Below are 53610 nucleotides of genomic sequence, written 5' to 3' on the forward strand. Positions count from 1 at the left end.
AATTTGGTGCTTTTTCTGTTAATTGTTTGCATTTTATTTGTGCATTTTTTTTAATTCATATGAAAAATAAAAAAAAATATACTAGACATTTGCATTTAGGATTTAATTTCATATTTTTAGGATTAATCAGTGGTTAAGTTGTTTTTAGAATGTAATATGGGGAAAATAACAAAAATAGTCCACTTTTGCATTTTTAATTGTTAATTGTTGAATTTGTCGCGAAATAGGTTTTAAACAATTTTAGGAATAATTAGCTTAACTTTGAAAATATATTAGGTCTTTATTTTTATTTTTTGCATTTTTATAAAGTCATAAAAAATACAAAATGAAATACAAAAATAGATAAAAGAAATAAAAGGAAAACAATTAAAAAATGGTCTTAATTGGAGACCAAAATTGAGCCAAATACGTAGCCCAATCGGACCAAACACGCCCCAAACCAGGCCCATACCCCGTCTCAACCCGACCTGCCCCTCCCTTAGCGAAACGACGTCGTTTGGCGTCGATTAATCTGGGTCGTCGAGGTTAATCAATCCAACGGACGAGAAGCTTGGATCGTTTAGTATATTAATGTCCAAACGTTACCCCCCAATCTCGTCTCTTAGACCTCACTCCTACCCAAACCCTAGAGACGTCGCCTCTATACGCTCCGTCAAGCTCGCCGGCGGCGACGATGGTAACCATTCCAATCCAGACCAAAATAGCACCCTAAAATCTCCTTTTCTCCCTCATCTCGAATCTGGCCATAGCATTCCTCGAATCATAGCCGAACGGTTCGAATCTTGAATCGAAGTTTTCCGGCCAAAACCCAAATACGTCTAAACCTCCCCAAAATCACACCACATACTCCTTTCACCACCCTTTTCCTAAACCTTTGACTAATTGACCTCAAATCTCACTGGAGCCGCTCGAATATTAGTTTTTAAAATTCTGGCCAAGACCCTAGTCTTCCCAAACTTCGCCAAATTGACACAAAGTGACCCCCTCGCCTCCCTCGTAGTGCATTCATCGTCAGTAGAGCTCAAGTCTCCCCAGAGATGGCCGAATTTGAAATTTGAAAGTTAGTCGGATTTTTGAAGTTGAATTATTGAGTTTTTGAGTTTTTCCCTTTCTTTGTTTAAATTCTTGCTTTTGATTCTGTTCTCATATTTGTTGATATTTAGTTTAATTTGCGTTTTAATTTTTGTCAATATTGTTCTAATCTTGTGTCCTGATTTGTTTTGATTAATTCTAGTTGTTTGTTTGATTTTAATCTGTTCCAATTCCGGATTTTAGTTTGATTTTTAGTTAAGCCTTTGATAATTTGTTAATTAGTTTTATTAAGTTTTGTTTGAATTAATTTCTGGTATTCCTTTAGTTTAGGTTAATTACTAGTTGGTTCAGTTTCAGTTTAATTAGTCGTCATAATTAGTTGAATTTGGTTATAGTTGATAGTTTAATTTGGTTATTGGTTCTGTGGTTATCAATTCTGATTAGATTAGCTTGTGTTAATTTTTCCTTTGATAGTTAGTTTGGTCATTAATTCTGAGTTCAATTGATAGATTCAATAAGAGTTTAAATTGGGATAGATTCAGAGTTTAGGAAATTGTTTGGTTATAGATGTAATTTTAGTTTAAGTTCAGGGGTAGTTTAGACATTTAGGATTGGGTAACACATGGTAGTTGGAACTAGAATCTTCTAGGGCCTTCCAAAGTAGGACTTTAGTGTAATTTCAGTAATTGTAGAGTATTAACTTGTGACACAAGTTAGAAAACAAGGGACTAATAGGCAACTGAAAATTTGAAGCCCCCCCTTAGTTTTGCCTATAAAAGGCAGTCCTTATTGCCTTGTTTGACAAGTTTGGAATCTTTGAAAATTCCCCCCAAAATTCCCACAAGTTTTAGCAGATCTGAAATTTGAATTTAAAAAAAAAACCGAATCTGAAATTCTAAAGTTCCTTTTAGTCTCAATTATAAAAAAAATAAAAAATAAAAGAGCAATAGAAAACTGGAAAAAGTATTGTTACATTGAAAAACTTAGGTTAATTTCGGGTTTAGTGGCTGATTTGCATCTTCTAGCTCGAGGCTTGATTGTGGAAGGTTTTTCTGAAGTTTTCGGGTTCAATTTCAAGTTCATTTGGGTTATTCAAGTTGTTTTTGGTCGATTTACTGGTCCAGTTTGAAGTAGAATATTTCTAGACTGTTGAATCAATTTTTGGGCTGTTGTTGCTAGTTCTCTGCTGCGTAACATTGTTGATTGTTGATTACTGCTGGCTGATTCTACTCTCTTCTTCATTTTGTTCTATTTCCCAGGTACATATCCTGTAACTTCGAGTTTGTGGACATGAAGTAAAATGCTGAATGAATCTCTGTTGATATGTCTTTCGTAATCCATGTAGTATAAAATTCCAGTAGAATTTTTGTTTGTAACTATGGTTGATTTCTCGGGCACGTTATATTTCATGTATGCCTTAGACTTTCACTAGAATTTTATTTGTAACTAAAACTGGACTGTTTGGATTATTGGACTATGATTATTCATTAGCCTTAGTATAGTTCAGTTTGCTTTTGTGTAGTTTAACTTTTTAAAATTAAAAATAGCTAGAACAGGAAACTGCTCTTAAGATCTATGATTTTCATTTGTATTCACAACTGGAAATTCAAACTATTATGAGTAATTAGCAGAAAATATCGGCTGTAGTGTTAAGTAGATTCAGATCTGATAAGTAAGTTACTGATTGGAACTTGATTTTAAAATGGATTACATGCTCCTACTAGTGTAAGATCAGGCATTCTTTGTTTTTTTTTAAATGCATTAGATAGTTCATTTGTGGATATAAGTCACGTACAAAGAAATCCTTAGGATGTATCGATCTGAAACTGATATGGTTTTTAGGAGTACGAGTTCAGCATGTTTGGTCAACCCTACACAACTCAGGTGACTATGTGTAGGATAATTGAACTCGAAAGTTGGCATGTTAATTTGAATTTAGAATTGATGATTTATTTGCCAATAATTAGGCCGTTGTGAATAAAATCAGTAGGCCAAGATTCAAATAAAATCAGTGGGAGATCAGGGCTCAATTGAGGGCCTAAACGTGACTGCTTCTGCTCAAACCAGACTTGGGCCTGACTCTACTTAAGGCCCAACGTCAGTCAGCCCTCCCCTTTCTTAAAGTTGACAATTTTTCCTTCCTTTGGGCTGCCTTTGAAGCCCAATCTGCTGAAGATTTTGGTTTGCTCACTAAAGCTTTTTATTCGATATTGTGATGTAATACCTTCATTGATGGTTTATTAATAAGGCTAATCAATTAGGGCCTTTTCTTTTATTTTAGAGACAATACATAATAGAAAATCACAGTTGCTTTAAGATTTTTTTTAAAAACAAGTGAGGCGCGCCCCGTCAAACAAAAATACAAAATCGTGGGGCCCTCAATAAATGATTATAATGAAATACTTAGAATTCGGGAGTAGACGTTAAGCGAATTTCACGGCCTTCCCTAAAGATAATAACGCGTTAGACACTTTAGGCGCGATTTTAATAAAATTACATTCCTAAACTCGGGTGTGCATTTCATGTGACCCAAATCAAATCCCAAAACGTTGAATAAAGTGTGTTTAGGATTGCGGGTGCATTTCATGTGACGCGATCCGAAGGCACGCTTTAAACGACATTCAACTTTCTTTTAAAAAATCAATATTAAATAAGAGCAGTTTAAAAGTAAAATTGGCACGTAGGTTCTTCATGTAATAAAATCAGATAAATGAGCTAAACACGACAGTTGAGCGACCGTGCTAGAACCACGGAACTCGGAAATGCCTAACACCTTCTCCCGAGTTAACAAAATCCCTTACTCGGATTTCTAGTTCGCAGACTGTTAACAGAGTCATAATTTCCTCGGTTCGGGATTCAACCGGTGACTCGGGACACCATTAATCTCCCAAGTGGCGACTCTGAAATCTTAATGATACATCCCGTTCCCATTGTCCTTTAATTGAAAAAACTCCTTTATGCCCTTGCGGGTGTAGTGAAAAAGAGTTGTGACAACAGGCAGAACAAATAAATGCACGTCTCAGACAATTGTTATGGGTATTTAACAATGCTTAGAACATGATATCTAGGTGAGCAGGAAGTATACAACATGAATTGGGACCAAGTGTCAAAGACCTATTAGCTTGCCTACTGATTTTAGACCTGTTAAATCTGCACGGTCTCAAATAACAAAGCACAGTTTTATAGTTGCAGAATTTAAATCGCCCTAGAGGCTTGCCTAAACGCATAACGGTGACATCCTAAAAGCATGGTATCTATATTAATTCGGAATGCAGTAAAACAGTGAACAGTTTTTAAAATGAACAACTTGAGATCCTATGGACATGCTTTCTAGCGGCATTAATTTAAGGCAGTGTTTGAAAACTCATTTAAAGAAACGGACAGTTAATTAAACCAATTCAAACATGAATTAAACTGATTTTAAGTTCTATAGGCGTGATTTCTATTGGAGCTGATTTTAATCTATATAGGCATGGTATCTAGTTATTAAAGCTGACTCTTGAACTTATAGGCATAATGTCTAAGAAGACAAATGTGAATACATGTTGTAACAAAACTGAACTTCAATTACTTTACACTCTATAGGCATGATATCTAATCATAAGGCTGATTTTAACCTTATAAGCATGATTTATACTATTAAAGCCATTTATATCCTATAGGCATGGTTTCTACTGTGGAAGTAAAGAAAACGTAGCAAATACATTTGAATTAACACAACCCTATAGGTATGGTATCTACCCGATTTACCCAACATATATAAATACCCACCCCTTTTCACTAATCACCCCAATGTTGTTTACAATAATTATTACAGACCAATGAATAAAAATACACAAATAAATAGTGGTTATCTATATGGAGCCTACAGTAGACCCAAATGACTTCCCAAGCCTCTAATAGCCTCAAATGCCAAAGTTCCATAGACAATTTCGTGTCTAGGTGTGTCAGAGTTCTCTAAGGATCTCAAGGATCCCGGGCAGTGCTCACACCTAGACCTTTTTTTAAACAATAATTGGCCTAGGTGCAGTGTAGAAAGGCCAGCTCTGATATGCCAGAGTTCAGAGAGATCTCAAGGCAGTACACATGTTAGAGGGGCAGAACCTAGTGTTCTAAGAGTAAAGTGAGAGTGCATAACAGTTGAAGGAATTTAATAGAAAGGTATGAAGACTGAAAAAAACTTTTTGAAAATCATTAGTACTGACACAGTTTGAGGAGAGTACCAAAATAGTAGACAATCAATTGGTTATAAGATAAATCCAGATTCAGAAGAGAACACTTAACAAATAGATTTCACATGGGGATAAAAGGATTGGGGGCACATAAGAGTCACATTGGGGTACATGGATAGGGTATAGACGAAACATATAGTCAACAAACTGCATACAACACTTAGGATCTTAGAGACTCAGTAGTTACGGCATAGATTATAGTTGGTATGTCTTGAACAGGATTGAACATACAGTTTGGACATGCTAGGTGAAGAAGTAAGCATGAAAGAGTGCAGAATATAAAGCATGTATTGATCAAGACATAATTTAGACATGCTGAGCAAAGAAGTAAATAGGAATACAAGTTGAATTCATAACTGATGAACTAATGCATGAATTAAACACATAGGGTTTGGATTTCAAAACTTTACTAGAGACATACCAGTTGAAGAAAAGGGTGCAAAATATAAAGCAAATAAAGTTCCAATATCTAGCCTTGGCTTTCAGCCGGCTAGATCAGTGAGTATCATAAGTAGCAGAAGAGAAAGAGAATTTTAGAGTGTAAAGAGTAGTGTTTTTTGAACTATATTGTTGTTTTTTTCTGAACTTAAAATAAGAGGGGGTTTATATAGTAATCAAAAGCTTAACAAATAAGGTAAGAGATCAATTAAGTAGCAAATCAGGAAAGTCACATGTAAATCAGCAAGTCCTTCCCTTAATCAAGGGACAATTAAATCAACGGTAAAGCATGCTAAGTATTTAAGGAAAAAAATCAAGTAAGGTTTGGGTATAGAGTAGGTTACTAGGGGTAAATGAACAGAAGTTTTAATTAAGGAAACAATCAGTAAGAATCAGTTAAATACAAACAAGACAAGGAAAAATTAATTAAGGCAGGCAATTCAATCAAATCGAGTAGAGAGATAAGAATTGAAAGTTTAATGGAAAGTATTCAAATTAACCAAGAATAAGGGATTCAGAATAATCAAGGGTTCAATCAAAGAAAAAGTCATGAAAGAGTCAGCATGTTTAGCATATAAAATAGGGTAAAACATGAAAAGTCAGGATTCCACATAACTTTAACAAAACAAATAGTTAGAACGACACTGATTCAAGGAGAATGTTACAGGTCTTAACATGAATAGTCAGGACGAACACAAGCATATAAAGTCAGTGAAAGGTCGAACCAAGAAATTTAGTAGAAGCATATTAGGACAAGAAAATCACGAGAAATCACAAGAATCTAAAGCAAGAATACAATCAGATGTACTAATACTCAGAAACTAAACGAAGAACCCAAAATATAAGGGTTTTCGGTACAAGCGAGTTAAGGTTGTAGCAGACTTACAAAATCAGTCAAAATACATGAGAAGCAGAAGATTAAACACAAAAAGTCATCGAACAATTTGTAAAAAGAAATTCCGAAAACCCTAGTTTAGGAAAGGTGAAAATCATACGATTCTTGTAAAGAATCTTAAGGTTATTGTAAAACTCACATAAAACAAGCCCAAATCACCTCAGATCTGTACAGATCTAAGAGGTTTAGAAAAAGAAATTAGGGTTTCGAAGAGAACAACATAGAGGTGAAGAAACATGCTCAGAAAACCATAGATCATAGTCAATATAGGACGATCTTACTCGGAATCACACTGGAATGGCCTGAAACAGGTGAGAAAGGAACCATAGATGCAAGCCAACTAGCCCTGGTCCCTTGAGGGCCCTGGAGATGGCAAGATTACGTGAGGGAGGCCATTGGAGGCCTGGGAGGTGGTGAGAAGTCATCGGAGATAGCCATGGACGAGGGTCAGTGAGGTTTGATTAGGGTTAGGTTGAGAGCTTTTGAGAGATGAGAGGAACAGAGGACGGCAGTGAGAAGAGGGAAATGATTAGGGTTTGGGGGGGGGAGGTATAGGTTAGTTTATTTTAGGAAGGGTCCTTTATGGTCGTTGATCTCTATGATCAACGGCCGAGATTAAAGGGTTTTGGGGGCCGGAGCGGGTTGCTGGGATTTGGGCTGGTAATTGGGTTAAATTGGGGCTGAAATTGAAAATAAAAATAGGCTAGATTTTAAATAACCACTTTCAACAACTATATAATTTATAAAAATAATAAATGATTTCTAAAAAATATTTTCGTGTGCTAAAATGATTTAAAATAATTGTTTAATATTTTAAAAATATAAAAGATAATTTCATGCATCAATAATATAATTATGCATTAGTAGGGCTATTATTGCAAAGATATGCAATTTAGCCTAAAAATGTAAATGCAATTATAAAAAAATGCACTAAAATATTTAAACAATATTTTGGCATAGATAAAGACTTGAGATGACTAAATCACCACAAAAATAATTTGAAGGATAATTATTGGAAATTTTATAAATAAAAAGGGGAAGAAATAAATCAATTTGGATCTTTTAAAAATTATAAAAAATGCTTATGCATGATTATTAATGTATATGTGCTATTTTGAAAGTATATATATATGTTAAAATATATGAGAAAAAATTTGGTATCAACAGTCGAGCATTACTGATGAAGCTGTAACGACTAGTATTCGAAATAAGATACTAAAGGGAATATTCTCTTTGGTTTGTACTATTAGGTTTTGTTGGAAATGTGTCTCATATATATAGACATAGGGGCCAGAAATAGGGGGCATGTTAGATTCATTTGTAAAATCTGACTTTTGACAATAATATTCTCTTTCTCCCTGTCTAAGAAACAAGCTTTACCTTTTTATCAAGATCCTTGTCCAAATTATTTCATATTTTTCCACCCAATCCAAGGGAGATTCTAACATTCAGGAACTCGTTTGTCACTTATCATTGTCAGAAGAAGTAACCGTCTAATTCATCTTTTATCGGGTAAATCACTCCCCCTATTTATTTGAATGTCATTTATTGTTATTACTTGTCATTAAATGCTACATTATTGCTCATACATTTCGAAACAGTTATTGCATGCTGGTGTCATTCTTCCACCAGATCTATCTAATGTTAATTATTTTTTTGGAATTTACATCTAGAAATATTATTGTTAACTAGGTTTAAACTCTTATCAAATAAATTTAATTATTTGAACTAAGTATTACATCTTTTTGGTCAAACATTCAAACCCAAGTTTATTCTCACTTTCGGATTCTAAAAATTTCAGGCTATGTTGGCTTAATACGGTCCTACACTTACAAATTAACTAAGTTGCTTTTTGGGGTGTACATATGTGGGGTTGATTCAAATTTTCTAATTACCAAACCAAACCAATTGTATCGGGTTACTAAAATTATATACCAAACCAAATCAATAAAAGTCGGTTTTTAAATTTCGGTTTTTCTCGGATTTTTTGAGTTTTCGGTTTTCCCCCCATGAAGTCTTCATAGCACAAAACGTAAAATTTGTGCTTCAAATATTTTTTTAATCCTAGTAATATCGGGTTGGTTTGGTTTCTATTTGACTTTTTTAGTTAAAACCAAGCCAAATCAAATATGGTCGGGTTTTTTTTTCCAACACCAAACCAAATCAAGCCAAACTATAGTCGGTTTTTTTTCTCGGTTTGACTCGTATTATCGGGTTGATGCGATTTGTCGGTTTCATTTGTACACCCCTAATTACTTTTGAAGATATTGCAAAAAATGTAAATAAAAGACCTCCTTCTATTCTCTGTCTTTAAGAGTATATATGTTAGATGTTTTCTCATATTTAACGTGTCAACGTTACCAATTTGTTAATCAACATACGTTTTTTCGAATTAATAATCAATGTACCATTTATCTTTAATTGGTACTCCATCAAATACTATCACCTTTAATTTATCTAGAAAAACTGAAATTCTCTTTAAGCGAAGTACTACGAATTAATGAGAGATAATAGTAAAGGCTACGATTTTCTCGGTGGTTATTTTCTGTCACCACAAGTATCATAAGGATAAAGAAAAATATAATTACTTCGAAATCACATCTTTGACAAGTAATAACATTTATTTTATTTTATTAAAATGTTAAAGTTGGAAGAACCAAAATATATATGATATACTGAATTGATATATTATGGATTGTAAACTAATCTTTTAAACTAACAATAGGGAAAGAGGAGGGTAGGGTTATATCCCCTCCTCATGTATTCAAATTTTTTGAATTTTAATATACGGGTAAGGATCAAGACTAATCCCACCAAAATGGTCACGTTATCTTTGTAAATGAAGCAACAAAATTCAACACATTAAGAATGTGGAATTCCCACTTCCCATAATTTTGGCAGGTTGGATATATTGTATAAGTCAGTAGGATATATACAACAGAGAAAGAGGAACCTGAAGTAATTAAACATTTTCTCCTGATCTCATAACTTCTTATTTGATTGAATTTTATTTATGAGAAAACACTTTTAAAATAATAACAAGACTTTTTTTTCTCGTTATTTTTAATGGCTAGACATATTGGCTATGTTTACAATATTCTAATTAATTTACACCACAATTTTGAATTACACAATCGATCATCATCTTTGCTATGTGGCATATGGTGAAAGTAAATATCAACGAGTGACAAGAAGGAGTTGTTCATATGGTTAACACCCCCACCTGTAACCCTAGGGTCGTGGGTTCGAGTCACCAAAAGGAGCAATAGCTCCAACAAAGGGAAATCAAAAAAAATTCCAAATACACGAGTAATTTTTCCTCCTTTTCCACTATTATGCAATTTGAAATATGGTAAAAGTAAATATCCGTCAAATTTTAATTCCTTATATGGGAAATTACACCTTGTAGAAATCTATAATTATAAGTATTTCAAGATTAATTTTCAGAAGGAGAATAATTTTCTGCTCGATTTATTTTAATCAGCTAACCATCATTAGTTTAAAAACATATACTATGACTGTATGCCATACTTTCACTCTCCAAAGATTTGTTCGACACTATTTTCTTTTCTTGTTTGTCCAGAAAAATAGTTGACATCTTTTTACGAATTGATACTAGTTAATTTTCATATTCTCAGTGCCTTCGCTCGAACCATTGATTTTCTTTCGGATATAAGAGGTCAATTGGTGAATCATAGTAGCTCAATTGATTGGGTACTATTTTTACCTTATTAATAAAATAAGGGGCCGTTTGGTATGAGGTATAAGAAGATATATGGGTGGTATAAAAATTTAAGACCACCTTAATACTCTGTTTAGTTAGCAAACTAAGTATAAGTTATCCCTGTGTTAATTTTAACACCGGAATAACTTATACCTTATAGAAGGTGGGGTAATTAGCACCGGTATAACTTATACCTTCTTCTTAGAAATTATACAATTGTCATTCTTAATATAACATACCAAATAATGAATAAACAACAATCCCAGCATAACTTATCCCAACATAACTTATACCGGCATAAGCCCTATTCCAACCAAACGACCCCTAAGAGTTCAATTTTCCGTCCAATAACCCCTCCGCATTTTCTCTCACCTTTACCCTACTTTTAAAAACAAAACTAATGAGCCAAGTAGGGGTGTCAATGGATATTTAAAAACCGACTAAATCGACCGAACCATATGCACCAAACCGATTTTTAGATTTCTTTTAATAAAATTGTAGGGTTTTATATAAATCTATAACCGTACTGATAATTAGGATAGATTTTTTATTTATAAAAGTAAATCGAAAAAATACCAAACCGTACCGAATAAATTTACATGTGAAATATATATTTATATAATAATTTTAAAAATAACAAAGTATTAATTTTTTTCTTGGGCCTTGGAATTATGAAAATGGATACAAGCTAACAAGTAATTAAACTCAAATCCTAATTCTCAAATTATGCTATTCCTACTGAAACTAAATTATTTTCAGCATATTTATTAGCAAGACACAAAGTATTCTAGTGATTATGAGTAACAAACTATAATGTATTGAATATGTTTCCTTTTGTATGATGTGAGTTTATCTTTTTGAATATTTAATCTTCTATAGACTTTATTCTCGTGTCCCAACTTGCTTAATATCTTTTCACTCGTGTGATTTATATTTTTTTTTGTCTTTGCTTAGTTTCTTTTACTCTACTGTAGAACAGTTGATAGCAGTGTTTTAAAAAGTACTTTTGGGGAGAGCCCTGGGGTGAGGCGCACCAAAAACGCCCTGAGGCAATGGTGTGGGGCGAAAGTCTCAAGAGTCGTACGCCTAGCTTCGGGACATACGCCCGGGCATTTGAGGTGCATTTTTTTTAGTGTTGTGTAAGCCCCAAAGACTTTTTCAAATTAAAACAAAATTTGTTGAATAAGTCCTTCATATAATACCCAACTTCTCAAAAGTCAGCTTGGTAATTACTCAAAAGTTTTAAAAAGGAACTGAAATATATTAAAGGTAAAAGTCAAGATCTTTTTTATTGATTGAAGCCCTAATTCATGATCTTTCCCAATTCTTTATCTTGTCTGCTAGTGTGCTAATATCTCCCAAAAGCAACGAATATTCAATTTTTTTTACAAATACAAAGAGAACTTCATTCTCCTTCGTAGCAGCAAGTTCAAAGTTCAAATTACAGGTTAGTCATCTTTTTTGTCTTTCATGTAGAAAACTTTATCTTTTCGACTCAAGTTAGTTGTGCTTTAAAGTAGCGTATAATAGATTATTTTAACTAATTTTTTGTGGGGATGAGGCGCGCGCGCACACACATACACACACACACACACACACACATATATATATATATATATAGTTTTGTTCAATTTTTATGCAATTTTATCCGATTATAAATATTTACTGTAATTATATTTTTTCATAAAATATTCAAAATTAAATACCTATGAGGCTTGCGCCCCGTGCCTCGAGGCTTACACCTCGCTGAGCCATATGTCAAACGCCTCGCCTTACGCCCATACCTTTTAAAACACTGGTTGATGGGTCTATATTCTGGTCATCTTTCATCTTTTCTTAATCTATCACCCTTTAAACAGTAAAAATATCTAGAGAGTTTGCGAGTCATATAAAAGTACGGATGTTATTGCATTCTACTTTTACTAGTGACTTTTACATAACATTCAAAAAAATATCGAAAAATAAATCGAACGGTACCGATACTGAAAAGAAACCGATATGATTGGGACGATTTCGAAAAGTCTAATGTTAATTAAACACAATAGAATAACCGAAAAATTAATATGATATAAATTTTATAAAATAACCGACCTAACCGAACCATTCACAACCCTCGGGCCAAGTAAGTAAAATAGAATAATATTGTATTTGAATCTATAGTATATTAAAAGAAGAGTAGTGAAGCATGGGATTAAGCCAAGTGGCTTAATGAGAAAAAGCCACTTGGCACTTTTAAAACAAAATTTAAATATATTTTATGACAAAATCTAATATAGATTAACAGGATTATGACAAAAATATAATCTAAATTATTCAAGAAATATTTCTATAATGAAAGTTCTATTTAAAGAATATTCTCCCTTTAATTTTGGTCCAAGTAATAAACGAAAGGAGTGAATTTAACTGATTTTCCTTCATGATATATTTCCAACTCAAGGTTTAGTTTATGTGATATTATCCCTTTAATTTAGGTGCTTAACAAAATATTTGGTTTGACTTATATGATATATGCAACGTCATTATTTATCTATATTTATATTATAAAGCTTTATTTTTATAAGGGATGGTAATTTACAATGTAGTTATGTCGGGTATCATATTAAGAGTAAGACACATAGCAAAATTAGGACAAAGCTAATAAAAATTGCAATAATTTTTTTTTTAATTAATAAATTATATTTATATATTTATATCCATAGCAATATTCATATCTATATCAATAATTTTTAATACATAAAGTAAGAGGATAGTTTGTAATCTATATTTATTAAAAGGAGAATAGTGAAGCATCTATATTATATTAAAAGGAGAGTAGTGAAGCATGGGGTTAAGCCAAGTGACTTAATGAGAAAAAGCCACTTGGCACTTTTAAAACAAAATTTAAATATATTTTATGACAAAATCTAATATATATTAACAGGATTATGACAAAATCCAATCTAAATTATTCAAGAAATGTTTCTATAATAAAAGTTCTATTTAAGGAATATTCTCCCTTTAATTTTGGTCCAAGTGATAAACGAAATGAGTAAATTTAACTGATTTTCCTTCGTGATATATTTCCAACTCAAGGTTTAGTTTATGTGATATTATCCCTTTAATTTAGGTGCTTAACAAAATATTTGGTTTGACTTATATGATATATGCAACGTCATTATTTATCTATATTTATATTATAAAACTTTATTTTTATAAGGGAAGGTAATTTACAATGTAGTTAAGCCGGGTAACATATTAAGAGTAAGACACATAGCAAAATTAGGACAAAACTAATAAAAATTGCAATAATTTTTTTTGAATTAATAAATTATATTTATATATCTATATCCATAGCAATATTCATATCTATATCAATAATTTTTAATACATAAAGTAAGAGGATGATTTGTAATGTGGTGAAACCAAGTAGCAAGCTAATAAGAAGTCATTTGGCAATTTTAGGATAAATTTTATAATTAATACTTAGAAAAAAATATTATTAATGGAAGTAATTAATATCAACTCTATCCTAAATTAAACGTAAATCTTCTATATCCCTCTTCTTCTTTTTTTGGTTTGTTTTGTTTTTCATTTTCAGCTTTTATGTCTTATGATAGGCTATTACATACCAGACTTAAGAAAGTTAAAATAAGTAATCGTAATAATGAACTTTACATTGGTAGATTGCTAAGAACTGTCAAATTGTAGATAAGGCGACATAACTGAAGTCTAATAGATAAAATAAAAAAAATTGAAGAATAAAAAAAATTAGAAACAATGTGAGGATACTTATACTAATAATTAGTTTTGAAATTAAAATAAAATAAATATGCAATACTTAAAAAAATATTGACTAATTGAAACAATTTAATAATTTAGAGCAATAGTTTAAAAATAAATTAATATTTATGCAAGAATAAAAATTTACATATCTATTTATATTATATTTGGATAATTATATTAAATGAAATGAAAAGTTACTGAAAAAACACATGAAAATGTGATAATGAAATGGTTTAAATAAATAAATTAAATAGCTAGATAATATAATATTATTGATACATTTAAATGATAAAAGTCGCAAGTAAGAGGATAAAGCGTAAAATACATTAAATTTCAAGATTAAAAAATTATAATTCTCAATGATTATTAAAAGGAAAATAATCAACACATTAAGTCAGTTGGTAAACTAATAAAAAATTATGTGACAGTATGACAATATTAAGTAATGAGCAATATAATAACTATAAGCAAAGAACAAAAAGAAAAAAATATGTGGAAGGATAAGACATTTGAACTTGAGATGTAAAATAAAGTTTTAGTAAGAATTTTGTTAAAATAATATGATTTAATATGCTCAAAAAAGATAGATCACAACCTGGCATATTTAGTAGTCTTTAATATTGATCGCGGAACGAAATGCAAGTAATAAAATCAAGAGTTTATGTTGTTACAGATTTTTAAAAAAATAGCTTATCCACTACGAGATTTGAAAAATGATTTCATGTCCTCTTTTTTTTTAATATCTAATAATTATCTATAATTTTTATATGAAAGTTTAAATACTAAGGTTATTTGGACATAACCTAAATTATACAAATCATAATTTGATATAATTTGTGTTTGCGCATCGCGCGGATACTAATCTAAAATTGAATAGTAAAGTCATGCTCAAAAGTGGTCCCAAAGTCACACAACCAATAAAACCTTTGTAAATGATCAGGTTAAAAAAACATGCTAAAGTTAGTGGATGCTGGCCGTATCTTAAGGGGGACCCCGCTTGGTGGATGCTGGCGACAGGTGTCGGCACGCCAACTTTATTTTAAATAAGCTCGTTTAATACCAACTAATTAATAGATTAGTGTACTATTATCCTTTATTCATTAACCGAAAAGACTTTTTAGGTTTTTAAATAAAAATAAATCATCTCGAGAAGCCACCAAGCTCGGTAGCCTGTGCATTGGCGTGTGTGTATATGTCTGTTTTCTAAATAAAATTAAATTTATTTCTCTCTCCGGGACCAATTGATTAGGTTAATTGCCTAAAATTAGGTGAGTGTTTAGTTAGGATAATTACTTTTAAGAGAGGGTTGCATATATTCCTTGATGCGTGCCTTTTTTGGAAACTTATCACATTCAACAGTTTTGATGCAGAAATTGACCTTTACATTAATTACCCCCCTTATTTTATTCATCTAATTGATTAGTGACAACTATTGAAAGACTATTTTACCCTCTGTTTTTTTTTAAAAATAAACTCTATACTTACTTCTTTTGTCAAATGAAATTGAAATTCTGGAGAAATGAAGACTACTTTATGCTAAGGTCCTTTTACCTCTTGCTCCTTTCCTTCTTTTAGTGATTGAAAAAGAAATGTTAATTTTTGAGGTGGAAGTATAGATTTTGAAATGTTGATATAACTAAATATCCCTTATTATGGTGAGAGAACTGTAAAAGGGAAGGATAACACTTTTCGTTGCTCCTTACTCTCTCTCCCTTCTTGATTTTCTTTTTTTAATTTTGTAGAAAAAGTAAATTTTTATTATTACAGATTTATTCTTCTTTTCTGATATTATTGTCTCGTTTGTTAAGCCGAGAATATCCCGGAAACAACTTTCCTATCCCCGGGATAGGGATAAGGTCTGCGTACACTTTACTCTCCCCAGACCTTACTAGTGAGATTTTATTGGATTGTTGTTGTTTTAGAAAGGTAAATTAAATCTGAAAACTTCGACCCACAGAAGGGCAAGTACTGCAAGTGCTTTTCTCTTTTATAATATTTTTCATACTATAAAGTTAGTTTCAACAATCATGTAAGAATTGCAACAGATTACGAGGGAACTAAACATGTTTTTTCATACTGTTTTAGAGAAAGTTATCAAATTGCTGATGCATTGGCTAAATGCAGTGCCTTCCTTCAGACATAGACAATCGAATATATTTTGCTCAATTTGGATTCAATTTGTTTAAAAATAAAATGTACATATTTAGAAGTATGGGTACCTCCCGTCTGCCTATTTCCCTCTATTGTGTTAGTAAAATTGATGTCCTTTTAGTTCTTATTAGTTTAGTCACCGTATTAGGGCGCCTGCAGTGACATCTTGTCTTATTCTAGTTTGTTTTGTGGTGTCTGTTAGTGATTACCCCTAGTCCGCCGGAGTTATAGTGGCTGCAGTCTGGGATGCTCAAGTGTGTTCATGTCCTCGGGGCGTGCGGGGGGTGGGCCGGGAGGTAGGGCGGGGGCTAGGAGGCGTGTTGGGATGCAAGGGAGGTAAAGGGAACAAGGGTGTCCATCGGTTGAGAATTGGGTCATGGAATGTAGGTTCATTGACAGGTAAATCTATAGAGCTGGCGAAGATCCTTAAGAAGAGGAGGGTCAATATAGCGTGTGTCTAGGAGACAAGCTGGGCAGGTTCGAGTGCGAGGGACGCATATGGGTATAAACTTTGGAACTCTGGAACCCAGAAGGGTAAGAATGGAGTGAGTATATTGGTGGATATGGAACTTAGAGAGTCTGTTGTTGAGGTTAGACGAGTGAATGATAGATTGATGATTATTAAGTTGGTGGTTGGTCAGTGCATTGTAAACGTCGTTAGTGCCTATGCGCCACATATGGGCCTAGATGAGGAGGTTAAACGGCGCTTTTGGGATGGGTTGGATGAGATTATATGTCAGATATCACCTACTGAGAAGTTATTCATATGAGGGGATTTCAATGGCCATATTGGGTCGACCGCAGGTGTGTACGACGAAGTGCATGGAGGCTTCGGTTTTGGGGAGAGAAATGGAGGAGGAACCTCGTTACTGGACTTCGCTAAGGCTTTTAGGTTGGCGGTTGCTAACTCTTGCTTTCCGAAGAGGGAGGAGCATTTGGTTACTTTTCAAAATGCGGTAGCGAAGACTCAGATTGACTATCTCCTCCTCAGGAGGCGCGACAGAGGGTTGTGCAAGGATTGCAAGGTGATTCCAGGTGAGATACTCGTGACGTGACATAGGCTCTTGGTGATGGACGTTGGTATTATGGTGAAGAGGAGGAAAATGACTGCTCGAGGAAGACCGAGAATCAGGTGGGGAGCCTTAACTAAGGACAAAGCTCAAGAGTTGGAAGAGCGGTTGTCGGTTATGGGAGCTTGGAGGAGAAGTGGTGACGCGAACTCTATGTGGTCAACTACAACAAACTGTATAAGGGAGTCTGCGAGAGAGGTGTTAGGGTCTCGACGGGCGTCTCCGACAGGCACAAAGGAGACTGGTGGTGGAATGAAGTGGTACAAGGTAAAGTGGAAGCGAAAAAGGAGGCGTACCGGGCGTTAGTGGGGAGCATAGGAGAGGGGGAGAGGTGAGCGTTCATGGAGAGGTATAAGGTAGCTAGGAAGGAAGCGAAGTTGGCGGTCACGGAGGCTAAGACTGCGGCTTATAGTCGTATGTACGAGGAACTAGGGGAAAAAAGAGGGGAGAATAAGTTATTTAGGTTGGCCAAGCTAAGAGAGAGGAAAGCTCGGGATTTAAATCGAGTGAGATGCATCAAGGACGACGATGGTAGAGTATTGATGGAAGATTCCCAAATTAAGAAGAGATGGCAGACTTACTTTCAAAAACTTCTTAATGAAGTAGGGGATCAGGATATTGTGCTCGGTGAATTGGAGCATTCCGAGAGTCACAGTGACTCTGGGTACTGCAGGTGCATCGAGGTTGAGGATGTCGTGGGATCTATGAGTAAGATGAGTAGGGGCAAAGCGATCGGGCCCGACGAGATTCCGGTAGAATTTTGGAGTGTGTGGGGAAAACAAGTTTGGAGTGGTTGACTAGGTTGTTGAATGTTATTTTTAAGGCGAAGAGGATGCCAGATGAGTGGAGATAGAGTACGATGGTCCCACTGTATAAGAACAAAGGTGATATCCAGAGTTGTAACAATTATAGGGGTATCAAATTACTGAGTCACACTATGAAAGTATGGGAGAGAGTGGTTGAAGCAAGGTTGAGGATGAAGGTGTCCATCTCCGACAACCAATTTGGTTTCATTCCGGGTCGTTCTACTACATAAGCTATACACCTTATTAGGAGGTTGGTTGAACAGTACAGAGATAGGAAGAAAGATCTGCACATGGTGTTTATTGACCTGGAAAAAACGTATGACAAGGTTCCTAGAGAAGTTCTCTGGAGAAGCTTGAAGGCAAAAGGTGTGTCAGTTCCCTACATTATGGCGATTAAGGACATGTATGATGGGGCAAAGACTCGGTTTAGGACAGTAGGAGGCGACTCTGAGGATTTTCCGGTTGTTATGGGGTTACACCAAGGTTCTGCGCTCAGTCCGTTCCTATTCGCCCTGGTGATGGACGCGTTAACACATCACATTCAAGGGGATGTGCCATGGTGCATGCTATTCGCCGATGACATAGTTCTGATTGACGAGTCGCGAACCGGTATTAACAAGAGGCTGGAGGTTTGGAGACAAACTCTTGAATCTAAGGGTTTCAAGCTTAGCAGGACAAAGACAGAATACCTGGAGTGTAAGTTCAGCGTTGAGCAGAGGAAAGTAGGCGTGGATGTGAGGCTTGAATCACAGGTCATCCCGAGTAGAGACAGCTTCAAGTACCTTGGGTCGGTTATCCAGGAGGGAGGGGAGATCGACGAGGATGTTACACACCGTATCAGGGTATGATGGATGAAGTGGAGGTTAGCATCTGGAGTATTGTGTGACAAAAGAGTGCCACTGATACTCAAAGGTAAGTTCTATAAAGCGGTGGTTAGACCGGCCATGATGTATGGGGCTGAGTGTTGGCCGGTTAATCAATCACATATCCAGAAGATGAAGGTAGCAGAAATGAGGATGTTGAGGTAGATATGCGGGTATAGTAGGATGGATAAGATTAAGAATGATGATATTCGAGAGAAGGTGTGCGTGGCTCCCATTGATGACAAGATGCGGGAAGCAAGGCTCAGGTGGTTCGGGCACATTCAGAGGAGAAACCCAGATGCTCCGGTAAGGAGGTGCGAACGGCTGGTGGTGGAGGGCTCGAGAAGAGGTAGAGGGTGGCCTAAGAAGTATTGGGGGGAGGTGATTAGGCAGGATATGGCGATGCTTCAGATTTTCGAGGACATGACACTTGATAGGAACGTGTGGAGGTCGAGTATTAGGGTGGTAGGCTAGGAGGTAGTTGAGTCTTGCCTTATGCCATAACTATGGGATACCAGTTTGGTAGGGATACTATTTTGCTTTTGCTTTGTATCATTCTTCTTGATTTCATGTTGTTCTTATTATTCATATATATATATATATATTTCACATTATTTCTGTGGTGTTACTAATATTATCTTCTTTTGTCCTTTTGTCTTCTTGAGCCGAGGGTCTTTCAGAAACAACCTCTCTACTCCTTTGGGGTAGGGGTAAGGTCTGCGTACACACTACCCTCCCCAAACCCCACTAGTGGGATTTCACTAGGTTGTTGTTGTTGTTGTATATTTAGAAGTATGGTAAGTAACAATAGTTAATAATTTAAAATATTTAAAAATAATTTTTAAAAATATTTTTTTGATCCTCAAGTAGTAATAGCTTCAAATAAATTAAAACGAAAAGTATATATCGTCACAAATTATTGCACAAGAATTTAACCCAAATATTTTGACTAGGTGAAATAATTTTTAGATTTTTAGTAGTATAATTTAATCTATTATACATGAATTATTAATTTAAATTATTATAACTAATTATATGCAGTTACCTTTAAGTATGTCATACAAGTTGTCAAAGATATTAAGCTCTTGTTAAAATAAAATAAAAAGATATTAAGTTCTCAATTTTCTATTCACATGTTGCAGGTGTTAATATTCGATCAATCAATGCTTCAACTTTCGTCAGCAAAAATTGACAATTTTTAACCGATAAGGTTAACGTCACATATTTGACCCTACAAGATGATTGAATTGTATTCGTAAATTAAAAGGCTATTTATATTACAAAATAAAATCGTCTTTGTATTGTTAAAAGAATTGTCTTTCATTTCTTAGTCTTGCAACCTAGAATAATTTTTGAACAGTGCTAAAGTACACTTTCAAAAAAAATAAAAAATAAAAGAAGCTTAAGTAGGGCTTTTGTTTTTTTGTTGCAAAAAATTAGGGTTTATCATTACCAGCGACTAAATGTGCAATTTTTACATTCTTATAATGCGGTGTTACACGCTGATGTAAGTTAAGAATTTAAAAGATTAAACAAGAAAGCTCTTATCATTAATATCTTCTCCAAACGAGCAAAATATCTTGAGTTTATTGACCGCCAAATTAAATGCAACCTTACTTGAAAATTCTAGATACAATGGATAAATTGCAGTAATTTTAAAATGTTGAAGGCAACTGCAGTTTGGAGAAAAGAGTAAATAAAATCATATTATAAGTGATACCTAATAGCTTGTTTGATACACTTTCTTTTTTAGTTTGTTTCCCGAAAAATAATTTCTTTTATGTACAAATAATTGAACTTTTAACTTTTTATTTCACCCAAAGAAATAAATCATTCTTAACCTTATTAATTACTTGCTCGAATGCAAAATTATTGCGCGAGAGATTTTATTTACTGCAATTAGCTCGAAGACTCTTTGAAAAAAATTGTTAATTTTTTTTTTTGCATTACATAGTCATGAGATCGCAAAAAGAAAAGAGAAAAAAATGATAGTAGTGATAATTGAACCCACACTAATTATTGCGCGAAAATTGTTCACTGATATTACTGGCAAACCTTTGGAACACCAGCATAAAGCTTTATCTACAAAAGCGGGATATAGTCCAAAGATTATTCAACCTACTAGTAAATTTGCCCGCTCTTCGCACGATCATAAAAGAATTAATGCAAGCAAATATATAAAAAGATTAGTATGCTTATATGGATTTAGATATTATCTCTTTATAATGAGAAGAATACCCTTATATAAATAAAATTATATTTGAGTTGATTCGTAATTTTAATTTAGTTAGAACATATGCTTCTCTATAATTTGTAGTTAATCATATATTACTAATGAAATTTATTAAGTTATATCGAGTTAAGACAGATTCAAGGAGTATTAACAATAAAAAAAAAGGTTAACACTGAAATTAGATAAAATTCATCTTAAAACTACTAATAACGTACATAAAAATATTTAAATTATTATTAGTTGTATAATGATTACGAAGATGATAAATTATATAGATGAAATATACTTCCTGATTAGCAACAAAAAAATCATTAGGGAGAGCACATCCTCTTGCCACTGCTTGCATCACAAATTTTAAAACTTGTGTATTGAAGTGTTGTTTTTGAAGGGTACATACCTTGTATATGAAATAAACAAAACAAATACCATTTTGTATTTCTTTTTTATGTCAGTCAATGAGTTTTGACACAAAAAAAAAAAAAGGGTATAGTAATATCACACTCAATAGAAGAACAATAAAACATGTATGAAATATTAAAACAACAAATATCATTTAAATTAATGCATCTATATTACATTCACAAAAATAAAATATGTTTATATTGTCTCATCCTCATGTATTCCTACAAACATTGTAGATACTTCTCTAGCGTAAACAAATCACATGTATAAATGAGTTTCGAAGTAGGTGTGGTAGGAAAAGTAGGATAAATTTTGAATGAAACAACTAGAAAAGACATTAACTTTCAGGCAGAGAAAAGAATAAATGGCCTTTTCTTTAACCTTCTTACCCAGTTGTTTCAACCCCCAATAGTTGCATCACATTACCCCGTCTTCGTATATAATTGTTCACCCTGCCATAACATCCGTCCTTCTAGTCTAATGTAGTCACCCAATTAATTTGCTCTCCATGAATATTATGGTAGCCCATGCATTCCATGGGCATGCAAGTTACTTTCAAACTTGTACCTCTCTGAGAGGAGTGCTTGGATCTGCCTAATATCGTTTTTGCCGAAGATATCACGAATCTCTCCCCACATGAGATGTTGATGGTAAGGTTTTGAATGTATTGAGCATCGGCAACTAACGTCTATTGTCCTTTTTGAAGACTTACATGAAATTTTTTTTACTCTGTATTTATTTGTAAGAGCAGAATTTAACCCTCTTGTTCAGAAACCATAATAGAATTACTAATACATTTGCATAATTTTTAGAAGTAATAACTATAAGAATTCGTAATTGAAAATAACATCCTTTTGGAACGTCATGAGTATTAAGGAAATATAAAGAACAGATAAAATATACATATAATTGAAGGTGTAATTGCTTGTAGGTTTGGATCATTTATCCAAAAGACGTCATTTGTGAATGCCATTTATCTTCAATGACTTGGTGCCAGACAACTTTTTTTATTAGTGCCAAACAAATTTGTTTTCCAAGCAACTTCAATGACTTGGTTCCACGCTATCAAGCAATTCACAACTGTGAAGCACAAAAAAAATTTGACAACTTTGAAAGTTTGAATGCACCAAAAAGTAAGTCACAACTCTGAAGGAAAATTTTTAAAGGTCACTACGAAAGCAAAACACTCTATTCCTTATGGGCTTTGAAAGGACCTTTGTGACTTTTATTGTTTCACTTAGGATACATCATCCTCTAAAAGAAGTTTGTTGCAGGTGTTGAGAAACAGCAAATAGCCCTCTCCAAAACATCTTCTGGATTCGGTCAATGGTTAGTCCATCAACTGCCGATGCTGTTATTTTATAGCGGACTCAAAACCTTAAAAAAAGATGATTTATTTTGGCCAGTCAAAAAAGATCATAGTTGGAAATTTTGATACAAATATAGAGAAAATAAAAAAGATGGATATAAGAATACCTATCGAATGAACGATGAAAAGGAAAATAATACCAAACCTGCATCAGTCTCCTAATTCGCCAAATTATCATGAATTTATCAAAAGAATTTTTTCAGAGTCATAGAATGCGACTCAAAGGAATCCCTTTTAGATCTCCTGACAAAGGAAAAAGGAATGACAAATAAAGTTATTAAAATACTCGAAAGCAAGTGGCTAAATTAAACTACATAATCACATGAAAGGATATTTTACTTGTAGGAAGGGATGAGAGTGAAAGCGATAGAGAAAGTAAGGGAAGAGAGAGAGGCATTTTTTTCCAGTCAACAGAGGCAACTATGATTAGGGAGATAGAAGAGAAAGGGTCTGTCATTATTAACCGACTGTTGGGAGAAAGAAATAAATAAGCAACCGTTAGGTTTCTTATACAAAATAAGAGAAACGTAAAAAAAAATAGGGGGAAAAATGTAAAATTGTCAAAAATGGAGAAAAAAGATAAATACAATTGTTGGGCATTGGAAGGTGCCACATCACCTTTTTCATTTCCAACTTTATATATATATATATATATATATTATTAATTTCGCAAGAAATGCCTTATTTTTAATCTATGACATTGACCCCTACATAATATAATTAACTCTAAAATTAGTACAACAAGAATGGGACATAAAACACCTTACCTTTGGGGTTCCTAATTAACCTATGTCAACTAGGAGCAGTAAGTTGGAGCATAACCTTATTATGCAGTCTAATAAACAATTCAGTGAACGTTTGGCCAAGCTATAAAATTTAGCTTATTTTTGTGACGACCCAAAGGGCCATCACCTGTCTTCTTATCCATTCTGTGCTTCCGAGGCCTTGAAAACCTCATTTAGAGTTGCCTCGATTTGCGTGTGCAGTCCGAGCGCGTGGCCGGAAAGCTTAAATATGAAATTTTGTGAAAAATGTTAAGTTTTGATGCTAAAATGAATAAGTTTGACTTTGGTCAATATTTTGGGAAAATGGACCCGGACCCGTGATTTGACGGTCCCGAGGGCCCGTAGAAAAATGTGGGACTTGGGCGTATGCCCGAAATCAAATTCCGAGGTCTCAATCCCGAGAAATAAATTTTTAAGTAAAATTGTTTTTTGAAAATGTTTAAGGAAATTGGAAAAGAAATCTGATCAGAAAGCGATGCTATCGGGCCCGTATTTTTGTTTTGGTGCCCGGTACATGTCTTATATATGTTTTAAGTTCTTCCTGTAAAATTTGGTTGAAATCGGACGTCGTTTGACGTGTTTCGGACTTAAATTTCTAAATTAGAAACTTGATGAAGTTTGAGTATTTTTTTTTGATTTTGAGGTTTGATTCATTGATTTTGAGGTTATTTAGGTGATTTGAACGCACGGATAAGTTCGTATAATGTTGTTGAGTTAGTGCATGTGTTTGGTTAGTAGCCCCGAGGGCTCGGGTGTGTTTCGGAAAGTTTCAGACTTAAGAAAAATTGCAGAAAAAGCAGTTCAGGTGTTGTGGTATTTCCTTCTTCGCGTTCGCGGGATAGCCCTCGCGAACGCGATGTGTAAAATGTTGCTGAAAGAACTTCCTTCTATGAGAACGCGTAGCCCAGGTTGCGAACGCGAGGCAACGGGGGGCTATACCTTCACGAACGCATTCCTGGCCGCGCGAACGCGAAGGCCAAATGGGCCTGGGCAGGGGGAATGGGTAGAACACCTTACGCGAACGCGACCCCAAGGACGCGAACACGAGGGCTCGAGGAGATACAGATTCGCGAACGCGAAGGCCAAAAATCCTGACCCATCGCAAATGCGAGAGGTCTATCGCGAACGCGTAGAGTCATTTTGCCCAGTTATTTTAAAACCCTAAAAACAGAACACTTACGGGATTTCTCAAAATTTCACAAAACCTCTTCTTCTCCAAAACTCTTAGGTGATCTTTGAAGCAATTCTTCACCATAATCTCTTGGGTTAGTAATATTTAACTTATTTTCTTCCATTTTCATCAACATCTATTGAATTTCTAGGCCTAAAACATGTAATTAAGGGTAGAAATTAGGGAATTGGGTAGAGTTAGGGCTTTTGATTTTTCTTGATTTAGACCTCGTTTTGGAGTCGAATTTGAAAATAAATTATATATTCGGGCTCGTGGGTGAATGAGTGATTTGATTTTGGTCCGAACCTCGTGTTTTTACCAAGCGGGCCCGGGGTTGATTTTTGGAATTTTGGGAAGAATGCTTGGAAAACTATAATTAGGCATTGGGTTCGCATTGTTTAACATTTGTTGATGTATTGAAGTTATTATTGTATAGATACAATCGATTTGGAGCCAAATTCGAGAGGAAAAACGGTAATTGAGGATTGATTTGGCCGTGAAAGTTTGAGGTAAGTGTTTGGTCTAACCTTAGCTTGATGGATTAGGAGTTGAGTCTTATTTGCTACCTACTAATTGTCGAGTACGACGTATAGACATGGTGACGAGTATCTATACGTTGGTGTCTAGCATGATCGTGAGTCTTTATATTGCGGATATTCTGATTTTTGTTGTATCTTTCATGCCTTAATGATGATTTCTATATGTTGTAAAAAGCATGTAAACGAAATTGTGATTTTTGAACTTCGAGAAGCATTGGCTCGAGTTATAATATGAATTGTAAAAGTATATGAGATAATTGAACCCTTTGGAGCATTGACTCAATTGGTAAAATGAGTTATAAAGTAAGAAGTGAAAGAAAAAGAAGGAGTTATTGAATTGTTCCCCTGCCGGGATGTTTGTTGCTTTGGTAATTATCTCCCTTTTCGGGATGTTGAGATTTATTGATATTGTTCCCTTGCCGGAATTCAGCTGTTTAATTGTATTCCCTTGCCGGGATTTCTACCATTATTTGTCTACTCCCTTGCCCCTTTGTTTGTGATTGTTGTTTGGGTGAGGAAGAGTGTTAAAGTACGAAGGGTGATGCCGTGCATTGTTTGCTATTGTGAGGAAATAGTGTAAAGCACGAAGGGTGATGCCATGCCGTACGATGTACCATTCCATACCGATATTCATTGACTATGTGGTGAGGAAAGAGAGTAAAAACACGAAGGGTGATGTCGTGCACATTACTATGATACGATTGATTTGGTGAGAACGAGAGTAAAAGCACGAAGGGTGATGTCGTGCACATTTTTATTATAAATTTTGTTTGGGTAAGGACGAGAGTAAAAGCACGAAGGGTGATGCCATGCAAATTGTTGAATTCTGATTCTTGTTGATATTCTGGCTTTGTTGTTTCTTTCTTTTATTGAGGTTTTCTATTTGGAACTGTTACCTCCCCACAACATGTTTCCCCTTCCCACATTGACTGATTATTTCCTGTATTTCTTTTCCGTTGTATATATAGATGTTTGAACTGCACAGGTTATTTGGTAGTCTGGTCCTAGCCTCATCACTACTTCACCGAGGTTAGGCTAGGCACTTGCCAGCACATGGGGTCGGTTGTGCTGATACTACACTCTATGCTCTTTTGCACAGATCCAGGTATTGGACAGCAGCAGTAGCGCGGGAGCCAGCCTTCAGTCTACCGAGACACCGAGGTAGCCTTGCAGGCGTCCGCAGGCCCGACGTCTCCTCTATCTTATATTTCATTCTGTTATCTCATGTATTCAAGACAAACAATGTTATATTTCTTTCAAACGGTTGTATTTAGTACCCTTAGTAGTTCGTGAGTGATGTGACATCAGTTCTTGGGTAGAGGCGTATGTCGACTTTCGCATTATTGTTCAGCTTATTTAATTTAAGTCTTCCGCTAACTTATTTAATTCTGCTGTTCTCATGCTATCACTGATAATTGTTAAAAGAAGTAATATGTTAATGAAAAAGGTAGTTAAAGGTTGGCTTACCTAGCTCTCATTAGTAGGCGCCATCACGACTCCCGAGGGTGAAAAAATCTGGGTCGTGACAAATTGGTATCAGAGCCCTAGGTTACATAGGTCTCACATCTCACGGACAAGCTCAGTAGAGTCTGAGGGATCGGTATGGAGACGTCTGTATTTATCCCAAGAGGCTACAAAGTTAGGAAAATTTCACATTTGTTCTTTCTTGTCGTGCGGATTTGTTCCTCAAATGCTAATTGGATTTCTACTCTGTTCTTTCGCAGATGGCGAGAATACAAGCTTCCTCATCTACCGCTCAGCAGTCCGAGCCCCCAGTAGCAGCTCCCACTAGGGGCAGATGGCGAGGCTGAGGTCGTGCTAGAGGCCGAGGTAGGGGCAGATCTCAGCCTCGAGTAGCAGCACCAGTGGTGAAGCCTCAGGTTGATTTTGAGGAGGAGGTTCCGGCCTCAGCAGTTCCGGTGGGCCCAGCTCACGTCCCAAAGGGGTTCATTGCCACCCCAGTTCTTCAAAATGCTCTGGTCCGATTGGTGGGCCTCATGGAGAGTGTCACCTGAGCATGTTTGCTTCCTGTAGCTCCAGCCACTTCTCAGGCTAGAGGAGGTGCTCAGACTCCTGCTATGTGCACTCAAGAGCAGGTAGCTCCCCAAGTTCAGGTTCCAGCGGTTCAACCAGCTTTGGCAGTTCAACCGGGTGTAGTGGCTCAGACCGGTGATGGATCAGCTATGTCCGCCGATGCTTTGTAGAGGCTAGATAGGTTCACCAAGCTCTTCACTTCTACATTCAGCGATGCATCTACTGAGGATCCCCAGGATTATCTGGATAGTTGTCACGAGGTTCTTCGGAACATGGGGATCGTTGAGACCAATGGAGTTGATTTTGCTACCTTTCGTCTGTCTGGATCCACCAAAACTTGATGGAGGGATTATTGCTTAGCTAGACCAGCCGGTTCGCCATCTTTGACTTGGGAATAGTTCACAGCTTTGTTTTTGGAGAAGTTTCTCCCCGTGACTCAGAGAGAGGCCTTTCGAAGGCAGTTTGAGCGCCTCCAGTAGGGTTCCATGACGGTCACCTAGTATGAGACCAGGTTCATCGATCTAGATCGCTATGCTCTTGTGATACTTTCCACTGAGAGAGAGAGAGAGAGAGAGAGAGAGAGAGAGAGAGAGAGAGAGAGGGTGAGGAGGTTTATTGATGGTCTTATTCAGCCGATTCGTCTTCAGATGTCCAAGGAGGCCGAGAGTGAGATCACCTTTCAAGAGGCGGCCAATGTGGCCCGTAGAGTTGAGATGGTTCTGTCATAGGGAGGTGGTCATGGGTCAGATAAGAGTCCCCGTCATTCAGGCAGATTCAATGGTACCTCGTCTGGAGGTAGAGATTCATATGGTAGAGGCCATCCTCCTAGGCCCTTTCAGTCAGCTCTCCAGGTCTCACATGGTACTTCAGGTGGTCCTCAGACACATTATTCTGATCAGCAGCCTTACAGTGCACCACCAGCTCCCATCAGTGCACCACCGCTTCAGAGCTTCCGAGGTGGTTATTCAGGTCGACAGGGCCAGCAGTCTCAGTAGCCAAGGGCTTGTTACACTTGTGGTGATCCGGGTCACATTGCCAGGTTTTGCCCTCGAGCACCGGGTAGCTCTCAGCATCAGGGTTTTCGTGCTATGGTACAGGCACCAGGTGTCACACCTCCTTTTTACTACACTCCGTAAAGGGTATAAATATAAGGGATTTTTTCCAATTAAAGGACAATCGAAACAGGATTGTTTATTTATTTAAAAATCAGAGTCGCCACTTGGGAGATTTATGGTGTCCCAAGTCACCGGTTCAAATCCCAAGTTGAGGAAAAGATTGACTCTGTATTACAGTCTGCGAACCAGAACTCCGAGTAAGGAACTCTGTTAACCCGGGAGAAGGTGTTAGGCATTCCCGAGTTCCGTGGTTCTAGCACGGTCACTTTGATCATACTTGGCTTATTAAAATTGTTTAATTACTGACTTTAGACCCTATGTGCATTTATCCTTTACCGCTTTTTAATTAAGAAAATTATCTCGAAAACGGGTCACGCATATGTGTACCAATTTGTTTGGCGCGTCAAAAAATCATGTCACGCGAACGAGTCCACAATTAATAACACTTTATTATTATAAAAAAGAGAAAGGTTTGGCCAAAGTTGCGCGTGTCTAAAGCAAACTACGAACATTTGTCATTTTGTATGATTAAATGGTAGACGGTGCACCTCGGACTATATGAGCTAATTTAATTAATAACCTACGAAAACCCATTTTTATTATTAAGAAGGTTTGTTCGAAGTTGCGCAAATGCATACTCCGAATTGGTTTTTAGAATTGTAATCATGTCACGCGAACGTGTACACAATAACATTGTATTTTAAACGGCCCTAAAGGTTTCTCTACGAATATTTGTTATTTTACATCTACATTGTGAAATTAACACAAGAGCCATTTGTTACTAAGTGTCTAACTATGGCTTGTCTCAAATCTATTTGGCGGAATCCAGTTAATTAAGCACTAATGGAATTTGAACCCTTACTATCGAATGAGTGACTTAATCCGAGCTCGTTCGACTACAAGGCTGTCACCAAAATGACACTCATTCAATTAATAAGATAGCCCAAATAAGATAGGCCCAATTACTTAAGTGGCGCGTTAGTTCAAGATTAAAGAGGAACAAATGGGCTCTAATCATGAGCCCACAAGAAACTGTGAATACGAGCCATTCCCCCTTTTGTCTCAACATGGGTTCGAAATCCAAACCACAAGGCAAAGTAGAATTTAAAAAAAACAACAAACTGACGCAAGGCCAATCAAGACCCGAGATCCTGGACATCAGACCATCACATTCAAACAAATCAGCCCTTCAGCTAATTCAACAAAAAGCAATTACGCGAGACCCTGCACCTGGGAATAAGGGGAAAGCAAGAAGGAGTAAAGATCAGTAGGCAGCATCAACAGAACAAAATCCCAAACTCAGCAGCAGTAGTAAGCTCAAAAAATGACCAATGAAACCAGCCTTGGACCCAACTTTAAACCAGTAGAAATAACCACTGATACCCAGCAATCAAAAAAAAAGAACAGCCAAAATTTGAACCAAACTTTTGAAAACCAACCAAGCTCAAACCATTTTAGCCCTCGATTGGTCAGAGATCATTTTAGAAGGGATAGCCTCAAGAATTACAGAAAAACTTTCAATGGAACAGTGATTTTTGTTTTTTCCAGTTGTTCTGATTTCTCTTGTATTCTCAGCCCTTTTGGTCTCTCTAAGGTGTAAAAAAAAACTGTCTTGAATGAGAAGAAGGCTTCCTTTTAAAGGCTGAGGATCTGCTGTGTGCCTTCCAAGGAAAGGCAATCAGATTTTTCCCAAAATACCCGCATAGGGCATCTTTTAAAACTGATTTTTGGACAGCTGTCCATTTCCTTAAGATATTTTCAATTTACAGTCTGTTTTCCCTAACCATTTTGGGCAGCTGTCCATTTAGGAAGCTTCCCATCAGTTATTAAATATTCTTCAAGTTGAAACAATCTCCAAAATTACCCCCTAAAGTTCCCCATTATTCACTTACTCCCCTTAAATTCTGAATGCTCACAATCACAATAACAGTAAACAAATGGGCTGACACTTTCAAACAAATTGAAATTCAAAACAACTATTGAAATTATGAGAAAACTAGCTTGAATATCCTTCACACATAAACGTGAATTCAGAAAATGTTCTTGAAACAAGAATTAATGCGAACGATGAACTATACTTGACTAATCTTAATGCTTCAGTTCCAAAATTAATTCACAAATATGAAATGAAACCCAGCGGAAAGAAGAAAATCTCATGAATTGAAATCAAATTAAACTCAAACCTTACGAAGCCTATTGTCATTGACAATTACGCAAACAATCTAACTAACGAACTTACAACCAGAACATAATGCAATTAAGCAAGAAACAAAAATTCTGAAGGACGAAAACTGGAAAAACAAACAACCAAGCAAACAAACAGAAGAGATAAAAGGAAACCAATCGACGCAAAGGAAATTCTCCCAAACCTGCTTCAGCGAGAACTGCATGAACTCGAACAACCTTGGAGAAGAAAGTGAACCTTTGACGGTCATTAATCGGTTGTCCTTAACAAAAGACAAACGATTAATGATGGTTTTGGGTTCACTTGACCTTGCTAAGCCAGAAAGGAACCCAGGGAGAGACTTGGCTATCCGGACCTCTGCTCTACCACTGACGGACCATTTTGAAATAAAACAAACACGTATTTGAGGCAGGAAGGAAATGAGGGGTTGCATGGTGTGATTTTGGGTGGATCTAGGAATTTTTAGGGTTTCAGGCGCTAACCTCAGATCTGAGATTCGAGGCGATGGAGGGGGATTTGAGAGGAACTGTTTGGAGATTTGGGATGGGGAGGTGGAAGGGAGTTCATGGTGTTAATTCGGTGGCGATTGGATGCTGGCGCTGCCACCAGACGATGGGGAATTCTGGGGCGACTACTAGGGTTTGGGGGGCAGGTTTCTGAAGTTGGGGGTGTTGGGACGATGAACTGAGGGGGTGTGTGCGTTCAGACATATATATACTCCCCAGGCTTTAGTTCTGAGCCGTTCGATCAAATGGAGATCAACGGCTCAGATCGACACTGATCGAAACGACGTCGTTTCGTTTGAGGGGGAATCCGGACCGGGTCAGGCGAGTTTGCGCTGGAATTGTACAGATCTGGGGGCAATTGGGCTGAAGGAGATTTAATGGCCCAAATCCGAATTTCCCTTTGTTTTTGAATTTTTTTTCTTTTCCCATTTCCAAATTTCTTTTCTTTTCAAAATTAGAAATAAAACCTAAATTAATTATTAAAACTAATATTATCCTATCAGATTGAACTAATTAAACTCTAAAAATAATTAACATAACTAATTACATACCACATTAAAGAAAGCTAACAAAATTCGAGAAATTAAAATTAAAGTGCAAAAAATGAACTATTTTTGTGATTTTTTCATTTTATAAAACACTAAATTACTAATTATTTCAAACATGAAAAAAAGTAAATCCTAAATGCAAATGCAACATATTTTGTATTTTTCATTAATTAACAAACAAAATGCATAGACAAAAAAGCAAATAATTGACAGCAAATGCCACAAAATCCACAAAATTGCAAATAATGAAACGAAATTACTTTGTTTTGAATTTATGGGAGTATTTCATGTAGGGAAAAAATCACGTGCTCACAGCTGCCCCTCTTTGTTCGGAAACACGAAGAGTTTTCGTGCAAAGATAAAGTGAGTTGATACGAGCGATTTTGCCCGTTTGAATACTCCGTAGGAAGCATTTTTGAAAGATTTGACTGCACCCTGCCTCTGAGGTTGCTTACATTCCTTGGCTAAAAAGGAATCAGGTCAGTGTAGTTTGGGAAGTTTTGGTAGCTGGGACTACCATGAAGCTGTGATTTCACTATTGTTGTTGTTGCTGCTGCTTACTGAACCTCCTTATTACACCATGTCAAAATAAAACAAGAAGATATACTAGATTATGATCTATGGATTACAAAAGTCCTATCTATATCTTCAAACTTGATCTTGTGCTTCTTGTTGCCTTGTTGTTCACCATTCTTTCGGAGACATCCGTTTGTTGCCACCTTGAATTGTAAACTCAGATGTTTTCCCCTTCTTCAGGTGGGTTCCTGACTGCTGAACTTGATATGTATTCCCTGTTCTCCAGGCGGGCTCCTAACTGCTGACTTGAAAGTATTCCCTGCTCTCCATGCGGGCTCCTGACTTCAACATAGACAAAACAAAGGATTTGAAAGCTCAAACATAAATTGTACTCCCTTGTTCTCCAGGTGGGCTCATGATTGCTGACTTGAAAGTATTCCCTGCTTTCCAGGCGGGCTCCTGACTTCAGCTTGAAATGTATTCCCTGCTCTCCAGGCGGGCTCTTGACTTCAAAATAAACAAAGCAAAGAATTTGAAAACTAAAACTTTAAATTGTACGCCCTTGTTCTCCAGGCGGGCTCCTGACTGCTACGCTTGAAAATATTCCATGCTCTCCAGACGGGCTCCTGACTGCTACGCTTGAAAGTATTCCCTGCTCTCCAGGCGGGCTCCTAACTTCAACTTGAAATGTATTCCCTGCTCTCCAGGCGGGATCCTGACTTCAACAAAACAGACAAAAACAAAGAAAATTTTCTACCCCAGTTTGGTGGCTGGGGACAGATGTGATTGTAAAACTAAATCATATTACCCAGTATTACTAAGGATTTGAAAGCTAGGTCCCCTTATTCAGGGAGGTCCTGACAACTCTTAACTAAACGAGAATTTAGAATCTAAGTTATATCTTCTACAGGTGTGATTTCTGCTAAATCTTACTATCCAAAAGGATATTTTAAACTACTTCCCATCGTCCAAGAGGGTCCTGAAAATCAAAAGTCCAATTTTCTTAAGAGTGACAACTTTTATGGCTGAATTATACTACCCTACAACAGACTTTACGCTAAATGTTGTTATCTAATCGAAATCTTAAAGCTAAGTCCCATTATTCAGGAGGGTCCTGAAACTCCTAATTGAATCCTATCTCGAACATGCAAACTTCTAAGCCAACTTATATTCCTTTGGGATACATTTATGCTAGATTATGCTATTTCTGAACTTTAAACTAGGTCCCATTTCCAGGAGGGTCCTGCAAATCAAAACAAACCTGTTTGGTGACTGCCTTTCTCCACGGAGAGTTTCTCCGAACCCAACGAATTTTCTGCCCCTGTATCAATCAAAGAAAATTTTGTTAGTTTAAAGTGGTGGTTAGCTGATGGCAGTCTTGTTGAAGGTCTTTCTGCTGCAATGCTTGTTTTGACTGGCTTCTCCGAACTGGCCCTGAACCGCTTTGACTTTCTGACCTGACTTTCAAACCCCATGACTTTTGACGAGCCGAGCGTTCTATACTCCCGCTGTTGTTTACCTCTGACCCCTTTATCTGAACCTTTGCATCCCCCATGACATTACCAGTCCCTTCCACCGATAAGACTTCCGGTGATTCCTTGTACCCTCCCCTTACATCGTGTTATCCTTAGTATGTTTTGACCACTCCGTGCTTTGCAATGTTGGAAGTTGGTAGTAAGCTTTGAAATCCTTTTCACTTGATTTGAACAAGACTGACATTGAAACATCTTTAGATAAATACCCAAAAGAAAGTGAAATGCAATGACTTTGCAGGTTAAGGATAGGAAGAATCCAAAACTAGATGACTGCTACCGAAGGAGAAGGAAAAAGAAACTTATCTGGGTGGAACAGCTGGTACCAATGATCATGACATGCATTTCGGATTAATTGGCCCAATCTGTCCAACCAATCAACTTTCAGTTGCCGTACTTTGTTGCCCCAGAATTTCCATGACTTGATTACTTTACCCAAACCTCAGCCTTGTTTATCCTGCGGTGCCTTGAAACAGTTTTCCCACTAACAGACCTTTCTCACTTGTTGACTTTTCAACCCACTTTCGCCTCAAAGTGCCCGTGAGGGTTTTCACCGGTAAGACTCTCTCATTTTTACTTTTCTTAACTCCCATCGCCTTACGGTGCCTGTAAACGTTTTCACCAATAAGACTCTCTCATTTTTATTTCTCTCAACTTCCATCGCCTTACGGTGCCTGTGAAGGTTTTCACCAATAAGACTCTCTCATTTTTATTTTTCTGCTTGAACCAGAGTGTTGCCCCTGATATGTATTACCTTTACCTGCTTGACTTGGCATTTCTCAAAGACTGATCAGAAGGTCTTTCTTTGGACCGTAATGTGGGATTTTGGACAGGGTTAAGAAGAAAGGATATCAAAGGCTCGAAACAATTTAAATGGGTTCAAAATTACAACTTTCGGAATCAGATTTCTGACAACAACCACAACTTCTGCCCTAGTTTCTTGTTTGGGGACTTTTGGATTTTATTTTGATGGGACCGAACCGTGAGTTTGCCTACGTATCCTTAAAAGGAATCATGTCGAACGTAGTTCATGTCATAGAAATTACTTTGTTGTTGTGATCTTTCTTTTCTTTCTCTTTTTTTTCTTTTGTTATTCTTCTTTTCTTCTTTTTCTTTTTCTCTCTTTTTCTCTTTTTGCTTTTCTCTTTTCTTTCTTTTCTTTCTTTCTTCTCTCTTTTCATTTTTCTTCTCCTTTTCCTTTCTTGTTCGTTCTTTCTTTTCTTTTCACTTACTTACTCTCCGCACTTGCGTTTCTAAATTGTGCCGTTGATTCCGAAAGAGGGGTATGAAAGAAAATAAATAAGGCTCAAAGGGGTGACAAGGGATAAAGTGTCTAGATAGCAGAACAAAATGCCTTCGTCATTTCAATCTTTAAAATATGCCAAACACAAACAAGTACAATCAAACAAAGAAATCATACACAGTATCTTTTGACTGCGTCAGAATTGATAGCCATTTCTACACATTTGCCTTCTATATCTGTCAAATACAACGCGCCGTTGGACAACACTCTAGATACAACAAATGGCCCCTACCAGTTTGGGGCGAACTTTCCTTTTGCTTCAGCCTGATGAGGCAAAATACGTTTCAACACTAACTGACCCACTTCGAACTTCCGTGGACGTACCTTCTTGTTATATGCCCTCGCCATTCTCTGTTGGTACAATTGGCCGTGACATACTGCTGCCAATCACTTTTCATCAATCAAACTTAATTGCTCCAAGCGGATTTTGACCCATTCAACGTCATCAATTTCTGCCTCAGTGACAATCTGAAGGGATGGGATTTCAATTTCTGCGGGTATTACTGCCTCCGTACCATACACCAACAAATAAGGAGTGACCCCTACTAAAGTACAGACAGTAGTGCGATAACCCAGCAATGCAAACGGCAGCTTTTCATGCCACTACCTAGAACCTTCCACCATTTTTCGAAGTATCTTCTTTATTCTTGTTGGTTGCCTTGACTGCTCCATTCGCCTTAGGGCGATACGGGGTGGAATTGCGATGTATAATCTTAAACTGCTGATATGTCTCTGTCATCAGATGACTGTTGAGGTTAGCGCCATTGTCCGTGATGATTACCTTCGGAATCCCAAACCGACAGATGATATTTGAATGCACAAAATCGACCACTGCTTTCTTGGTCACAGATTTGAAAGTTTTCGCTTCAACCCACTCGGTGAAATAATCGATGGCTACCAGAATAAACATGTGTCCGTTTGATGCTGCTGGTTCGATTGGCCCAATGACATCCATGCCCCAAGCAACAAAAGACCATGGTGCAGACATTGTATGTAATTCAGATGGTGGAAAATGAATCAAATCTCCATGCACTTGGCACTGATGACTTTTACGCACAAAACTGATGCAATCCCGCTCCATAGTGAGCCAGTAATAACCTGCTCGGAGAATTTTCTTTGCCAGAACGTACCCACTCATATGTGGTCCACAAACTCCGGAATGTACCTCGGTCATGATAGCTGTGGCCTGTCTTGCATCTATGCAACTTAGCAACCCCAGATCTGGAGTTCTTTTGTACAATATCCCTCCACTGAAGAAAAATTCGCTTGCCAATCGTCGAATTGTTCTTTTCTGATCACTTGTGGCCTGTACCGGATATACTTTCATCCGAAGGTATTCTTTGATATCATGGAACCATGGCTCCCCATCAAGTTCTTCTTCTACCATATTACAGTAAGCATGCTGATCACGGACCTGAATCTGCAAAGGGTCCATATAAGCCTTATCTGGATGATGTAACATTGACGCCAGAGTGGCCAAAGCATCGACGACTTCATTATGTATTCTTGGGATATGCATGAACTCTATTGACTGAAATCGTTGACAAAGATCATGCAAACACTTCCTGTACGGTATGAGTTTCAAATCCTGTGTTTCCCATTCTCCCTGAATTTGGTGCTCCAGGAGGTCCGAGTCACCCAAGACCAAGACTTCTTGGACACCCATATCCACAGCTAACCTCAAACCCAAAATACATGCCTCGTACTTAGCCATGTTGTTGGTACAATAAAAACGAAGCTGAGCCGTAACAGGGTAGTGCTGCCCTGTTTCAGAAATAAGTACTGCTCCTATCCCCACGCCCTTCATGTTTGCGGCTCCATCAAAGAAAAGTTTCCATCCAGGCTTCTCGACTTGTTCTAACTCATCAATGTGCATCACCTCTTTATCAGGGAAATAAGTTTTCAAAGGTTCATAATCTTCATCAACCGGGTGCTCGGCCAAATGGTCCGCCAAGGCCTGTGCTTTCATTGCAGTTCGGGTCACGTAGACAATATCAAACTCTGTGAGCAGGATTTGCCACTTTGCAAGCCTCTCTGTGGGCATAGGCTTCTGAAAGATATACTTCAATGGATCCAAGCGAGATATGAGATAGGTAGTGTAAGATGACAAATAGTGTTTTAGCTTCTGCGCCACCCAGGTTAGGGCGCAACATGTCCTCTCGAACTAAGTGTACTTGACCTTGTACGGTGTGAATTTCTTGCTGAGATAATATATGGCCTGCTCCTTCTTGCCAGTGATATCATGTTGACCCAATACACAACCAAATGAATTGTCCAATACCGTCAAATATAGAATCAAAGGTCGCCCTGGTTCTGGCAGGACCAACACGGGTGGTTTTGACAAATACCCCTTTATCCTATCAAACGCCTCCTGACATTCATCTGTCCACCTGACCGCATCGTCTTTCTTTAACAGCTTGAAGATGGGCTCACAAGTTGTCGTGAGCTGAGCGATGAACCTGCCGATATAATTCAATCTCCCCAACAAACTCATCACCTCGGTCTTGTTCTTCGGAGGTGGCAATTCCTGGATGGCCTTGACTTTTGATGGGTCCAATTCAATACCCCGGCGGCTGACTACGAACCCTAGCAACTTTCCAGACGGCACCCCAAAAGCACACTTTGCAGGATTAAGCTTGAGATTGTACCTGCAAAGCCTTCGGAAGAACATCTTCAGATCCCTGACATGGTCAGACTACTTCCTAGACTTCATGGTCACATCATCCACGTACACCTCAATTTCCTGGTGTATCATATCATGGAATATTGTTGTCATTGCCCTCATGTAGGTTGCCCCAGCATTTTTCAAACTGAATGGCATGACCTGATAGCAGTACATTCCCCACGGCGTGATGAATGCCGTCTTTTCAGCATCTTCCTCATCCATTAAGATATGATGATAACCCGCGTAACAACCCACAGAAGAACCAATCTCATGTTTGGCACAATTGTCAATCAATATATGGATGTTTGGCAGGGGAAAATTATCCTTCGGACTTGCTTTGTTGAGATCCCGATAATCAACGCACACCCTGGTCTTGACATCCTTCTTTGGCACAAGCACAACATTGGCTAACCAGGTGGGATACCACGTGACCCGAATAACTTTCGCATCGAACTACTTGGTGACCTCTTCTTTGATCTTTACACTCATATCCATTTTGAACTTTCTCAGCTTCTGTTTGACAGGAGGGAATGCCGGGTCAGTGGGCAACTTGTGATCCACTAAATCAGTGCTTAGACCCGGCATGTCATCATAGGACCATGCAAAAATGTCTTTGTATTCGAATAATGCTTTGATTATCTCGTCCCTGAGTTGAAGTTCCAGATGGACACTTATTTTAGTTTCACGGACATTTTCTTGGTCCCCTAAATTAACTGCTTTTGTATCGTTCAAATTAGGTTTGGGCTTTTCCTCAAAATGGCTTAGTTCCTTACTAATTTCTTCGTAGGCCTCATCATCATCAAATTCCAACTCGTCATCACACTCAATTTCTTGTATTATTACTTCAGAGTTAGATTGGCTTTTAAAACTGGGCCGAAGATTCCTCATGCATGTCATGTCATTGATACCAGCATAAAAAGGACTGTACAAAAGAAGAAAATAAAAATAGGATTAGAAGAAATGAAGGAAACTAAACAATTGCATTTCATTGAATATAAAGATAACATGGTTTTAACACATCCAACTAGACGGAACATAATATCTGAATTACAGACCCTGGAATAATCCAGACAACTAAAAGAAAATCAAAACCTACTACCAAGACTCCCTCCGGATAAGAAGAGGAGTAGCTTCCCAGTTGTTGACTTTTGCACGTGGTCCCACAAATTGCACATCTGCCTTGCTAGACCCTTCCCCAGCCTGAACCATATTGACCTCGGCGAATAACCTTTCGAACCCCTTCTCCAAATCTCCATCGGCTCCAATCAGTGGTCTAGGGATCCTTGACAACAATTGCTTTCTGGTACCCGGCCTGACGAATGACCTAGACAGACGCAGGACTGGCTTTGGAAATGCCCATGCTTTCTTTTTCATTTTCCTAGATCTTCTCATGTCTGCAACGGTAGGGTTGAACCCCAGACCAAAAGTATCTAGATTCCTTGGAAGGGAGACTGGCTGCACAATACCTTGCAGAGATGTACCCAAACCCTTGCCCGGTACGAAACCGTTTTTCAACATTTCGACAGCTACCATGACTGATGCCGCAACCATCTTTGGAGTTGGAACACACTTTCCTTATGGAATTTTCTCTACCGATACTGTGTCGGAAACCTGATAAACCCATGGTCCCTTGCCATCATCAACCTCTATGAATGGCACAATGGCACCATTGGGCACACACAAATTATCTTCGCCATGTACAATAATTTCCTGTCGATCCCATTCAAACTTGACCCTTTGATGCAGAGTAGACGGGACTGCTTTGGCAGCATGGATCCAGGGTCGTCCCAACAACAGATTGTACGAAACAGCCACATCGAGCACCTGAAATTCCATAGTAAATTCAACTGGCCCTATTGTGAGCTCAAGCACTATGTCCCCGACTGAATCCTTCCCTCCACCGTCGAATCCCCAAATGCAAATACTGTTCTTATGAATTCTTTCATCCTCCACTTGCAGCTTGTTCAATGTGGCGAGAGGACAGATGTTCGTGCTAGACCCGTTGTCAACCAGTACCTGAGTAACCACGGAGTCTTCGCATTTCACCGTCAGATAGAGGGCTCTATTGTGTTCGGTGCCCTCCACAGGCAACTCATCATCAAAAAAAGTGACTCGGTTTACCTCAAATATCTTGTTAGCTATCTTTTCCAAATGATTTACTGAGATTTTGTCAGGAACGTGGGCTTCGTTCAAGATCTTCATCAAAGCTCGACGGTGCTTGTCAGAATGGATCAGTAATGACAAGAGCGAGATCTGAGCCGGTGCTTTCCTCATCTGATCCACAATGGAATAGTCCTGTACTTTCATTTTTTAAAAACTTCCTCTGCTTCTTCCTTGGACATAGCTTTCTTCACCAACACTGGATTGTCTTTGGAAGTTTTACCTTTTCTCAACTCTTCGGGGGCAAAGCATCTCCCCGATCGAGTCAAACCATGGGTCTCACACACTTCTTCTCTAACCTCTTTCCCCTGGTAAGTTACTGTAACTCGTTCATAATTCCACGGGACCGTCTTGCTGCTGATCACTGGAAGTTGAGTTACTGGTTTTATAATAACAGGCTCTGTGCGAGCACCTTTCACGACCACGATAGGTTTACTTGTAACCCCAGGTACCACCACTTTAGCTTTCTCTGGTTTCACTGCAACAGTACTTGACGGTCCTTTCTCGGCTACCACAGCTGGCTTGTTGTCTACCTGTTTCCACTGGACCACTGATTTCCCACTGGTTACCTTTTCCTTTGAATTGGTTTCACTGAAGCGGATCATCATCACCGTCTGCGAGGGTTTCTTAGCCTCCCTCCCTTGTGTATCAACTCAATCATATGGGTCTCATGGTGAGCTGGTAGCGGATTCTGGTTGATGTTTGGTGTTTCTGGGGCCTGAACCTCGATCCGATGAGTATCAATGAGCTCTTGTACAACTGTTTTTACTTTCCAGCATTTCTCTGTGTCATGGCCTAGGGCCCTTGAACAATACTCACAATTTACCGAACGATCAAGATTTCTAGTAAGGGGATTCGACATTTTAGCCTCGATCAGATTCAACATGCCCAACTGTCTCAATCTGTGGAATAGGCTAGTATTTGATTCTCCCAATAGAGTGAAAGTCTTCTGCTTCTGCACCCTTTCATTCTTAAAGGCTTGATTGGTTGAAAACCTGTTCCAGGGGGGTTTTTGTAGGCTTTTGGGGGTGGATGGGTATTTTGTGGAGCTTGGTAGGGACTTTGTGGAGTTGGCGCACGCCATTGCACTTGAGCGGGAGGTTGGGTATAGGTTTGTGCGTGATAGACAGAAAAATGGGGATCTGACGATGGGTAGTAGTGTTGTAGTGGGCTATATGGAGTGTGGGGGTATGTTTGGGGATAGGGTCGAGGCTGGTTGTAGAATGGTGGAAGGTTCCTAGATTCACCCCAAGCTACAGACTCGATCGTTGCAACATCCTCTTTCTTCTTCTTTCCGAGCACACACCCAGTACTGTTTTGAATGACCTGAGTGGTTGCTTTAATTGATGAATAATTCATAATCTTATTGGACTTGAGTCCCTCCTCAACCATGCCTCCCATTTTCACAACTTCATTACAGAACTTGCCCACTGCTGACACCAAATGACCAAAATAAGTGGGCTCCAAAGCCTGCAAGAAATAATCAACCATCTCACTTTCTTTCATCGGGGGGTCAACCTTCGCTGCTTGCTCTCTCCAACGGAACCCATATTCTCGGAAACTCTCACCGGGCTTCTTCTTAATCTTCGTCAATGACAGACGATCTAGGATGATTTCGAGATTATACTGAAAATGACAGGCGAAGGCTTGGTCCAAATCGTCCCATGTGTACCACCTGCTATGATCTTGTCTGGTGTACCATTCTAGCTCCGACCCACTCAAACTTTGGCTGAAATATGCCATCAACAATTTGTCTCTTCCACCCGCCCCTCTCATCTTGCTACAGAATCCTCTTAAGTGTGCTCCAATGTCGCCATGCCCATCGTACAGATCAAACTTGGGCATTTTGAACCCTGCTGGTAACTGAACATCTGGGAAAAGACACAAATCCTTATAGGCCACACTCACTTGGCCTCCCAACCCCTTCATATCTCGGAACGATTGCTCTAAACTTTTGGCCTTTCTGATCATCTCTTCATGCTCAGGATTTTTGGGTGGTTTCTCGGTCTCTGCCGGGATATCAAGATGAGGAATGTAAGGATATGGTTCTGGAACTTTGAAGGTGGGTTCAGGGGGATAGTACTGGTTGTTGTGAGTTTGAAATAGGGGTTCACTGGAAGATCTGTGTAATGTAGCAGGTGGGGGTGCCACAAAAACAGGTGTAATTGGTGGGGGAGGGTACATGACTTGTTTGGGTGGTGGAGCTTGAGAAGTATGGGAAGTGGTGCCTTGACATTGTTGGTAGAAGGGGAAGGCTGGAGATAAGTTCACAGTGGTAGGCTCCGGAGGTTGGGCTGATGGTGGGATAAACCGGTGGTGGATAAACCGGTTTAAACCGGTGGTGGATACCCTTTCGCCCAAGCTTGGTACATTTCAGCCATCTGCTGTTTCAGCTTATACATTTCTTCCCTCATTGCATTAACGTCCATTTCTTCCATCTCTTTCGATGGATCGACAATACTGGTTTCCGGTTCCTGGTCGACCATATTTAGCCTGTCTTTCGATCGGGTGTTATAGGAGTGAGTTGCCAGAATGCTAGTCAACTAACCACCTGCCTGGACTTAATGCATCAAACAAACAACCTTGTTAGCGATTAGGCTTTAACAGATTGGCAACCGCATATTGGGCATGAATGCACCTAGACAGTTAACCGTCTCTATTATATATTTGATCGGTTGCATGTGTCATCCCGGCCTTTTCTTTCTTTTAATTGCAAACATCCCCTTTTCTTTTCTTTTCTTTTCTTTTCTTTCCTTTCATTCTGGCCTCTATTCTCTCTTTGTTTTTACTCTCTCTTATTTTCTTTTTTTTCTTTCTTGTTTTTCCGCTCTTTCCTTTTCTTTACTCTCTTGTTTTTCCTCTTAATTTCTTTCCCTCTTTTCCTCTCTTCTTTTTTTTGGTTGCGGTCGAATCCTATGGAGATTGGCTACGTATCATGACCCCGCATGAATTAGACCAAGCGTAGTTCTTGTGGATAAGTGTAAAATAAAGTAAAACATTTGGGATTTTCAATTTTCATATAAAAATGCTATTATAAAGACTGAAACTAACATACTCGAAAGAAACTAATAGACTCGAGATACAGACTCAAAAACAACCAACCCGCATGCTCTGATAACAGAAATACAGACTCCAGACTTTAACGGAAAGAAAATACAAACTGGAGAAATCACGAATACATCAATGCCTCAACTGTCCTTGGGACCCGCGAGGCGTCATTCGGCCTTGCTGCGGGCCGACTGGCTAAATCCTCCTGAAGGTGGTAGAGATCTTCCATTACCCGGCAAACAAAAATCATCACAGTGGCGAAGAACATAGATCTCGTCATATCCTCACAGCTACTGTACTTCATTGCGATATAGTTGGCAACCCTTTTGACTCGCTCTCTTATGACGCCCTTATCTTGCAACAAACGCCCAATTTGTTCGGTTCTGGCTTCCAAAGTTCGTTCAGCTACCTGGTTCTGCTCTTGGAGTTGTTGCAAGTCCCTTTCTAGCCGTGCCATTAAGGCGTAACAATGTTCTCTTTTAGCCTTAAAATTTTTCGCTTGTTTAGCCATCTCACCCTCGAGGTTGCCGATTGCCTTTTCCCAACCTGTGACCCCTCTTTCATATCTTTCTTTCATCTGTTGAACGAAAGCTGCACGCCCTTCGACGCTTTTGGCCAACCTTGCCCGTGCTTTTGCTAGTTCAGACTCAGCTTTCTGCAGGTCATCTTCGTAGTCACGTGCCTTTTGAGTGAGGTTGTAAATGAGCCTCTCATCTTTCCTGCTTCGGCCTGGGTTCTCGATTTCAATTTTCAATTGTCGAACCTGAGCTCTGAGGGCCTCGTTTTCTCGCACCAATCTTCTCCTTTCACCTTCGGCCTCTTATGCCTGCAAATCATTGTTGAAGGTGACATTTCTCAATTCTTCTCGCAGACCGTGGATGATGGCCTTATATTCCTTCTCCTTCTCCCCCCAAGCTAGCCTCTCTTGAATTTTATCGTCAAAGACTTGAACATGAGGCATTTTGGCGGGCCTCTCGGGCTTTGGCTCGTTGTTTACATAAGACATTTCCTCAAACCAAGCAGCATAATTTGGATATACTTCCCCCTTGGTGACGTCTGGTACCTGGGTGCTATTTTTGAGATAATGGCAGCTATTCCAATCCTGCTGAACTACAGCCTCAGGTAATGCGGCTTTTGGATGCAACTCTATGACCTGGATGCTTAGATCTTCTTCTTCAGGCATAATCTGATACCTCCCCAACTGCCTCAAGACCCTCTGCGGTGCATATGGATGAATACTCCTTACACCCATTATCCTCAGGTATCCTTTGGTAGCAGTCATATAGATGGCTTCTATCCTCAGGAGCCATCCTATAGTCCACTCAACCTGACCTGCGTCAAGACCTTTCAAATGAGAAACCCATGCTTCAAATCCTTCTGGTGTGTTGTAATCTTTTATCCTCTCCTCGTAACTAATGATGAAGTTGTTTGGGTTCGAACCGTAACTCATGAATCTGGGATGATGGCGAAGATGCTCGATCAACCACATTTACAGAATGATACTGCAACCCTCAAAAAACTGAGCCCCTGCTTTGCATACGGTCAATGCGCGATAGATATCTTCTAGCACCAACGGGGCAAGTGAATCTTCCTTGGTAGTAAGGATTTGTGCAATTCTAGCCATACGAATATCCACCGTTCCTTCTCATTTGGAAAAACCATGATCCCCAAGAATGCCACAATAAATGCGAACTGATAACGAATTTGCAAAAGGCCCTTGTTTTGTTTGTTGCTCAGGCCCTTTTCATGAGTTTCAAAACCAGAGAAATGCCCGAACCTGAAGTATAAGAAATGGAAAACACAGCACCTATTGCTCATACATTCCTTATTTTTCTGTTTACTAATATTCAAGAGGTCAAAGAACTTGTGCACTGATGGAGCCCTTGGAAATATGAGTTGTTGCTTCCTCAAGTCTCGTCGGAATTCAATGTACCCGGCTATCTCCTCCAAAGTAGGGGTGATCTCGAAATCTGAGAAACGAAAGACATTGTGGACAGGATCCGAGAACGTTACCAAAGCTTTGATCAGATCTTCCCGTTGTTTGATTTCAAAGATGTCTATAAGTGCACCCAAGTGCTTTTTCACCCATTTCTGACCATCTTCGTTTAGATCATTCTACCACATACGCAAGTGTAGCCGAGCCTATTCCTTGACCACTTCTGGCGGTTCTTGGATGGTACTCATTGCTCCTGTGGAGAATTAAAGGTAGGGTTTGACTCGAGTTGACCCTTTTCTAAACAGGTTTTCGAAGAGAAAAAGAAAAAGAACAAATAAAAGAAGAAAAGGACCATAATCTCTTCCCCTGTATGCCAACTTTAGCCAATTAGCTGTTTTCGCAAATGTGACCCCTTCCCACTTTCACGCGAATTTTGAGGCCGGGGGAATTATTTTATGACCCCTCACAAGCTTGTCCATTCTTTTACGAAAATATCATTTCGACAACTGAAAAAATACTTTGAGGCTACACTGGCAAGAATGGTTTAAGACATAGCCGAAGTTGGATCGACTTATTTTGACCAAAATCAAGATTGCATTCATTTGACCATCGACTCTCTTTTCTTGTTTTTCTTTTCTCTTATTTTCAAAAATAAGGCCAAACCTTATGTAGGTTGCCTACGTATCCCACATCCAGTGAGAATCAGACCTTCATAGTTTGGTCAGTTTTGACATATTTGAAAGAACACAGTGTTTGACTCTTTTAAGAATAACCCCTTTTTTTGAAAAATTTTGGGCAGAGTTTCAGGACGCTTTTCAAATGCCGGGATGTTTTAGAACCGAGTTTTATTTCCTTCCCTATATCACTCTTGGTTTTCCTCTCTTCTTTTTTTCGCTTTATTTTCCCTAGCCGGTCAGCATGCAAGCCAAAACAAATAAATGTTCACATAGCACATAGGATGCATCAGAATGGTCTGTTATTTCGGGCACACCTGTCCTAGACGGACCCAACCCTTGTGTTGAGTCCCCTAAGTCAAATGCACATGATACAAACAAACGTTCCTACTAGGGATCCGGCATGGGGCTGTATTTTTCTAGGTTTAAATCCTGGGGTTTTGGTCTAGACTTGGGGTACCCGAGCGGACAACTGGGGCCAAGGAGGAGGCGACATACCAGGAGCACTAAAGTCTACCCGGCCTTGTCGCTTGCCCAGCCTCATTCTACTTGGTATAATTTCTACAGAAAAAGCGGGCTACGCGAACGTATGCACCATTTTCCAAAGACTCAGAAGGGTTGCGTAAGAAGACAGTTATATACAATCCAGACAATATTAAAGCGATAAACAGATAGTACTTAGCACAAAAAGGTTCACAGAATACAGTAATATCAACAATAAATAAAGCCAAGCAAAATCATATTAATAAGCTCGAATTCTGAACCCTGAACCAGAGATTCTGGGTTCGATTCCCAGCAGAGTCGCCATAGCTATCACACCTCCTTTTTACTACACCCCGTAAAGGGTATAAATATAAGGGAGTTTTTCCAATTAAAGGACAATCGAAACGGGATTGTTTATTTATTTAAAAATCAGAGTCGCCACTTGGGAGATTTATGGTGTCCCAAGTCACCTATTCAAATCCCGAGTAGAGGAAAAGATTGACTCTATATTACAGTCTGCAAACCAGAACTCCGAGTAAGGAACTCTGTTAACCCGGGAGAAGGTGTTAGGCATTCCCGAGTTTTGTGGTTCTAGCACGGTCGCTTTGATCATACTTGGCTTATTAAAATTGTTTAATTATTGACTTTATACCCTATGTGCATTTATCCTTTAACGCTTTTTAATTAAGAAAATTATCTCGAAAATAGGTCACGCGTACGTGTACCCATTTGTTTGGCGCGTCAAAAAATCATGTCACGCGAACGTATCTACAATTAATAACACTTTATTATTATAAAAAAGAGAAAGGTTTGGCCAAAGTTGCGCGTGTCTAAAGCAAACTACGAACATTTGTCATTTTGTATGATTAAATTGTAGACAGCGCACCTCGGACTATATGAGCTAATTTAATTAATAACCTACGAAAACCCATTTTATCATTAAGAAGGTTTGTTCGAAGTTGCGCGAATGCATACTCCAAATTGGTTTTTAGAATTGTAATCATGTCACGCGAACGTGTACACAATAACATTGTATTTTAAACGGCCCTAAAGGTTTCTCTACGAATATTTGTTATTTTACATCTATATTGTGAAATTAACACAAGAGCCATTTGTTACTAAGTGTCTAACTATGGCTTGTCTCAAATCTATTTGGCGGAATCCAGTTAATTAAGCACTAATGGAATTTAAACCCTTACTATCGAATGAGTGACTTAATCCGAGATCGTTCGACTACAAGGTTGTTACCAAAATAACACTCATTCAATTAATAAGAGAGCCCAAATAATACAAGCCCAATTACTTAAATGGCGCGTCCGTTCAGGATTAAAGAGGAACAAATGGGCTCTAATCATGAGCCCACAAGAAACTGTGAATACGAGCCATTCCCCTTTTTGTCTCAACATGGGTTCGAAATCCAAACCACAAGGCAAAGTAGAATTTTTTTTAAAAAAAACAAACTGACGCAAGGCCAATCAAGACCCGAGATCCTGGACATCAGACCATCACATTCAAACAAATCAGCCCTTCAGCTAATTCAACAAAAAGCAATTACGCGAGACCCGTACCTGGGAATAAGAGGAAAGCAAGAAGGAGTAAAGATCAGTAGGCAGCATCAACAGAACAAAATCCCAAACTCAGCAGTAGTAGTAAGCTCAAAAAATGGCCAATGAAACCAGCCTTGGACCCAACTTTAAACCAGCAGAAATAACCACTGATACCCAGCAATAAAAAAAAAGAACATTCAAAATTTGAACCAAACTTTTGAAAACCAACCAAGCTCAAACCATTTTAGCCCTCGATTGTTCAGAGATCATTTCAGAAGGGAGAGCCTCAATAATTACAGAAAAACTTTCAATGGAACAGTGATTTTTGTTTTTTCCAGTTGTTCTGATTTCTCCTGTATTTTCAGCCTTTCTGGTCTCTTTAAGGTGTAAAACAAAACTGTCTTGAATCAGAAGAACGCTTCCTTTTAAGGGCTGAGGGTCTGTTGTGTGCCTTCCAAGGCAAGGCAGTCAGATTTTTCCCAAAATACCCTCATAGAGCATCTTTTAAAATTGATTTTTGGACAGCTGTCCATTTCCTTCAGATATTTTCAATTTACAGCGTGTTTTTCCTAACTATTTTGGGCAGCTGTCCATTTAGGAAGCTTCCCATCAGTTATTAAAGATTCTTCAAGTTGAAACAATCTCCAAAATTGCCCCCTAAAGTTCCCCATTATTCACTTACCCCCCCCCCTTAAATTCTGAATGCTCACAATCACAATAATAGTAAACAAACGGGCTGACACTTTCAAACAAATTGAAATTCAAAACAACTATTGAAATTATGAGAAAACTAGCTTGAATATCCTTCAAACATAAACATGAATTCAGAAAATGTTCTTGAAACAAGAATTAATGCGAACGATGAACTATACTTGACTAATCTTAATGTTTCAGTTCCAAAATTAATTCACAAATGTGAAATGAAACCTAGCGGAAAGAAGAAAATCTCATGAATTGAAACCAAATTAAACTCAAACCTTACAAAGCCGATTGTCATTGACAATTACGCAAACAAGCTAACTAACGAACATACAACCAGAACATAATGCAATTAAGCAAGAAACGAAAATTCTGAAGGACGAAAACTGGAAAAACAAACAACCAAGCAAACAAACAGAAGAGATCAAAAGAAAACCAATCGACGCAAAGGAAATTCTCCCAAACCTGCTTTGGCGAGAACTGCATGAACTCGAACAACCTTGGAGAAGAAAGTGAACCTTTGACGGTCATTAATCGGTTGTCCTTAACAAAAAACAAACGATTAATGACGGTTTTGGGTTCACTTGACCTTGCTAAGCCAGAAAGGAACCCAGGGAGAGACTTGGCTATCTGGACCTCTGCTCTACCATTGGCGGACCATTTTGAAATGAAACAAACACGTATTTGAGGCAGGAAGAAGATGAGGGGTTGCATAGTGTGATTTTGGGTGGATCTGGGAATTTTTAGGGTTTCAGGCGCTAACCTTAGATCTGAGATTCGAGGCGATGGAGGGGGATTTGAGAGGAACTGTTTGGAGATTTGGGATGGGGAGGTAGAAGGGAGTTCATGGTGTTAATTCAGTGGCGATTGGACGCCGCCACCAGACGGTGGGGAATTCTGGGGCGGCTACTAGGGTTTAGGGGGCAGGTTTCTAAAGTTGGGGGTGTTGGGACGATGAACTGAGGGGGGGGGAGGGGTGTGTTCGGACATATATATACTCCCCAGGCTTAGTTCTGAGCCGTTCGAGCAAGTGGAGATCAACGGCTCAGATCGACACTGATCGAAACGACGTCGTTTCGTTTGAGGGGGAATCCGGACCGGGTCAGGTGGGTTTGGGCTGGAATTGTACAGATCTGGGAGGGGGGGCAATTGGGATAAAGGAGATTTAATGGCCCAAATCCGAATTCCCCTTTGTTTTTTAATCTTTTTTCTTTTCCCATTTCCAAATTTCTTTTCTTTTTAAAATTAGAAATAAAACCTAAATTAATTATTAAAACTAATATTATCCTATCAGATTGAACTAATTAAACTCTAAAAATAATTACCATAACTAATTACATACCACATTAAAGAAAGCTAACAAAATTCGAGAAATTAAAATTAAAGTGAAAAAAATGAACTATTTTTGTGATTTTTCCATTTTATAAAACACTAAATTACTAATTATTTCAAACATGCAAAAAATTAAATCCTAAATTCAAATGCAGCATATTTTGTATTTTTCATTAATTAACAAACGAAATGCACAAACAAAAATGCAAATAATTAACAGCAAATGCCACAAAATTGCAAATAATGAAACGAAATTACTTTGTTTTGAATTTATGGGAGTATTTCATGTAGGGCAAAAATCACGTGCTCACACCAGGTATTCCACAGCCCACCCAGCCAGTTCGAGGTGGGGTTAGAGGTGCTAGAGGTGGAGGTAGAGGTCCTAGAGGTGGAGCTCAGGCCGCCAGAGGTCGAGGCCAGCCAGCAGCAGGCCGTCCCAGAGATGTGGTTCAGGGCGGTGGGGCCTAGCCCCGATGTTATGCCCTTCCAGCTAGGCCCGAGGCTGAATCTTCAGATGCAGTTATTATAGGTACCATTCTGGTTTGTGATAGAGATGCTTCAGTGCTATTTGATCCAGGGTCTACGTATTCGTATGTGTCGTCGTACTTTGCACCATACCTGGTCATGCGTAGTGATTCATTGAGTATTCTTATTTATGTGTCTACACCGGTGGGTGATTCTATTGTGGTCGATCGAGTTCATCATTCTTGTATTGTGGTGATTGGGGGTCTTGAGACCCATGTTGATTTATTGCTTTTAGACATGGTCAACTTCAATGTTATATTGGGGATAGACTGGTTATCCCCGTACCACGCTATCTTGGATTGCCATGCCAAGATTGTGACCTTAGCCTTATCGGATTTGCCCCGTTTAGAGTGGATAAGGACTCCTGGTCATTCTACCCGCAGTGTTATTTCGTATGTGAAGGCTCGACGTATGGTCGAGAAGGGGTGTTTGGCCTATTTGGCATATGTTCGTGATTCTAGTGCTGAGGTCCCTTCTATTGATTCTGTGCCCGTCGTTCGTGAGTTTCCTAAGGTTTTCCCTTCAGACCTACCGGGGATGCCATCCGACAGAGATATTGATTTCTGCATCGATTTGGCTCCGGGCACTCAACCCATTTCTATTATCGCATGGCCTCGCCAGAGTTGAAAGAGTTGAAGGAGCAGTTACAAGACTTGCTTGAGAAGCATTTCATTAGACCCAGTGTTTTTCCTTGGGGTGCACCGGTGTTGTTCATTAAGAAAAAGATGGTTCGATAAGAATGTGCATTGATTACCGGCAGTTGAACAAGGTTACAATCAAGAATAAGTATCCACTGCCGAGGATTATTGATTTGTTCGATCAGCTTCAAGGTGCCAAGGTATTTTCAAAGATTGACTTGAGATCTGGCTACCATCAGTTGAGGATTAGGGCATCCGATGTCCCTAAGACAGCATTCCGCACTCGGTATGGGCATTATGAGTTCTTGGTTATGTCATTCGGGTTGACAAATGCCCCAACAACTTTTATGGATTTAATAAACCGAGTATTCAGGCCTTATTTGGATTCGTTCGTGATAGTCTTCATTGATGATATTCTAATATATTCCCGCAGCCGGGAGGCGCACGAGCAACATCTTAGAGTGGTTCTTCAGACCTTGAGGGATAGTCAGTTATATGCTAAAATTCTCGAAGTGTGAGTTTTGCTTGAGTTCAGTTGCATTCCTGGGTCATATTGTGTCAGCGGAGGGCATTCAGGTTGATCCGAAGAAGATTAAGGTAGTCAAGAACTGGCCTAGACTAGTATCAGCCATAGAGATTTGGAGTTTCTTGGGATTGGCAGGCTACTATCGTCGGTTCGTGGAGGGGTTCTCATCTATCGCAGCCCCGATAACCAGGTTGACCCAGAAGGGTGCCCAATTCAGATGGTCGGACGAGTGTGAGGTGAGCTTTCAGAGGCTCAAAACAGCTCTGACTACGGCACCGGTGTTAATATTGCCTACAGGTTCAGGGCCTTACATAATCTATTGTGATGCTTCCTGTATTGGGCTTGGTGTAGTGTTGATGCAGGATGGCAAGGTCATTGCCTATGCTTCGAGGCAGTTGAAGAGATTCATGAGAAGAACTATCTAGTGCATGATTTGGAGTTGGTCGCCATTGTTCATGCACTGAAGATTTGGAGGCATTATCTGTATAGCGTGGCATGTGAGGTGTTCACTGATCACAAGAGTCTTCAGTATTTGTTCAAGCAAAAGGAGTTGAATTTGAGGCAGAGGAGGTGATTGGAGTTGTTGAAGGATTATGATATCACTATCTTATATCACCCGGGAAAGGCCAATGTGGTGGCCGATGCTTTGAGTAGAAAGTCAGCCAGTATGGGCAGTCTTGCTTATATTCCAGTCGATGAGAGGCCGCTTGCTTTGGATGTTCAGGCTTTGGCCAATCGATTTGTGAGGTTGGATATTTCTGAGCCTAGTCGGGTATTATCTTGCACGATCGCTCGTTCTTCATTATTGGAGCGTATCCGTGATCAGCAGTTTGATGATCCCCATTTGTGTGTCCTTAGAGACACGGTGCAGCGAGGAGCTGCCAAGCAGGTTACCTTAGATGCTGATGGAGTCTTGAGATTGCAGGGGCGAGTTTGTGTGCCTAATGTGGATGGGCTTCGAGAGTTGATTTTAGAGGAGGCCCATAGTTCCTCGTACACTATTCATCCGGGCGCCGCAAAGATGTATCAGGATTTGCGGCAGCATTATTGGTGGCGTAGAATGAAGAAAGATATTGTGGCATATGTGGCACGATGTTTGAATTGTCAGCAGGTTAAGTACGAGCATCAGAGGCCTGGTGGTTTATTTCAAAGGATTGAGCTTCCCGAGTGGAAGTGGGAGCGGATCACTATGGACTTCATTACTGGACTTCCGCTGACTCGGAAGAAGTTCGACGCAGTTTGGGTCATTGTTGATAGGCTGACCAAGTCAGCGCATTTCATTCCTGTGGCAGTCTCCTATTCGTCCGAGAGGTTAGCGGAGATCTATATTCGGGAGATTGTTCGTCTTCATGGTGTGCCAGTCTCTATCATTTCGGACCGAGGTACGTAATTCACCTCGCATTTCTGGAGAGTAGTTTAGCGAGAGTTAGGCACCCAGGTTGAGTTGAGTACAACATTTCATCCTTAGACGGATGAGCAGTCCGAGCAGACTATTCAGATATTGGAGGATATGCTCTGAGCTTGTGTTATTGACTTTGGAGGTTCGTGGGATCAGTTTTTGCCTTTAGCAGAGTTTGCCTACAACAACAGTTACCAGTCGAGTATCCAGATGGCTCCTTATGATGCTTTATATGGTAGGCGGTGTCGATCTCCGATTGGATGGTTTGAGCCGGGAGAGGCTCGGTTGTTGGGTACGGATCTGGTTCAGGAAACCTTGGACAAGGTCAGGATCATTCGGGATAGACTGCGTACAGCTCAGTCCAGGCAAAAGAGCTATACAGATCGCAAGGTTCGAGATATGGCTTTTATGGTTGGTGAGCGGGTATTGCTCCGAGTGTCGCCTATGAAGGGCGTGATGAGATTTGGGAAGAAGGGCAAGCTTAGCCCTAGGTTCATTGGTCCGTTTGAGATTCTTGATCGAGTGGGAGAGGTGGCTTATAGACTTGCATTGCCGCCAAGCTTATCAGCCGTGCATCCAGGTTTTCATGTGTCCATGCTTCGGAGGTATCACAGCGATCCATCCCACGTGTTAGATTTCAGCACTGTCCAGTTGGACAAGGACTTGTCCTATGAGGAAGAGCCGGTAGCTATTCTAGACCGGCAGGTTCGTCAGTTGAGATCCAAGAGTTTTCCTTCTGTTCGTGTTCAGTAGAGAGGTCAGCCTCC

The 53610-nt window shown here is 38.6% G+C and overlaps 1 long non-coding RNA gene across 1 annotated transcript; it reads right to left on the bottom strand.

The window, feature by feature from the left end:
* Nucleotides 1-22348: 22348 nt before the first annotated feature.
* Nucleotides 22349-23439, bottom strand: LOC104232515 (uncharacterized). The gene is made up of 3 exons (XR_712355.2): nucleotides 23317-23439; nucleotides 23085-23220; nucleotides 22349-22985 (listed from the first exon to the last, which is right to left on the bottom strand). It is a non-coding gene; the product is annotated as an uncharacterized lncRNA (long non-coding RNA).
* Between the last annotated feature and the right edge of the window lie 30171 nt (nucleotides 23440-53610).

This window comes from Nicotiana sylvestris, chromosome 1, assembly GCF_000393655.2.
Source record: "Nicotiana sylvestris chromosome 1, ASM39365v2, whole genome shotgun sequence".
In the NCBI taxonomy this organism is placed as follows: Eukaryota; Viridiplantae; Streptophyta; class Magnoliopsida; order Solanales; family Solanaceae; genus Nicotiana; species Nicotiana sylvestris.